General features: G+C 41.7%; 4 protein-coding genes across 4 annotated transcripts in view; 1 reads left to right on the forward strand and 3 right to left on the reverse strand.

Moving 5' to 3' along the window:
• Positions 1-11346: 11346 nt before the first annotated feature.
• LOC120894034 (putative phosphatidate phosphatase) lies at positions 11347-35128 on the reverse strand. The gene is made up of 6 exons (XM_040296369.1): positions 33815-35128; positions 22023-22129; positions 21843-21887; positions 14889-15092; positions 12441-12620; positions 11347-12343 (listed from the first exon to the last, which is right to left on the reverse strand). Exons 1-6 carry the CDS (start codon positions 34155-34157, stop codon positions 12050-12052), a joined length of 1173 nt encoding a protein of 390 aa, XP_040152303.1. The 5' UTR covers positions 34158-35128; the 3' UTR covers positions 11347-12049.
• Positions 35129-36534: 1406 nt separating this feature from the next.
• Positions 36535-37944, reverse strand: LOC120893531 (tRNA (adenine(37)-N6)-methyltransferase). The gene is made up of 5 exons (XM_040295484.1): positions 37809-37944; positions 37620-37746; positions 37172-37561; positions 36844-37107; positions 36535-36765 (listed from the first exon to the last, which is right to left on the reverse strand). The coding sequence occupies exons 1-5, from the start codon at positions 37877-37879 to the stop codon at positions 36559-36561; spliced, it is 1059 nt and encodes a 352-aa protein (XP_040151418.1). The 5' UTR covers positions 37880-37944; the 3' UTR covers positions 36535-36558.
• Positions 37945-41117: 3173 nt separating this feature from the next.
• On the reverse strand, positions 41118-47907 carry LOC120896392. Its single transcript, XM_040300460.1, has 4 exons — positions 47499-47907; positions 42234-42584; positions 42004-42123; positions 41118-41858 (listed from the first exon to the last, which is right to left on the reverse strand). Exons 1-4 carry the CDS (start codon positions 47517-47519, stop codon positions 41784-41786), a joined length of 567 nt encoding a protein of 188 aa, XP_040156394.1. The 5' UTR covers positions 47520-47907; the 3' UTR covers positions 41118-41783.
• A 22363-nt stretch (positions 47908-70270) lies between these two features.
• The window catches only part of LOC120897360, a 4451-nt gene continuing 2632 nt past the window's right edge, over positions 70271-72089 (forward strand). The window contains exon 1 of the mRNA XM_040302195.1: positions 70271-70856. Within this exon, the coding sequence (XP_040158129.1) occupies positions 70836-70856 (21 nt within the window). The 5' untranslated portion in view covers positions 70271-70835. The remainder of the gene's footprint in view (positions 70857-72089) is intronic.

A 72089-nucleotide genomic window follows, 5' to 3' on the forward strand; every position in this document is an offset into this window, starting at 1 on the left:
CCTAAAAAGACTTTACGGGCTGGGTCGTCCGTTTCCATGCGTATAACATGGCCAGCCCACCGGAGCCTGGCGAGCTTTATACGCTGCACGACAGTGAGGTCGCCGTACATCTCGTATATCTCGTCATTATAGCGGAGGAGCCACACATACGGGGCCAAATATCCGTCTGAGCATCTTCCTCTCGAACGCGGCTAAGAGGGTACTATAGGTACTATATAGTCCCAGCTTCGTCCGTCGCGACAGGTTCTTTGAGGTGAACTGATTTTTCAGGCTGTAGAATGACTGGTTGCCAGCCAGCATCCTTGCGCGCAACTCAACTTCCATGCTATTGTCGTTGCTGACCTTTGACCTTTGACCCAAGATATGATTAATATGTTTAATATGTTTATTGATTAATCCATCGGGATCTTGAAGATCCTACATGAATGTACTCAAATTAGTGCTTATAGACTATGTAAGGTACATAAATCGATAGGGGAGAACAGGTGCACAAGAATAGAAAATGTATTTTGAAAATAAAATTATTACGTAAGGTGTGTCCTGAGTCTATCTCTAAAAACATTCTGTGGCATGTTGAAATCAAATAAATCAAAGTTATTTATGAAACTTCGACACATAGCTGACATAGGATCAGACTGGGCAAAACGAGTTCTATAACCAGGGACGGATATGAATTGACGTGTACGTAGATTCCTAGATGGCGCGTTAAATTCTATCGTAGCTAATAGAGTAGGAGCATCAATATGGTGGTTAAGTAGTCCTGATATAAAAAGGCATTTAGCTATCTCACGGCGCTTTTTCAACGACTGAATCCCTAAAAGCAGACACCGGGAATGGTATGACGGTAACACATCACCCTGTCGCCATGGTAAGAGTCTTACAGCATATCTAGTCGCTTTTCTTTGGATGGCCTCGATTCGATTACTCCATTGTTCGGTACAGGGGTCGCTAACAATACTGCCATATTCTAACACTGATCGGACGTAGGCACAGTAGATGGTTTTTATGGTCATGGGATTACGGAAACCTTGCGTTGATCGAATAATCCAACCCAGTAGTTGGTTCCCTCTGGATACTATATTCTCTAGGTGATCGTTAAATGTTAAACGTGTGTAGCGACCTCGGCCGCTACGATAAGGAAATATCGATCAGTTAAGCTTCGTTTAGATGTAGATATCGGTAAGATACGTGTAGATGCGTCTTAAGGCGGCCTCATCAAAATCGACGGCTACTGTGCGGGGTTCGTGGATCGGAGGTTCGGCGGAGCGATGGCGGTTGAAAAGACGCGAACATTTTTCGTGGACTCATTCTCATTCTGGTGGTGGATTTAAGTGGATGTTAAATAAAGTGTTGCAGTAGGAATATTTAATTTATTTAATTAATAGAAGTAGTGCTGTGCGTTTCCGAAAAAGTAGTTTAGTCGTTTCACGTGTGTCGAGAATGATCCCAAGGTCGCGGAATGTATCGGTGCGTTCAACGGATATGTTATCGATATGGTAGTTGAATCGTGTGCAAGACCGAGAACGGTAAAAAGACAAAACACGACATTTTTCGATACATAGCACCATTGCATTATCACGGCACCATATGCTAAATAGGTTGATGGCGTGTTGAAGATTGATGCAGTCATTGGTATCGTTGATAGGAGCGAACAGCTTAACGTCATCGGCAAACAGAAGAAAACGGTGTTCCGCTAGCAATTGCCCTACATCATTTATATAAAGAATGAAGAGCAGCGGGCCCAAATTTCTGCCTTGAGGCACTCCTGAGGTGCCAAGCACCTCTCTAGATGTATGATCGTTTACCTTGATCTTGTATGAGCGTTCTGTAAGGTAGGAATGCAACCACTTAGCTATTTGTTCCGAAAACCCTAACTTCTGCAATTTGGCGATTAAAATGTCGTGTGAGATGAGGTCGAAAGCAGCTTTGAGATCGGTGTAAATAGCATCCACTTGACCTCCGGAGTCGAGATTACGTTTGCAGAAACTAACGAATTCAGTGAGGTTCGTTAATGTTGAACGTTTGGGTACGAACCCGTGTTGGTTATCCATAATGTAATTCGATGTAGCGGAGAGCATAGGGCCGTAAAGCAGAAGCTCAAAAGTTTTTGATACCGCACAAAGTGATGTGATACTGCGATAGTTTGAAGCACATGACCGATCCCCTTTTTTAAATATTGGTACCATCCACGAGGTCTTCCATAAGCGTGGGAAAATACCGGAACTCAGTGACGTGTTGTATATGTTTGTTAATACAGGTGCTAGGGACTGATAGCATTTACTGATGATGTAACTCGGAATGCCATCGGGACCAAAAGCTGTAGAGGGTTTAAGGCTTTTGAGGTACTTTTCTACTGTGCGTATATCAAACGTAGGAATGGTGTAATCAATCATGTTTAGAGGTGTGTAAGATGTGGCCCTTGAGATCACCGTTTGATCTACAATTGGGGTGGAGAAGGCATCGGAAAATCGTTCAGCGAAAATGTTGCAAATATCTTCGGGTGACGTGCCCACGGAATCATTATATTTGATTGTGCTTGGAATTACGTTTGAGCGTCGTCTGCTGTCAATGAAGCCGCAAAATTTTCGGGGATGTCGGAGAAGGTACCTTTTTTTCACCAAGATAGGTGAATTGTGGGACGACTTCAAATGTGCGTTCACCTATTTGTACGTCACGCCTACGTAGATTCTGATTATTTATTGGTAGGCCCGCTGATGTTGCCACCATCAGTTTGGTCTTTGCCTCGTTTATCTGCAATCCGAGGCTCTCTGCCGCCAGCTCGATCCCTTGGTAGGCTTCTGCTACATAGGAGAGCCGCAGACCAATGATGTCTATATCATCAGCGTATGCCAGGATCTGGGTTGACTTATAGAAGATGGTTCCCGTAGTCTCCACCCTCGAGTCACGGATGGCCCTCTCTAGCGCCAGGTTGAATAGGATTAGGGGCAATCGATTAGGGGAATTTTACAAGCGTACTGTGGAGCTGTCATCAGACTGTGGGTGCCGGTGTAAAAAGCTACGAATTGATACCGATGATGTTTTTTTTAAACATCATTGGGAGTTGTTTTCGTGTGGGATTCTGCTGTACACATGATAAACTAAAAAATCCTGCTACGGAGCCATAATTAAACATGATCAGTTAGTAAGATTGATGAAAATATTTTGAGGTATTTACAGCGGCACCCACGGTCTGATGACAACTTCACAGTACGCTTCAAAAATTGCCCTAATCGATTGCAACACTCCCCTATATGATTGCAAACTTCCACAGCTTGCTTGCAACATTTCCCTACCGATTTGCAACATTCCCCTAAGTGATTGAACTATTCCCTTATATGATTCGAAACCCTGTAATGCGAGGGCTCTGGGGCTGTGAACTTGTATGGCGTGCGAGCCCTCGTACGCCCTCACAAATCGCTGTCAATTGCATGGTGGGAAGTGTTTTCAGTGCAAGCGGGCATGTTCCCTGCACAATTCTTATCGAACGTTTTAATTCATGGAAACGTGGTCGGTGCTAACAAATGTATTGTGAACAATACAATTCGCACGCGTTAATCAAACGGAGTGAGCGTGTGCACGAGTGAACAATTCTCTCTTTTCGGGTAAAGCAAAAATTCTGCGTGTGTTAATCCGAGTGTGAGCATGTGTGAGTGTATGCGAAGAATACTATCCGCGAGTAGTAATCCAAATGTGTGCGTGAGTGTGTGAACAATAAAACCGCGTGGTTTGAACTCATTCTAAGGGTAGTGTACGGGACAAATTGTACAATTTACGAATATTCAGTGCTGTGAAAAGTGTGTTTTGTGTTTGGCGGCGTTTGAGGAACAAGACGCATCACATCGTGCATCACAAGTGCAAGCTGCATCAGACAGCGATCATGTCCAAGCCAACCCAATACTGAGGGCAGCCGTGGCAAGGGAGGGAGAGTGATTGCTCAGAGCATCGGAGTTGAAGGTTTTGAATCGGTAAATTCGAATCATACTTTCTGTTGTGGTCCGATCGAACTTAGCCATTCTGTCCACCTGGGTGTGCCACTCAGCGATAGCAGTCGACGGCTTCCGTATGATGTGTGCGTGGAAGGATGTGCGTGAGTTACAGGTCGCTGACTAGAGCATTGAGAGAAATAGTGATAGATAGGATTAACACGGGCCCGTGGTATAATTAGGAAATAAAGGTTTTATATGTTATGTCGATGCAAAGTAATCGTCTTCGTCGTTGTAGTTACGTCCATGCATCCGACATAAAACTTTCCCAACAGCAGAAATGCTGGCTGAGAAAAGGAAGCGAATGCGTCAGCATTTCGATCAAAGGTTGAACCGCATTGATCAAGCACTACCGCATGCAACAAGAGCGGATGCCGTTTTTTGGAAGGATGTGCGTCACGTTTGTCGATGCTATCCACGGAATATGAAACATGGCACACCAACAATTTGGTGTCTTCTTCCACTGCACAGTTCGAACAAGAAGAAGAAGAGTACGCGTCGTTTGAGAACCGCCATTTTGAGCTTTCGTTAGCAATTGAAAGAAACTTGTCATCAAGTGTAGTTTTCACAGCAACACGCGATACCATGCCACACACAAAATTCCCTGAAATGCGCTTGCCAACTTTTGATGGAAAAATGGAAGATTGGTTATCGTTTGGAATTGACTTTCTCAGTCTTATTGATCGCAATAAGAATTTAGCCGACGTAGACAAGCTACGATACTTAAAAGGTTCTCTTCAAAAAGATGCTCTTAATGTCGTAGGAAACATCGAAATCACCGACGCAAATTACTCTGTTGCATGGGAAGTATTGAAATCGCGATTCGAAAACAAAAAGCTAATGGTGAAACAATATATTGACGGATTATTTGCGATACCACACATGAAAAAGGAATCATCCGAATCACTGCTTTCTTTAATTGACAGTTTTAAGCGTGGTGTTAAAATGACGACTATAATGGTAGTAGCCACGGAAAGATGCAGCGTGCTCTTAGCCCACATGGTCTGCTCTAAATTAGACGTGGCCACACTTATTCAATGGAAAATACATCATAGTTCAACGTATATTCTCACATATGACGAGGTCATGAAATTCCTTCGCAGCTATGCAACTGTTTTGCAAGCTATGGCTCCAGACAGGAATCGAACCAGTGAAGCAACAACAGCTGGAGGCAGACTGAAAGCCCGTAACGAAGTGTACAGCGTAGTTAAGCCGGCCACAAAGGTTTGTTCATTCTGCAAAAGGGCTTCACATGCGGCGGCCCTGTGCGAAGTGTTTCGAAATGCATCTGTGGAAATGTTATGTCTACGTTCTCAACTTGACGGTAAACAAACCATATACAGTCTCAGGTGATAAAACTTATATCTATTACAATAAAACTTATAATCTACAAAAGCTTAGACGGAGACCAACAATCCTGTTACCAACGGCAATGGTACAAGTAGTGAATGTTGACGGAACACGTATCTGGGCTCGAGCTTTGCTGAATGGAGGTTCATAGATCAACATTGTTACGGAACAGTTGGTACATCTATTGAGAGTCCAGAAGAGGAACGAGCATCATCTGCTTGGTGATTTAGTGTGCCTGGTTGGAAGTAAGCAGAAATCATCACCAAACGCATTGCGTTATCAAACGCAGCGAAGTTGTTCGATCCTCTCGGACTGTTGGGACCAGCCATTGCAGTAGCAAAGTGTTTCATGCAGGAGCTCTGGAAGAACGAAAAGACCTGGGATGAACCTTTGGAATCTGAACGGCAACAATTCTGGTTACGCTTCAGAGAACAACTCGCTGCTCTGACTAGCTTGACAATTCCACGGCCAGCAATTGGTGGAACAGTGCGAATAGAAGCCCACGGATTTAGTGATGCTTCACTACGGGTTTATGGCACCTGAATCTACATACGAGCAGAATCATCACATGGCAAGGTCTCCGTACGGTTGTTATGTGCCAAGTCAAAGGTGGCACCGATTCCTAATACCAAACGGAAGAAAAATGTGTCCCTTCCAAGGCTCGAGTTGTCGGGAGCACTGTTACTATCACACTTATGGCAGAAGGTAAAGCAAGGTGTGAAATTGGAGCTTAAAATCAACTTCTGGATTGATTCGACTATAGTTCTTCATTGGATTTCAAGCAGCCCTTCCCGTTGGAAGCAGTTCATCGCGAACTGAGTTGAAACCAACAAGAGGAGTTACGTGGAGTTACGTGGCCAGCGAGCACAATCCAGCTGACATTATTTCCAGGGGAATGATGCCTTCGCAGCTCATAGATTCCCAACTTTGGTGGCAAGTCAAGCTTGGCCTACGAACAAACCCAATACTAAAATTTCCTCGGAAGACTTGGAAGAGCGATCGATAGTAGCCACATCTCGACAGGTACCGCCAAATTTTCTGTTCGAGCTTTCTTCATCTTACGAAACATTTGTGCGACTTACGGCATATTTGCAGCGATTCATTTACAATTGTCAACCGACACACCGCGGGCATTTACGAAAGGGGTTTCTAAAAATAGATGAATTAGTGTCAGCGTCTCTAACGCTCGTTCGTCTGGCCCAACAAGAAACCTTTGCTGAGGAGCTTCGGGACGTTCGACAAGCTGGAGCGATTAAGCCGAACTCTAAACTGAAAACGCTAACACCTATTCTGAAAGAGGATATCCTACGTGTGGGTGGTCGTTTGCGAAACGCGCCTATTTCGTATGAACGCAAACACATCCGATAATTTTAGCGTTTTCTCATCCATTGACCCTACTGATTGCGCGTTCTTATAGTTGTGGCCCGACCTGCCGAACTTGCATTCGCCGTTACTGCAGTCACTCACCACGTCCTGCCAGCGTGTCGATGTATAAGTGAGAGCGGTTTAGCAGGACAGGGCAATGATCGCTCGCCAGGCCAACGAACGGGAGCGATGGTGCCGAACACGTTTGATATAACAGGCACTTACATGAATGTCCTCGGTGTAAGCAGTCGCAAGTTTTAGCAATACATTTATATTAATTCATAAAGTTTTAAATACGTGTGCAGTATATGTAGCTAGCTATTGCAAATATCACAAAACCCCCGTTACAACACAAAACTTATCATCGGCAATATCTGCATGCGGGACAACAAGAGCTTATATCTAGCCTGTGCGAGAGATTCTGGCCCTTTTGCATACGCAACCTGGCACGAAAGGTTGTATATGAATGTGTAAGTTGTTTCCGATCCAAGCCAACAACGACAGAGCAAATCATGGGAGATTTGCCCAGCGAACGCGTAAACCCAGTTCTCCCATTCTACAACACCGCTGTGGATCTGTGTGGTCCATTATTCTATAGACAGACCAACAAGAAGGCTGCTCCAATCAAATGCTATGTTGCTGTTTTCGTCTGCCTTGTGACCAAAGCAGTACATGTGGAACTTATTGCCGATTTGTCTACTCCAGCCTTCATTTCTACATTCACTCTACATTCATTCTACATTTCTACATACACCTTCAGCTTCATCCCTCCGCTGTCACCCCATTTCGGTGGCATCTGGGAGGCCGCAGTGAAGTCGCAGAAACGGTAGCTAAAAGCGACGATAGTATACAGTATCTTACGGCGGGACGACCTGGAAACTATCTTAGTTCAAGTGGAGGCTTGCTTGAACTCGCGACCGTTAACTGCATTGTCCAACGAACCAAAGGACCTGGAAATATTGACGCCGGGTCATTTTTTGATTCAACGGGCGCTTACATCGATCCCTGAGCCTCTTATGCTGAGATTTCAGGCAACCCCCTGGACCGCTATCAACAATTGCAGGTGTTCAGCGAATTTAGAAGCGATGGAATCGAGACTACTTGTCTAATTTGCATACGCGTACCAGGTGGACTTCAAGGCGAGATAACGTTCGGTAAGGCACTATGGCCCTGCTCAAAGAGGACAACCTTCCTCCTCTCAAATGGCGCTTCGGCCGAGTACTGAAGATTTAACCTGGTTATGACGGCTTGGTTCGGGTGGTTGACGTGATAACGAAGGATGGAATTTACAGAAGAGCCATGACCAAGATCTTGAATTTGTACTGTATAAACGTATGACCTTATGTCACTTGAATTTGTTGCTTGGGAATTGTACTGATGGGACGAATGAACGAAAAAAGGAATAAAGAAAGAGTCTAGCGCAATTGTTAAAAGTGTACAGACGTTCTTCTTTCTACCAGTTGAGGAAGTTTCCAGATACCATGTACGCAAACCCCTGTGCTCATCACAGAAGTTGCTTCAAACTGAAAAAAACGCAGAAATCATAATTGGAACAATCATCGCTGTAAATGTTGATAAGGCGTTAAGGCTTAATATGTAGATATTTTTAACAAGTGTTCTATTTAAATTTGATTGCTGAGTGCGATTTCCAAACTGGCGTGTCCGAGTAGTGGGTAAAAAAACAGTGCCCCCAGCTAACAACAGGATCAGACGGACAGTTATGTGTAGTAGAGTCGTTGACCTACCCAGACTCCGACTCTTGAAAAACTGAATTCTATGCTGAATCAAAGCTGGATTTGATTTCGCTATTTCGAACGAGTTCTGAATATATCCAGAAGAATCCGAATGACTTCAGACGGGCTTGTACGAGTCCAGACGACTCCGATTACGTCTCGATGAGTTCAAATGACTCCCGTATAAGACATCCAAACGAATCTAGATGAATTTCTATCAATGCAAATGAGATTCAATTAAAGGGAGGAACTGAAATACTGATGACAAGCGACGCAATTACGGATCCTCAGAATTATATTGTTGAACATTTGGACAAAACTGAACGAGAGCGGAGGCTTTTTAGCGACACGAAGTTTGTGTGCGATCGATTTTTTTAATTTCTTATTCTTGCAGTAATATAATGTATGTTTGATCGGCACAAAGAAGATTTCTTTCTCCGTGTTTCAAGTATACGTTTCCATTCAATTACACATAACCTGTATTTAGTAGCTATCAGAAATCTTATCTGTGCCGATCGAACATACATTATATTACTGCAAGAATAAGAAATTGAAAAAAAATCAATCGCACAAAAAATTCGTGTTGCTAAAAAGCCTCCGCTCTCGTTCAGTTTTGTCCAAATGTTCAACAATATAATTCTGAGGATCCGTAATTGCGTCGCTTGTCATCAGTATTTCAGTTCCTCCCTTTAATTGAATCTCGTTTGTATTGATAAAAAATCATCCAGATTCGTTTGGATGTCTTATACGGGAGTCATTTGAACTCATCGAGACGTAATCGGAGTCGTCTGGACTCGTACAAGCCCGTGTGAAGTCATTCGGATTCTTCTGGATATATTCAGAACTCGTTCGAAATAGCGGAGTCAAATCCAGCTTTGATTCAGCATAGAATTCAGTTTTTCAAGAGTCGGAGTCTGGGTAGGTCTACGACTCTATTACACATTACTGTGAGTCTGGTCCTGTTGTTAGCTGGGAGACACTGTTGTTTCACTCACTACTCGGACGCGCCATTTTGGGAGATCTCACTCAGCAATCATATTTCCATAAAATACTAGTTAAATATTAATATCTAAGGCCTTAACGCTATCAATATTTACAACGATGATTGTTTCAATTATGATTTCTGTGGTTTTTTTTCAGTTTGAAGCAACTTCTGTGATGAGCACAGAGGTTTGCATAACAGACAGGCTCCCGATCGGATAAACTCCAGTGACGCGCGTGGTGAGCTTGGCTTTTTTAATCTGTTTGCCGAAAAGGGATTACTCATCACAAATCTCATTCATAACATGTTGTTCTCTTGCGGGTTTAGCTGTACTCAAGGTTTACAATGGATTGGTTGGTAACTTCTCAAGAATTTCCAGATGGGTTAAGATTTTTGTATCTTTGAATTACAGTAGAACGTCGATTATCCGAGGGCGGATTAACCGGCGGGCGGCTTAACCGTGCTTATAAAATGTGACAGCTGTTCAAACGTACGGCGAATGTTTGCAGCGATAGTCAAGAGGAAACCCAGTTTTTTGTGCATCTCTGTAGAGTCTAGTGGTATTTTCGAAATTAAATTTTGTTCATGAACAGCTGTTAAACCTATAGTTATTGATTAAAATAACATTCTCCTAACGATTAATCCATTGGTTCAAGGCGAATTTATCATAAAACTAGTGAATTTTATAAATTTTATATGGATTTGACACATCTTGAGCGATTATCCGTGCAAATCGATTAACCGGCAACAGTCCAGTCCAGAGCTGCCCGGATAATCGACGTTCTACTGTATTTCTGAAATAGCCGATTTAAAAAAAAAATATTTAAAAACTGCTTGGACGATGCCAATAAATCGTGGAAAATATGTGGGAACCGAAAAAATACAATGAGAAACTCTGTATTGCGTACAGCCTGTAGAGCCCTTAGCTTATGTTGTGATTATAAATACGTAACTTTTTTCTGAAGATTAATTTAAGAATATTTAAACCTCGTTTTTAACAGAATCTGCACCCACCATATTGCCCACATTTTTGAAAACTATGTATCATTGGTTTATCCGATTGCTTTAACAATACTGCTAAATCATAACATGCCCGCATACAGCATTATCAATAAATAGACTTGAGATGATTCACATGGTACGCTATCCAAATTTCGGTTGGATAGGTTCATTCATGCTAGCACTGTACACGCAAATATGTCTGCTTCTAGGTCAAGCATCGCTATAAATTGAGCACTATAAGACTCGGAAATGCCTTATAGCAGGTTTATCATTAGGAACGTCTGATAAACCGACTATGGGGTTCATTTTGTCGGACTACATCCGCGCACTAACCCACAATCAATATTAGGTTTCACTATGTCCATAACCTAATTTAAAGTATGTCAGCGTATAGAACATAATTTTAGACGTTCTTTGAAATTTTGTAGTAGTAAAAATTGTAATTGTAAATGGTGTTGTTTTTCTAAATCAAAAATTGATGTTTGATAATGTTGTGGTCCGATCAGACCTAGCCTTTCTGTCCACCTGGGTGTGCCACTCACCGACAGCAGTCGACGGCTGTCGTATGATGTGTGCGTGAAAGGATGTGCGTGAGTTCCCGGGTCGCTGACCAGAGAAGCAGAAGGGGGGGGGGGGGATAAGGGAGCGAAGAGAGAGAGTAGGGACATTCGTGCGGCTGAGCTAGGGCAGATAGGATTGAACACGGGCCCGTGGATTAGTAGTATATAATTAGGGAATAAAGTTTTTATACGTTATGTCGATGCAAAGTGAATCGTCTTCGCCGTTGTAATTACGTCCATGCATCCGACATAAAAGATAAATAGTTTTCGGTTGACGGAGTAAACAATAAACATTAATCATTCTCAGCAATAATACAATCTTAATGAAAACAATAACTTTAAATGATAGACGTACAAAACGCACAATATTGTACCGCTTTGAATGGTAATGTAAATCTTCTAGTTTCGTTCGTTTATTTCAAAGATAGTTGCAGATAAAAGTGATTGCATCTAGTTAATTTGATAAATATACAACCATTGTGTGTTACTCTAATAGAAAACTCTACTGCGATCGTTGTATCTTACTGAGAGCAGCCTTAGTAGAGGAAAGTGGGCTGAGTAGTGACAAATCGGAAACCAAACTCAGCGACACCAACCCGAGTAGTAGCAACGATGAAGTATTATGTCTTTCCTATGTTGGCTTTTAGTCTTATCAGTCAGTATGACTGAGCTACTGCTATTCTCTATCATGTATATATATTAACATAATTTCCTCCTACACGATATACGTTTAGAAAGCTTAACGAATAAACGTAATAAATTACTTCTCACTACAGTTGCTACGTTTTGTCGGTTACGTCTAGCAATGCTGCTATTACCGTGGGTTTTTGGGTAGCAGCAGTAATTGATGCGACTATTAAACGACGCATTTGGCACTCCCATATGCGTAGGTGCCTCTAGGTGTAGCGAGAGTGCATTGTATGCTCACTTTCCTCCACCCTTCACAATTTGGCAAGGAACTTGACGATCGAGTTCGACACGATACGCTCTACACACATCCTACACATACAAACATACTCGCACTCTCTCTACGATGGTCCAGTGGATTGGAGGTGCAACACGTTTCACCTCCGTTTAGTTGCCATTCCCGTGCGTATGGTTTGGGCTAAGCTCGTAACGCGTCTGTGGTAAAGACGCTGCCATCATCGTGCGTTTGCGTGCGACACTGAACAGGTCGGTGCAGCAGTTGGAGACGACGATCGCTACCGTTGCGCCCAGTACGCCCCCAGCCAGCACGTCCGACCAGTGGTGCTTGTAGTCGGAAATGCGGCTCAGACAGGTGTACCAGGCCAGCAGGATCAGCAGAAACTGGAAAAAGTGCTTCAGCAGCTTCGAGCCGCGCCAGTTCATACGGGCATGCAGAAAGATCTGTAACGGGAGCACAAAACATCATGAAAAACGATCGCACCGAGGGAAAGCATGTGTTACAAAGGGGGAGGAGGAGGGGGGTCACAACAGCACTTACAGCACAGAAAATAAGCGTGTACATCGAGAAACTGGAATGTCCACTCGGGAATGACAGGCGCATTTCCTTCAGCATGCGGGCAGACGATTTCTCGCTGGTGCACACAAAGTCCGTTACGTATCGTCCTTGATTGATAGCGTCGGCACAAGTGGTACCGTCGGGCATCCGGGGTTTGCAGACCTGCGGCGAGAGGCAATAAAGACGCATTCATAAAGTGGTAATAACTACTTACACTGTTCGGTATTCGTGCAACATCTCAATCAGCTAATTGCTATGTTTCGCGATGCTGACGATCATAATGTTTAATGTTTCTCATGCTCATTAGAAAAGAAAGGAGGGGATGGGGACACACAACGAGCAAACGACCCTAGCTAACCATCAATCATGTTTAATTTCACCAGCGACAACAGTTACAATCACTTATAGCTCAGTTGTGATACTACAACTCTGTTCATAATAGCAGATCTAGATCTAGGTTTAATGATGTTAATTGTTCAATTCCAATTTACGCCTATAGTAACTTTTTTTTATAAAATACAAAACTTTACTTTTCAAGAGTTCAATTATAGCAAGTGCATAGCAAGTGCAAAATGGTGTCCACGGAAAATATCTTCAACCATACCTAGGTTCAAATTGAAGCTAAACAAAGAAAATATTAAGAACTATTAATTACATCCATAGTTATCAAACTCCTTACGCCTTAAGACGTTATTCTGCTCTCTGATCCGCGATCCCAACATGAATACTGTTCGGTGATTTGGTCGCCATCGACTAGGATCCATATCGACCGTATATATACACAAAAAAGGGGGGATAACTCAGGGGTACAGATTGAAAATTGTACCGAAAATAATGTAAGAAACTAAGTCACAAAATGGAAATAGAGAAATTAATATCACCATAACCAAAGCAATACGATCTTGCATCACGGTAAGAGGCGAAACAACTCATATACACCATAATGCGGTCAGAAAAGAACAAATACTGTGGGGTTGAACATACATTTTGGGATGACATGCTCACAGTATAACGAGTATATCCATAGCCGGTGGTAACAATTCGTATGCTAGCAAATGATGCTACTACATGAACCTGTTCAACATCAAATGCAGGTATAAAAACGGTGGACAATAGAAAAGAAGAACATTTAAAACAAATAAAATGCCAAACCCATGCACCAACACAGTGAATGCAAATAAGTGTACGAGTTCAGTGTACAATTATCCTACTACAAAACTAAAATCGAAATCTGTGCATGCTCTTCATGGACGCGTCTAATCGGGACGCGTCTATTGATGTTTCCTAATCGAATAGGAATACAATAGGAAATACAATACAAAAAATACAATAACTGGATAATTATTACTAAAGTTGATTAAACAGAAGAAAAAAAACACATATTACGATGCCTATTAAAAAGCCATATCGATAGAAGAATTTATCCGCTCTACCCTCACAGCGAATGATCTACTTCCTGTCTCAAACAATGCATTAACAGCTTTCAAAAATTAACTACATTAACAAAGCCCGTTTTAGGTTATTGCTTTTTAACACGGTTTTACGATGTGAGCTGCTGCATCCCCATTTTACATTCTTTCTTTCTCAAAGTGGCAATCAAGTGGGCAAGGGGCCACTCATTCATTAGCGCCATTTCCTCCCCCATCAAATCCCGTACAGCGGGGGCATGCAGCAATGAACAATTGATAGCAGCAAAGAGGCCCACGCTTTCTGTGTGTTATGCTGTCTTGAGTGGCGTTCTTAAGCTGGGACGATCCGCAACAAGGAGGAGGAGGGAAAAACAACAAAACATCAACGTACGCCTGTGCTTGTAGTGCGCTTCTTGTAGTTCACTTTCTAGAGGCATTGAAGATCGTTAGTAACAATTGAATTGTGCCTTGTCGGCAATAGTTCGATACATGTTACGTGTGGGTGGTGGACCGGGGGTTCACCACACTCGAGTTGATAAGAACAGACTACCAATCGACCGGCGTTGTTGTTTCGTTCCGGCCAGCCCTCTACATGAAATGACACGGCGGCACGGGTCTTCCACACCGGAAAAAGTGTTGGTTGAGCGTATTGACAGAGCAAAAAGAGGATGTTTGCGATGCACTTCCTTTAACGATCGATCGCGTCTAATTGTGCTCTATGTGAATGGCGGAAGACGTTTGTTTGTCTTTGCCTTTTACTACGCTGCTAATGGATGCGCTTGAAAACAAAACAAAAAAATACACTCGCTGCTGCTGAACGGTCGTGTTCTGATTGGATTGGACACGTTTCAGTTTTTCATCACCCGTTCACTACCTTGTACCAAAATTTCGATCGTTTGCTCGCTTACATCATACACACTCCCCCCCTTTCTTCCTATATCTGCTCATTTCCAATTAAACGAAATGGGTCAATAAAAATGGTTTACCGAACCGTGCATCCTCCTACCGCGCGGCTACTTACGTCAAAGAAATGCGGCCGTAGGCGTCCTATCGTGTATTTACCGACGTCCGTCAACAGCTGGCTGACGGCGGCTCCGAATCCAAACATGCCGATCGATTTGTAGGCCTGCACGACCCAGAACGGAATGTCCGTGTTCCACACCTTGAGCGGATGCGTTTCTGACGAGTTCTTCACACGCGCCCGGCATAGTTCCGTGATTATAATCTGTTGAGAAAGGAGGGAAAGAGAGAACAAACAAAATTTGAGATAATAAAATGGCACGAATGGTGGTGTAACTTTTTGATGGACTGCAGCATTTACAGCATTACAACCATTGGAAATACCCATAAACGTACAAAGCACACGGCGAAAGAGTTCTAACTGGTGTGGTGGGGGGACATGGAATTGGGGTCAATCAACTGTTGCGACTAAATGGTTTCTCTCTACTCCCTCGTTTGCTATATCCATGATTTTACGTGATTCAATTCCCTCAGGTTTTTTTTTGTTTTCGTTTAGTTTAGTTAGTACACAACTCAAACCAACATGCACGCTGCACTGGGTGGACAGTTGGGGTGGGAGTGATCCGAAAGCAGGATCGTTTAACCGCATGTTCCGTAAATTAGATTAATGTTTCTATCAACCCCTTTTCCATCGCGAGCGCAATGACAACGAGTGGTGATTCGTTTACTGGGCAACTGGTACAGCTGGATCGTACACATCATCGTATAGAACCGCTCTATCCTTAAAGAGAAGCCGGTCGAGTAGGAGTGGTCGGTCGGTCCGGTTGGTGGCAAACGGCAAACGTAAGCATACCACCTCAAACTCAACGCAAAATGTGCTGCATTATGATTTGCATTTTTAGACCTTTATTCGAGAGTGCTGCACCACTTTCTTAGCGAAGTAAACGGAGTGCCGGAGCGAGTCGCGCCAAGCAAAACATAACGAGCAACAAAACACCGTACACACCGTGGGGCACCGGGTCAATCCCTCCGGGCCCGTACGGCGCGCACGCGTTTATCTATGAATTACAATCCGCAGCACAAAACGCAGCGCGCGTCGAGCAAATGGAGCAAAATTTGTGCGGGTCATAAATTTTTCACGTTTCACAGGCGCTAAAGGACAGAGACGCGACTCACGCGTGCCTTCGCGGATGATCTTTGCCCGAGCGATAGACGTGCTGAGAGAGCGAGAAGCTTGTATAGCTGTGCTTTATGATGATCGAGAAAGAGGCAAACGAGGCTCGTAGATTTTAAAATGCTCTGGAGCCATCGGTTGGGTTTGTAGGATGGACGGAGAGTTTGTGCTTTCCTCCGATGGTATCGTGCGACACGCGGAAATGAACTGAAAAGCATCGGCGAGCTTAAATCAATGATAAATGGTGCCGTGTGCTCCGGGATAGATTATCGATTTGCTATGGTGGTGACGGTCGAGGGGACGGCAACAATGGTGGTGGGAAATATTTTATTACCTTTGAGCGGGGACACTTTCAACGAGCAGTGCTTTTTCATACTTATGTCACAATATGATCACGGTTGGGGAATGTTTGTCAATGTAAAGAAGATTAATTAGAGAAGCATTTATTCTCCTATAAAGTCTGAGCACTTATCTGTAAAGTTATGGCGGGGTATAAGTTTTACACAAATAAATTCATCTTGCTTTGCAAACACTAAAGGCGCCTTCAACCATACTTAATTATACCGACTGTTAATTGAAAGTCTCGTTTTAGTTATCTTGGGTTGGTTTTTGCAACTGCTGTCGGTCTTTCGCTGTCTGCTCTTTCTACTGCCCGCGGCTAGGGTTGTATTGATAAGCTCATTCAAGTTTTCAATCCCGGGGCAGGGGGGCCGCTTGGTTAAGCCGCTTGTTTACGACTTTATTATAGGATCAGTCTAACGAAATGCTACTTGTCGGGAATTTTAACGAACAAATTTGCATTTAAAGTTCGAAGGTATTTCGGTATTTTGAGAGAGATAGAGAAATGTTTACTTTAAAGTGTTGGTAGCCAACATCAATTTCATTAGCGTGCAAATGTTGCCGCCAGATCGTGTCAGTTGAAAGTGCAAATCGATGAGATGCACAATTTTTTAACATACTATTTTGTTTTATAGGCAACCAGAGGCTTTTTTATTTTCCTTTGCAAAGACTCCAAAATGATACTCCAAGCGAGGTTTGAAAACTCTTTCGAAAAAACTCTATGTGTGGTGTAATTGACAGTTTCTTTCCGAGTTGTTTGCACCACGCAACCGGATAAGCCAACCCTTGCTATAGAGCAACATAGTGGAATGTGAATGGAAGCACGTCATGGTTGGAGCCGTCCCGTGGCCATTCGGTAGACGACTTTTGTCATCCACGCGACCGACCAGCGTAGACTATTTAAATAAGAACAATACAGTGGAGCACCGTTTATCCGGGTACCTTTTATCCGGCTTTTCGTTTATCCGTGCTGTTGAGAAATGACAGTTCAATACAAAAGTGACATTGCGTTATGAGGAGGATATTTGAAAAAGCGGTTAGAAGAGCACATTGTCATACCAATAAACACTCTGATTCATGGCAAATTTTAAATATTCTCTTTGAAAAAACATGAAGTTCATAAAAACTGGGTTATTTTTATCAAAAATTAAGAAAAATTTCCAAAATATAATCAGAAATTGGTGATAAAACATATCATTTGACTCATTATCCGTGTTATTCGCTTATCCGGGCGAGGTCAAGTCCCGAGAAGCCCGGATAAACGACGCTCCACTGTATTTTAAACTGCGATGAAAATATAAGCTTATAATTGTTTCACGATAAATCGATATCAACGCAACTAAAGTCTTACATTATAAGTATCAAAAATTTGTTTTTGTGTTCATCATTACACTATGATTCACACGAGAAATAGCCATTGAAATGTCTAAAAACTCTCTGCAAACTTAAATTTTGAGTACCATTTTCAATAACTATTGTTAATAAATATTTACTATATATTAGCTCATGCAGCTTGGCATACAGTCGGCCTTAGCGCAATTTTTCGATCGAAAAAAATCGATATGCGCCCTCGTAAGACTGACAGTACAGGCAGTCCCCGAGATACACGGTTAATGGGGACCGAAAACCCCATGTATCTCGGGGACCGCCTGTATAACTATTTCTTTCATACTCCTACATTAAGTCGATTCCCATTGAGTTCATTATTTAGTGCAGGCAAACAATTTTTTTTAAATATTTAATAAATGATTTTTTATCACCCAAAATATTGAAAAAGAACGAAAACATTTACCAACTTACTTTTGCATAACGTTTTTCAAAAACATCAACCTTGATTTATGGCATTTTTCTGATATTCGATCATTTCCGCAGCTCAATGCGTCGCGGATTTTTCGCCATACAAAGCGGAGCGATCGATTTTTTGTAGCATAGTTCATTTTGCTCGTGAGTGTCCAGTGTGAGTGTATACCAGTTATCAAAAAGACCAGTAAAAGAACTCCTTGGCGGTGAAATGAGTGTCAAAAATGACACCAAAATGACAGCCGAATCGATCGATTTTTTTCGGTCGGAAAATTGTGCTGAGGCCGAGTGTTTATCGGCAGAGGGCGCCACAGAAAGGATGCGTTCGCAACAATTCGACTGAATTACCAATAACCCGCTTTGACCCTTTGTCACTCTTTCGCTAAACCCGGAGACAAGCGAGTGTTTTTTCACGTCTCCAAATAAAGCAAAATATATTGATTGCTTAAACAACATTTGTTTTTATTTAAATAATAATCAAATACGGGTGAAAGAAAGAGCCTGTTGAAATTTATCAACAAATAGAAAAAATAACATATTTTAGAAAATATATCCAATATATAATATAATATAATATATATCCAATATGTAATATAAATATATACAGGGTTTCCCACGATTTATTGGTGGGTTCCCATAATTTTTTGGTTGCTTCCCATATTTTTTGGTGTGTTCCTACGATGTATTAATCGGTTCCCAGAATTTTTTGGTTCAATTATATCAGACGATACCAATAAATTATGGGAACAAACCAAACATCTATGGGAAACGATGAATAAATCGTGAGATGAGCCCAAAAAAATATGGGAAACGACCAATATGGGTTATGAATTATCTATTAATCAAATCTTTAATATCGTTTCATGAACTTTTTATTATTATTATTCAAAAGCTTTACTTTGGCATACAAATTTTTAATATAAATACATAATTATCCATCAATTTGCTCATCCACAACGATTTAAACAAGCATTCAACAAAAATGCTGATTGAGTTTGAGATAAACAGCCGTTACGCGTAACGCAAACGTAACGTAGAGGGCTAATCCTTAATTTAACCAAAAAAAAAATTATATTTCATAAACAAAAAATCTTTCAAAATTGCTGATTGAAAGTGAATATCTTATCAGCATTTGAAAATAAATATATTATTCTATGCGAGCCAAACACTTTAAAGATGATATGCATTTCAATTCACTCATAACCAACCGGTTGTTTATCATTTCAAATGAAAACTTATACCAATCTGAATAAAAAATGATTAGATTGAAAGCTAGAAAGATTACATAAGACCCGTCATATAATTGCCTTAGCGTATAGAATAGCAGCATAATGTAGAACGTTCCATTCCAGATGCGGCAACCTTCCTTTGCCACCAGAAACCACCTGAGAACGATTATATTTCAGACACCGTGCACTGAAGGGAACTATTCTTTCTTTAAACAGCGTTCAAGGTTCGAATAATAATTAGCCATTGTGTTAGAATCAATATAAATGACTGAAAGATTCCTCACCGTCCCGTGTAGCTTACAGCCGGGCTTGGGAAGGTCTAGAACGACCGGGAGTAGCTCTCACTCTTACTCTGTAGGCTGGTGCAGTGTTTTTATCGGTCATAGTCCAGAGCTTCGTGGGATGACCACAGCTGTTAAAGATGTTATAAAAACCGATCGTAAGCACCACATACATACACACTCATAAGCACGTTTCAAGCTGAGACGATGAAAGGGCTTCATAGGTTGTTAATGACGCAAAGCCTTAAAAAAACGGGGGTAGTAAGCGGGATGCGAGGAAAACCACACACAGAAACCATCCAACTTATCGGGAACCAGTTTTTCCTTCCACGCTAAACACGGCGGTGCTGTGAAAGCGACGTAACGAAGCAAGGGAAAACTCGGCGACCACGCTGTCCCTCTGAACAGGCCGCCTCCGTATTGCGTTGGCTTAGGGCGGTATATCTTTATGGAAATCAAAGCCGCGTGTATCGGTGCAGACGAAGAATGTTTCAATGCATTCAACCACGTCGACGACAACGACGATATATGAACGTCATCATAAAGTTAAAACAAAGAGACGTGAAAAACGGGCCTACATGGGGTATGCTCACTCTACTCAACTTCTACATGGCACTCGAGAGGCGAGACCTTCGCCACCGGAAGACCTTGAGCCCCGTCGTATGCAGCAATGAAGATGATGATGCTGGTGGCACACACTGAATCCGGCACTATCGTCGTTTCATCCCAAAACTGCATAATCGCAAAAAAGGCGACGCGGTCCATCATACCGGAGCCGGCAGCATATATGCGCATGTAGGCCGGGGTAGGCGTAAAACCCATTTCGCAGAACTGCTGCCGTGACGAATTCCTAAATTCGCTCGATTATACTTTACGCCCAACATGACCGTGACTGAACGGATGAGTAAAAAATAGGGCTGATTCCTGCATTTGACTTCGACGCTTGGTAATCATTCTCAAAGTACACTTCTAAAAGACCATCAAACGGGGATTGTTTTGGCAAATTTGCAGCGTGATATGATTCGATCAAATACAGAATATGCGATGGTACGATCTTTGTGTATTGTACGAAAAAAAACCCCTTCTAAATAATCAATTTATTGTTGCAGCACTTCTTCTTTCACACGCGGCTGTTTACAAAGTCGACCCAAAATGTAAATATTGTCAGATTTCGTCGACTGCAGCACGCCCTGCGTGAGGGCAAATGCAAACGAAACAAGCGACACTGTTCCAACAATCCGTCGACGTTCAGGCTGCACCGCAGGATGTTTGCCTAATTTCGATTTTACGGAAGTTTATAACAAGCAAACTACCTTCTTCCACCATTGCTGAAAGAAGGGTTCTGTCCAGGAGAAACGAATGCACATAGCATTACCACGAATTTTGCCCCGTGTGCGGATGTGCCACAGCGGAACACATCAAAGAGCATCTTTCTCTTGTCACGCAACCAAATTCGTCTCAAGAAAACAACCTGACACGCCAAAGTTCGTTGTAACGCCAGACGACTTACACACTGCTGGGAGGGATTGTTTGGAGTTCCGGCGTTTTTTTTTTCTAATGCGTCGTTCTTTTGTGGTCCTGCTTTCACCACCCTCACGATGTGCTTAACGGCAAAACAACGTGTCTGAATGCACGTTTTACAAATTTCTCCATGATGCTTTTGCCTCACCAAAACCTCCCGCCTCCCCAAGACCCTTTAGATTAGAACGTTTGTTTGACTTTTATTTTCTTCTTCTCTCCATTCGTTTTAGCTTCTTTAGCTGCAAGCATTTGTTTGCCCGATCCGGTTTGGTGTACGTTCCGGCCACAGGAGATACGTGCCCTTCGTATCTGACCCCGGGGTACGGCAAGAGCTGCTGGACCGTTGAACTCTATGACGAGAAAGACTTACTGCTGCTAACACGATCAGCAGCCACGAACAAATAAATATCGATATGCTCCGGGTCTGGGGCGATTGAATTTGTGTCTGCGTATGCGCTTGTGTGAGTCGTATTTTTTTTACGACCGGTTAAAGTAATTAACGACCGACGACCGGGACGGGTCATAAATTATGAGCCGAGGGTTCGAGAGGTTTCAAATTATCGTCGAAAAATTGTGAATGGAAAACAATGTGCTGACGTCGGTTGGGAAAACAGTAGAAAAAATACCCTGCGGGAGACGACGGTATTGTAACAGCGCCAGTTAACACTTACCACAATTACCGGGAGTGCGATTCCAATGATATACAGCATCCAGTTCTGGAAGGTGGGAAAACAGAAATGAATTTAAAAAAAAAAAAAATGCGTACTTTCTTTCCTGACGGTCGGCACTTCACACGCGATTCGTAGCGCGCGATGCCATAGGCGGGATTATATGGGATTTTGGTAACTTACCGTCACGGTTGAATCATGGAATGGATGCATCAGTGACTCATCGTCGCAGAAAAATCCTCGCTTAAATGGATCTCCGACCAGGAAGAAGATTAGAATAGGAAACCCAACTGCAAGGAAGAAACCGGACAGAGAGAAGGAGATAAAAAAGGGCAAAAATTAAAGCAACGTTGCTATCTTAATGGAGCTATCACACACGCGTGACAGAAGCGATAAGGGCTTTATTATCGCGCGACATCAGTTTTACAACAATGTCAACGTGTCTGTGGGTCGCTACCACGGACAACAATGGGCGTGATTCATGGCGTCAATTTAAAGATTTCAGAACAAGGTTTCTGGCTTATTGTTTATTTTATGAATGCGACCTCTTTACATATTTGATTCCCGGATTTCAGCTTCGGCATGGATTGTTGATTTAAAATCAATATAGATCGTTATTTATACGGCATGCTTATATGTGGAAGTTTAGCTGTGCTGTTTGTGTTGTATCAAAATAGTAGCATATAAGAAAAGAACAAAAATGTAAACATTTATAAAGATAAACACGTCAATAAGAAAAAAAACTAATAAATTAATGTGATATTGTTTTGAAAATATGTTGCATGTAAATTGCATTTTGTGCCGGTTTGCCGAACGTGTCGATTTGACGAGTAGCGAAAAAAACAATATTTAGAATTTCCTTCGTATCTTGTTATTACTGTTCGTACCGTACCCTACATCCTACAGTATTGCAATATTCAACGGTAAACAAACGTGATCAAATGTGGCGATCTTTTTCGATTTAATGTAACCACGATCATCATGGTGTAATGGTTTCAGATTGAACGCTCTGATTACACACCAAAGAGGATCGATCGACGAGCTGCTCCCAACAGTGGCGACCACACGTACGTCGTGTGTACTCAACGCCACCAAGGTTTGCCCCTTTACGGTTGACGACCGCTATGGCAGAAAATGAAAATTCAACCCGAATGAAAATTGGATGCCGATAAAAACTTGACAATCTTCGATTATGTTTTCAAGCCCTTCTCTGCTGCACAGGGCGGGGCGTGTAGTACTTGCGCCAAACGAGATGTTTTAAAACGTCTTATTTGTATTTCACCGAAGCTGCAGCAGCACTGGGACACGCCAAAGGAAAGCCAAATATTTGCATAAAATCTGCATAAATAAGCTACTCCGAACACCGTTACTGAGCGGATCGCTTTGGGGCTTTCGTGCACTCGATGCAATGGCATTCCGGATAAGATTTGTACGCCGCTCGGGGGGGTTTACTTGGGGGTCAATTGAATTCGGTTTCAATAATTTGCCCACAACGTGCGAGTGGCACTGGCACGGGGGACCGACGGGCGCATTCGCGCCCGCACGGAAGCAAGAAGGCAGCGATGCGCACGAGGCGACCGTATAGTGTCGTGTATGTAAAAAAAAATCCGACATTCCCGGCGCAACGATGTTGAAATTGCATGTTCTGACCCGCTTGTTAACAACGGTGTAATACTGGATCGATTGTTGCCGAAGGTAGACAACGACAGAAGGATAAGTAATTGTGCGTTGATACGATGTGATGGTGGGTTAATTTGAATCCTTGTTGGGAAACTTGTTGCAATTTATATGTAAACGAGTCACCCTCCTGGTGGGCTTATTGCAGCGCTTCTTTGCAATCAAGCAGCAGCGATGCAATGCAATCAGGCGCTGAATGATGTTATGTTTCGTAAATTATGCCATCATTTTACATCACAGAACAATTGTTCAGTACGAGTATGTGTTTCTGATCTTACTTCTACCAGCAATGCAAATACTTCGACAACCTGATGAGTATGTTAAATTATCGAGATATTGCGGTATTGGTTTTTGAGTACAGTGTTTATGACCAAAGCAGTGAGGATATATGCGTTAAGTCGTGTCTGCATAAAAATTGTATTTAACATTCGCTAGTCGGCACTTGATAACGAGTGGATTAACGAATGACATCGATTCGAATGATAAAAAAAGCATGCGGATTACAATTGAAGAGCAATGAGAGCTGTGTACTGTGCGTCATTAAAGAGCAATTAAACATCGTAAGCTTAAAAAGAGGGATAATCGAAAGCATGGAATATGTGTTTTATTCCGCTAGGCCGTATCACTCACGAAGGTATTTGAGGGAGGAGATAAGAAGGTATAAATGATATTTATTGTACATGCTATTAAAACAACACTTTGCTTTAGTCGTCGTGTAGCCAGATTGGTTATAGGATTCTTTTGGGGTAGGGTTCGATCTGTTCGATTAATGATTATCACTAATGGACTGTACTGTTGCTAGCTTATACAATTTAAAAATGGGATCAAGAAAATGTATTGCAATCATAAAAAGAAACGTTATTTTTAGCGTGGTTATGTAACTGATTGTTTTGATGTTTTGGAAAAGAATTCAAAAATCAAAAATCATCTTTTCCTTTTGATATTCTGTATAAATGTCATATTATCATTATGTAAAACGAACATTAGATAAACTTGTAACAAAACTTTTATTCTTCTAGCATCAATTTATTGAAGGTGTGAAGACGATCTACCCATGATTCTTTGGTACAGACTAGCGGTCTGGATGGGAATTGAAATACATCTCAGCTTTAAATAAACCGCTTCGTCTATCAATTAATATCATGGGAACCCGCGACGACGTCTAAATGTGTCCAAGAAATAAATGTATATTTTCGTTTATTTGTTTTAGTTTCAACATTGCAAGACGAAGCTTCCGTCACTTTCAATATTATTAACGATAAATTAAAAAAATAATTTTGAGTTTTTACACATGAATTTCATAACCAAGCTAGATGTACCCACTTTCCTAATTGCCGAATAGTTCATGACATTCCATGACAGCCATTCTTCATTTATGAAAAAAGGAATAGAGAGTAACTAATTAAAAGAGATAAAGATTGCAGTCATATTTGTTTATTTTGAATTACGCTTCACTTCTTCCGAAAAGCTTCATATTTCGGTTTGTTTATAAACAGATAGAATAAAAATAATAAAAATTAACCATTTTAACGTTTACCTTTGAATTTTAACTTAAGTATGGCGCTAAACAATTAAAACAACTCTCAAGAGAATACTGAACCTCGCAAACGATGTAACAAACAAAAACAGTGAATTTCATGGACGATATAAAATAAATATTGTCAAAACATAGTTGGTTCAAAACATGATTGGTTGTTTTAAAACATAATTTTCATTATCAGCATTTTCACAAAACCCGGCTTAGTATTATGGAAAATAAAAAAAAAGTTTTGTAATAAAAACCCTAATTTTAGTTAGCTTTATAAGGCATAAACTAAATGAACATGTGAATAAGTCGTAGACTAAGTTGCTTGTTAGAATAATGATGACATGAGGCCTTAGATATTCTCCTTAAAATGACAACAGACTTTTGGGATCTCGTATGCCTAAAGACGCTCTACTGTAGTTTAGTGCACTGTACGCTCGAATAGCGCGCCAGTGTGGTTGGGCACCCTACAAGCAATATCATTATAGATACAATTGAAAGCATGCAGAAAATTCTTAATGCAAAAAAATGCAAACTAGAAGATTTATTTTCAAATATTTTATTCGTAGTTCTGCTTCTTTCATGCTGTGTCAATTACTGGATCTTGACACATCACAATGACGACGAAATAAAGCCCAAGCTATTTTCATTGCTGGCCTGCTTCTACGCGAAATTGATTGTCCCATCTTGTTGGCTAAGATACTTCTCTAAGCGCCTTCGCGGTCACTCCGCCCCTGAGATCCTTTTTTCATTCCCGCTCTATGTACTAGTTATGGTCAAAACAATCTTTTTTTTGTCAGTATGCATCACTATAATTCGTATTTTCCTCACTTCGATTTTAATATGTCTCTTTCTACCATTCGTGCTCGTCTTGCTGCATTGACTGTCACACATCCGTCTATACCAGGGGTCTCCAAACTTTTCACTTCGCGGGCTGCATAGCTTTACAAATATCGGTTTTGAGGGCCATTTTGGTGCCACCTTTAGCTAATATTCGAACATTTAACCTTCCTTTTATTGAGAAAATATCAACTGAATGTATCAATGTTGACAGCATTCTATTATTGAAGCTTTATTTTAAACATAAAAAGTTAACATTGTAATTGTGATTAAAATAATCAAACTAATACAATGTGTGTTTAAGTCTTTATAAAGTTATCACGGGTCGCATTATAGGCTCTCGAGGGCCGCATGCGGCCCGCGGGCCGTAGTTTGGAGACCCCTGGTCTGTACTAAAACAATTTTACAGTTTTTGTTGTTCTCTCAATCGGTGATACGATCTATTGCGTTAGTTTTAAGTTGATTTTTACGATTAGCATTATCTTAGGGGTTTTCATAGTGTTAAATCACAAAGGCAGAGACTTATACTTAAATAAAGAAATAAAGAAACAATTTGGACTATGCTTTACAGGTGAAATAAAGCCACAATAACATAAGCTTTTTTCATATCGTTAGTTTTCTTTGCTATTTTAGTCAAAATAATTGGCCATATGTGAGTCACTAGAAAAAAAAACAGATTTTCTCCAAACACAATTAATTGGCCATATGTGCATCACCCCGAAATGCAGCTTTCATCTGTTTGAGATTTGCCTTTATCTGTAAATTGTTCGAGTTTCTAAGCTGGTCGCGGTTGGTTCACCCTACCCAGATCGCATGTACTCCGACTACAGTCTAGAGGTAGCTGTGACATAAATAACACTCGAATCAGAGTTAAAAGTGGTTGGTACCATGTTTCGGCTCGATAGTGACAGACTCGTCGTCGTGTTTTCACTTCATCAATAAACAGACCTTCAATTTGTCTCCACCACTATTAAAATGCCAGTGGACAAAATGTGAACCAAACTTGTTGAATTGATCACGCCAGATTGTTTCTAGCAACAAATGTTAAAAAAAAAAACCCTCCACCATTCAACCACTTTGCAGCTAGCAAGTGTTCGTAACCCCCAAAAACCCAAGAACATCTCAACACGAATTAGGCAAGTTTGGTTAGGAAACACTTTACTCGGGAACAATTTTTCATTGCTGTTCTTTTACCACTTTCCCTTTTTTGTCCTCCCCGTAGCGCGACAGAATGAGAAAAAAAGTGGCCACTAGGAATGCATTTTTGGAGTGCAATTGATTCGACGGAAATGATCCATTTGATTGCGCTCGGCACATTAACGCCATCGAATTGCGCGGATTCAACGTGGCGAGAGAAGCGTGTGCGTCTACTATGGCTAAGGGTGGTGAAAGTGAATCCGGCACTAGAGCGCACTGTATGGACACGGGAGCAGAACCCCATGCTGGGGGTAGCTATTTCCATACATGTGCTGTAGTGATGCGATCCTCCATCCTCCGTCCTCTTCTGTACAGAGTCTTTTACTAGTCCATGCCCTTCTGCCGGCCAACCGGCCCAGCCGGCCGGGTCGAACTAGTCGTTCCGTTTGGTGACCATGTGTGGCAGAGTGCGTCGGTCGTTGTAGCTGCCGTTGCGTGATGATTGATTGATACTTTCCTACACCAACGGCAACAGCACAAGCAGCACAAGAGGAAGAGAAACGCATCCGAAAGCGTCAACCGTGGCAAGTTGTTGGTGTTGTTGTTGTGCTTCGATTAAGCCGCATGGTTTCGGCCTCGTGGAATGGAGTTGTTTGCCATTTGGTAATACAAAATAAAAAAATAACACGACGGCGTTGCGGTTGAGCTCGTGGCGTTTTGATTATTTTTTCAGCTGGTCCACGGCGTCGGACTTCCCTTGCGAAAGTCCAATTCGTCCAAGTACGGAGAAGCACATGCTCGAGTGATCGACGTCTTATATGACCATGTGCGGAGCAAGAACAACCAGGGCCAGTTCCGCCAGCCTGGCCTGACTTGCACACGCTTCGTTGCTAGGGCAATATTAGGTTTCGGGAAGTAGTGCGTCACGTCAACGAGTGTTGTGTTTCCATCAATTTCTGTCCTACGTGAGGAAGATTTGCCTTATGGGGCGCTACACTTATAAGATGTAGTGACGCTGTGTACTAGCTTACAGAAAACATCATGGGCCGGGGGTATTGGCTGTACTCTGTGTATTGTTAATAATTGCCTTTCAACCTGCTGTTATGAGATGAATTCATTATGAATTATCAGTTTTGTAGCTTTATTTTTTATTATTTTCTAGTCATTATTATGCTTGAAAACTAATTTATACCATTTGTGCATTTACAGTTCACTAACCGAGTCACCGAACAAATCGAGCAAACATAATGCAAATAGCTGTTGTTATATCACTCGATTATTCGATACACAATCTTCAGGAACATACCCAATAAAAACAAATGATTGGACTTTTGTAAATATAAATTTGACGATTGTTGTCATTTGAATTTGCATATTTTGAAAGAAAAAAAGCCCTGTTTATGATGGTGTCTTTGACCGAGTATAACTAGGATAATGCAAAATACACAGGAAGCAAATTCAAAAGAACAAAATCTGTCAATACATGATGTAATGAAAATACGGCCGAAGCCGAAGTCATAATATTAATCTTAATATAATAAATAAAAGAAAAACTATGCTGGTGTCTGATTCCTTTGTTTAATCCTAGCTAGCGATTCAGTTAAAATTCCCAATCCTTCACCGTTAATAACCCGTTTGTTCACCAGAGAAAGCTTCCAAAAGTCCAAAAACAACCAACGAAACAATAAAAAAATGTATTAATCAGAAATTGAAAAGATAAGAGATTAAAAGAAGCGTTAGGGAAGCTCCATCACTCCTTGTAGGTATAAAAGTTGGAAATCGAGAAGTTAAAATATCAATTAGTGATTTGACACCGTCGTTCATCATTGTAAAAGGAGAAAAAATCCACATACAATAGAACGGACCACAAATAACGTGCAAGTATGTCATCAATACAATATGCATCTTGAGATGATATGCTTAGAAAACTAAAAACCTAGTAGAACTTGAGTAAAGTTTGTTTACGCTGTTGGCAATTATGCTACCAAAAGGAGGCGAGAGAATATGGCTATAAGATCTATTAGAAAAAGAAGACTCTAGAATATATCTTAAAACAAAATAATAACCCCTTTAAATAAAGAATGGGTAACGTAACAAATTAAGTGCCTGAAGCTAGAAATAGCAGATAGATGTAGATTCATATTACTACAGAGAACAGAACATGAGAATTTGATGGAGACGGAAAGCGTTACGAAAAAATCAACCGAGTCAACAAAAAAACGAAATAATCAATACATGGACGATAGTTGAAACCTATTATCATATTGAGTGACATAAAAGATAAGCAGAGTACTCAACCATCAATATTTGTGGATTCGAATTTGGCGTTCAAGACAGAAAATAGTTGACTCAAAAAAATGAATGAAATTAAATGTACGAGATGGGTAATATCGCTTCTTACGACTCATTGCTGTTGACTAGTGGTGTACTCACTGAGCTTACACATGGGCTCTCTCTCTCCGATTCGGCTCTGGCAAAAACGGAACTACTAGTTCCGCTCGGAATCGGAGACATTCGGAGTCTGAGTCGGAGTGATCTGGAGTAATCTGGAGTTGTCCGGAGTCGGAGTTAAAAGCAAGAAGCAATATGTCAGATTCTTCCTTGTTGCTAAATGTGTCGTTTTATTTTGGTAACTTTGTCAACTTTCTTCTAACTACCGTTCGCTTATATTAGTTTTCGTTGCAAATTTCAACAATTAGTGTTGTTTCTCTCGAATTAATTTTTCTTAAATGGCGCCTAATCTTCATCAGCTGATCCGTCTTGACTCCGTTTGACCCTTAGCGTCCAGGCTTAGCGACCGGTGCCAAAATTCATTTAAGGACCTCATTGATCCTTTGGACAGATTTGGACATATATTTGGACAGATTGTTGGCTCGCCTTTGGAGATATCGTGTTATCCTTACTTTTAAACTAACGCCATCTGAAGTTTCTTTTGTAAATTATTCGAGCTTTCCTTGTCCTATTTAGAAAATATTTATCTACATTCAATTGCACAAGGTCGGTAGCGTGGCTCTTCCGAGGGCACTTTTTTGAAGTTTATTTTTGTTTCCTGGATTTCTTTTTTTTTCCTGGAGTTTGTTGCTAGCGCTGTAAATTATGCTAATTTGGCATCGGTTACCCAAAGGGTTGAGGCTTAAGGCCATATTAGAAGAAAAATCATCAAAATGGCGGTTAAAATCGAGAATTACGCTAAAATCTCCGCCAATACCGGCTTTCGAGACTAATTCAGTACCACGCAGCTGGGGATATAGTCAGTCCTTTGCTACAGGTGAACAGTGCATAGCATATGAGGCTTGAACCCACGACGGGCAAGTTGTTAAGTAGTTAAGTAGTAAGCACACGACTGTACCATAGGACCCCCCTTCGACGGGAGATAAAACAACAAATAAAATTTAAAACAACAGTCTCTCACTATGTTAATGGTACACTCAACTTTTGCGCGTTGTTTGTAAATATTGTGGCCAGTTCTCAAGATAGGCTCAACATTTTGATGTCATTCGATAGATAATATTTCTGAGCATGGATTAAGTGAATGAATTGGAAGAATATTATAGTCTGCCCGAGCTATTATGGACAAGATGTTCAAAAACATCATGATTAGAAGCCAAATAATTGTTGGTGCATAAATGAATTAGGTGGAAAATAGTACCACACTCGAGGTCATAATTTAGTTTTCATGAGCAATAAGTGCCATTTTCATGGTCAGGCTGAATGTAAATAACGAATAAAGTATGTTTTGGCCAGTATGAGTTCCGTAAACTAAATAGAACATCAATCAAAAGGAATGATTGGTGAATTATCCATAGTTTCAACAATTTAAATCAAAACAGGAAGTTGTACGTTCTGGACGTATTTTGATGTGTGAGCGATTTGAAGACATTACCAGCTTCTGGACAGGATGTAAAATGAAATCAATTTTCTAACGCTATTCCAATCTACCATATTAAGCATATCATTGTACATTAGCATGGTTCATTGTATCGATTTCAGTAACAAATGGTCAAATTTACACATCAACATCCATCTTTAACATAATCGAGTAAGGTTTTAGAATAGTGAACAAAAGTAAGGAAATCCTAATGATCTCACAAAAAAACAAGACTATTATAACAAATAAAGCTATGTTTACATTCAGTCAGTAGGCTATATTTATTCAAATAATCCTATCTTTCTCAGACAATTAGGATTTCATTGCTTTTGTTCATTTATCGCTAAAGCTTCACTCAATTATCTTAAAGATAAATGTTGAAGTGTAAATTTAACCATTTGTAAGGATATATCAAATATAATAAGCCATGATGATTAAGAATGATATGCATGAAATGCTAGATTCAATTAGCTTTAAGGAAATTTATTTCATTATCCATCTTGTCCACAAGCTAGTAATATCATCAAATTTATCGCACATCAAAATACGTCCAAAACGTACAACTTGCAGTTTTGATTTAAATTGTTGAAACTAGGGATCATTTACCAATCATTCCTTTTGATTAATGTTCTTTTGAGTTTACGGAACTCATACTGGCCAAAACATGCTTTATTCGTTATTTACATTCAGCCTGTCCATGAAAGTGGCACTTATTGCTCATGAAAACTACATTATGACCTCGAGTGTGGTACTATTTTTCACCTAACTCATTTATATACCAACAATTATTTGGCTTCTAATCATGAAGTTTTTGAACATCTTGTCAATAATAGCTCGGGCAGACTATAATATTCTTCCAATTCATTTGCTTAATCCATGCTCAGAAAGATTATCTATCGAATGACATCAAAATGTTGATCCTATCTTGAGAACTGGCCACAATATTTGCAAAAAAAAACGCGCAAAAGTTGAATGTACCATCAATTTAGTAGCTCACTGTATCACAACAAAAGGTGATCGGACACATAAAAGGAGCAGTACAACTTTCAATACGTCTTTATTAAGCAAAGGCTCTATAATGCATCCTTTTTCGAGAATTACATTCTACTCCGTAAAAGAAGAAGCGTATTTGTATATACTAAAGCGTAAAACCGGGGTTTTCTGTGACAAAATTCGCCTATGCTGTAACACATAATAGATCGTAGATTCAAATCTAATTTCAACCTTTAGATTCATACTGCTTAAGGCAACTTGTTGATATATTTGTTATATTTTATAAAAGCATGGTTTTTAATTTACACGTAGAAATTATTCAATAGGCATGGCGTGTGCTTAACGTTAAGAGGCGTTTAAAAAAACTTAACGTTCCGATTCTATTCGCCTAATTGTTTACATGAGTTCAATACCCTCAATAACAACATCGAAAGCATTTAGTGCATTTCAATTAACAGTTTAATAAGACCCTGCTAATTATTCAGCCGTATCGAAATGTGATTGAAAATCGATAATCAATCAACAAAGTTCACCCATAACTACAATGTGTACACCTGAACAAATATACTGCGCTTCTATTGATTGAAATTGGTACCTATTGATTACTATAGGCGAAACATACGTAATCAATTGAAATATTAATGCTTTTTAATATTCCGTTCTGGATACGAATATTCACCAAACAAATCCGTGTAACAAACAATTCGGACTCCAACAATAATAATATGTGTATAAAACATATTATACCGTGTCAAGGCAACTATTTTCCTCAATTCTTCCCGCCACATGGCGCTACTGCAGAACGGTACTTTACGATTCAGAACTACCGAACCGGCTACAAACAGCGTGGTATTTCGTAACCGTTTGCGGCGTTTGCACAGGTTGTTTAAATATTCATTTTAAACGTGTCCCAGAGCCAAACCGGTCCCACCTTTACCGGGGCGAGCGGACACACTTGAGAACCGATTTTCGAGCCGCTGTGACTCATTTCGAAGGGTTAGATAAGCGAGCCGGAGGAGCCCACGGTCAAGGAAGGTTTTTGATAAAAATAAAATGGAAACAATCTACTGCTAGCACCAAGTCCTGTATCTCTAGAGACGGTTATCTGTGTGAGCGTGTTTGTGTGATGAGGTGTGATAGTTAATTGCTACAGCAAATTGGTTGGTTGGACATTTGGTAGCGGTTGAATTTTCTATTTTTAATTTCTAATGTATTTACACATTCTTGGGGCACATTCTTCGCAAAGTACGATCAACACTCAACTAATCACGGTGCGTGCCGTGTCATTTATCAAAACGTAACCGATAAGAATGTGTAAAGGTGTTTACCCTTGGAATGATAGTGGTAGAAACGTCGGCGAAGACAAATTAGTCATCATTAAAGCTGTGAAAATACAACGAACGGCACAACAATCGTGCTCGTATGACATCAGCGAACACCTTCGAACGAATGCTACCACAAACACACACACACACGAAACGCTGAATTAATTTGGCATCCATTTCCGACACACGTGATGCGGGACAAATTGTTGTTTGCCTCCGGTAGACAATCATTCCCCCGCGGACTGGATTGATGTCATTGGAAATTGCATACAGATCGACATCGTCATGCCTGACCTGCAACCACATGTGCTTGTAGTAACGGTGTGGATGCTGCCTCGCGTGTCGAACGAAGGTTATCCACATTCCCAAACGGGCAATGATCGAAGGAGACTTGAAATATTTTTTTTTCTTTTTCAATAAAGTCACGAAACGAGTCACACCTTGAACTTGCATCAATCGTAGTACACGGCGCCTCGCACGCAAGCAGAGTAATTCGCTCTGTGTAACAAAACTCCACTGCCACACTACTTTATCAGTGCCATTTTCGAGTGATAAGCTACCCGTGGGAGGCGGGGACTGATAGCAATTAGATAGAAAAATCGATGCTTACCGCAGCAAAGGATGAGAAAATCGAGCCCAACTTTCAGTAGCACCTTCTTCGTGTCGTCCATGGTGGTGAGGGAGCGGCTGGTGCTGCTGCTGTTGGTCCCCCGGTCAGCTACTACGATGGGCTGCTGTTCGCTACCGAACTCGGTCGTGCAGTTGCTGCAGTTGCTGTCGTTGGAGCTGGAATTATCACTCGAACCACCCGCGGAATGTACTATCACTGAAGGGTCAAGATGTCGGTAGGATGTTTTGCGCTTCTGCTGCTGCTGCTGTCGCGGAAGGTGTCTTTCGTCGTGGTTCAGCGGCGTTTCTTCACTGATAGCAGCTCCGTCCGTAATGTGGTACATTTATTGCTGAAAACGACCTCGTAAGTACCTCTCTTGCTCACTCTCTCTCTCTCTCCCCCGAACACACACTCACACTCCAACCCGTAGATAAAACAATAAGTCACACAAAGGCCTCCACTATACGCACACTCTCGCCACTCTGTGGTGGATCGATGTAACGGTAGATGCCGAGGTGGTTATACACCTGTACCTGTTCTGTTGTTTACGTTTTCGCAGATAAACAATCTCAATGCACACCGACGAGGCAAAGCGCTGTTCGTCGTCGCGTTGTCGTGGGAAAACTTCAGCAATACATTAGTGCGACCATTGTTTATCGCGCACAAGGCTGGTGGAGAAGCAGGTGGTGTACCGCAGCGAGGGATTACCGTGATATATGGCGCGTGCTTGAATATTTTGTAATCCACTTCACTTCCCTTCTTTCGCTTTACTGCAGCATAGCACTCGTGCGCATCCGCCCGGGCACGAGATGTCCTTGAAAATGTTACCTTCGCCTTGATTCCGCGTATCGATTCGGGGTCCCAACGGGAACCCGTTTTTTTCTTCACGAGCGTTCAAAAACACGCAAGGTCATAGGACGTGTAGCATTCCACCCTCCGGAAGGAATGTATCGCGTACCACGGCACAGGTAGCTACCGCACAGAGCTATGCAGATGATTGCTCCGGGAATTCGCGCGAGATAACACACAGGCACGAGGCGAATGTGAAACCGGTTGTGCAAAATCACTGCAATTTCTTCGTACAGCTGACGAGATGGACGAGTTATGTCGGGCACATTATCACTTGCTTTGCGTGATGAGTCGTAAGAATTCTTATTAATCGTTTCACACCCGCAACCGCATTATCTCGCACGGAGCATTATCACTGCAGTGGAACGCAAGAAGAAAAAAACGGTACCGTTTTCTCGCGAACTGATGGCGCTTGCAATGCTGTAGTCGTCTCTTTCGTCGTCCGCCTTCTACTGTTTTGTTTGAAGGCAGGTACACACAACAACACACAGTTTTGTCAGCGAGTGGGTATGGAACGTCACGACCACGTTCCCAACGAACCATTCCCAGCGAACATTCGAGCAGTTGTGTGAGCTAAAGTCAAATAATGGATTTCAACTCGAACTTGGATTGCAAAGTTGCTCGAATGGTTCAGTTGAATACTTTTAAGAGATTATTCGGATCTTTATTCGGAGGGCAATGTAGAATGTTCTGCTCTTTCAATGTAATGACAAAATGTAGCTGCAGTTGAGTGTAGCAAATCCACGTTGTGTAGATTGTTCTATAATTTACGCAATCGAAAAAAAATCTATTCAGCAGAAATTAGTTCAAAGCATAAAAAAATCTTTTATAGATTTGCTTTCTGTTTATGCGCATGTTTGATCGGTGTTCACTCTTACCAAGCAATTGTGGTATAATTCAGTATATCACTGTATTTCTATCATTTAAATGATTGACATATCGTATTCTTATTAAGTGTTGATCCCATTCTACAATCAGAAATAACCATTTTATGTATTTTCCGAGATATGATGTTCTTGTATAAGTATAAATGCAGTGTTCTAAATTTGACAGCTCTTCTGGGCAAATTATACTTATTGAACACACACATGATTTTACAAGACTTTGTTGTTATCATCGTTGATTAGTAGCGTCCATACATGGCATATTCTGCCAAATATCTGCCAAACACACATTTTCACTGAGGTAAGGAGCAGTCTGTGACGAATCTTTTTCCAGCAATCCAAGCTGTCCATCGCTGCTTGGATAAAACAAATATTTGCTTGCAATTTCTTAACAGGCAGGTTTTTTTATTTGTGTTTTACCATATTTTTTTAATCGTTCCCGAGCTCTAAGTGTTCTAACGGTTGTATATTATGCATTTCTTACAACAAGAACCCGTGTTTTACGAATTATTTTATCCGAAAATTGTATCCAGCAAAGATTCGTGGTGTGTGAACGCAAAAATATTGGTTATTTTTGTTGACACTTGTTGCTAATGGTAGAAAAAGGATCCGCGCAAAGATATGGCGCGTGAGAACGTACCTATTAGTATTCTGTCAAATAAATAATATAGTGGCTAACTTCACCTAATGCAGGCTTACATTTGACTGTAAGTTACGTAATACGATTAAGGCGATCTCTCTCCACGTTTCACATTTATAGTGTATCTCGGAAACAACCTGTACGCCGTTTTTGTTTCAATGAGTTTAAGAGCAGTTTTAGCAAGCTTATGATATTTCGGTTGAATAATATAAGAGGGGAAATAAATTTAAATATGAACAAAAAATATATATATTAGTTGTCACCGCATAGATTGTCTCGCCTTCACTATAACATAAATCAATTATTTCGGAAATTACATGATTTACGAAGAAGACGACTAGACAATGTATTTGTCTTACTGATTTCACATTTTATTCATTAGATGAGGAGCATTCCCCATCCATTTCCTGGAAGTTAACAACATCTCTTACTTGTAGGACGGTTACGGTGGTGTTTTGATCGTCAAATTTGCACGTAACGGTATGATCTCCTAATTGAAACGTGTATATTTGCGATCCATACTTCGTGCGTAAATAAACAGAACGTGGATCGGCCTTCAGTACATCTACAATGGAATTCTGCAATGAAAAACAACACACAATCAGTTGAATTACAACATAACTAACATAAATCTACTGTTTCGCCACTGCACTTACTTTTTCTATTTGAAGCTCTTGAAGTTGGGATTCTGCATTTGCATTGAACATAACGTTTAAGCTCGAACTGTTCAGAACCCAATTAGGTACGGATATGTTAGGCAACGGTTGCCCATTTGAGGTGGCCGGATTCCTGTCTAACAGGGTTGTTTCCTCACCATCCGGTGCTTCGCGTGAGTTTAAAAACTCTGCCTCTTTGAGGTTCGCCGGAACATCATACTGTGGTATGTACGGTTTGATGTCTAGAACGGGTGTGCCATCAACCTGCGTAGCAGATGGAATACCATTAGTATGGATTCTAAAAGGAGATCTAGAATGTCTATCTTACCATGTCTGTACCGAGAAAGTACACTTTGGAATCTTCAACCCGATCCAGCTGCACCAGCGATAATCCAATCGGACATGGACGATGGGGCGATCTCGTACTAAACACTCCAACACGTTCACCACCTAGTCGTGGGGGAGCTACTTTCGCTTTCGCATGGTTAGGATTGCGGTGAAAGTAGTAAATGATCCACAGGTGCGAAAAGTTCTCCAGCCCGTCAAGCGAGTGGCCGGGATTGTTAAATGTTTTGGGTGATATATCTATCCTGCTCAGCAAAGCCGTTGCCAGACTGGCCTGCCGCGGTACAGCCCGCTTTTCATTGAACACCGTTTTAATTACACCTATTGGCTTGAATGTGCACACATCGGCATCGTCCTCATTAGTTACGCCTTCCTGCAGAGAGAAAACAAGCGTTGGAAGGATGCCTTTTATTCCATCGCGACATAGTTACCATTTCTTGGCGCTGTCCATTTTGTTGCTGTTTTTCCCGGCACCCATCGCACCGATAATCATTCAAAATTTTCATAACATTCTGAATCTCTTTCGTGTGCATGTGCTGCAGGTTGGAAAGTTGCTGCCTGAAGCGAGACAAAAATTATTATCTGTATGTTCTGTTTTATTTTTACCAGCGGGTCTGTACCTTAAGTTTTTGATTTCACTTCTAGCAGTTGCCAGCTGTGCTTTTAGAAAATCTATTTCTGAATCACACATTTTCGATGCAAAACTTATCACAAAATAGCTACGAGAAAAGAAGTAAACAAATCAACTATTCGGTTTGACAGCCCCAAGAAAGATTTCCAGTGAAAAAGGTCAGGATCTCTTAAGCATGCCCGATGAAAAATATATGCGATTGGATTTGAAGGGACGGTTAGGCTGGATACAAGTTCAAACGCGCCGTTAAATGTAATGCGATTTTTTCAAATTATTTCAGCTGGTATTTTAAAATCTGAAGAAATATATCTGAATTTATTATTCACAAAAGATATTTGAGCATATCATCTACATGTGGTAGATAATTGCTAGTCGCCAACCCTTATTACAAAATATATTTCCCTTGAGTGAACAGTTATAAAGTTGACCTCACGCATGATTTTAAATTGTTCACAGAAAAACTGCGACAGCGGCCTAAAAGTTGATGATGAAAAGATTCATCCTAATCACAATTGCCCTGATGAATAAAGTCCTTATCTTCTTCTTCTTTTGGCACAACAACCGCTGCCGGTCAGGGCCTGCCTGTACCCACTAGTGAAATGGGCTTGACTTTCAGTGACTTTCTGTTACCGTAGCAGGATAGTCAGTCCTACGTATGGGGGCACGGTCTATTCGGGGCTTGAACCCATGACGGGCATGTTAAAGTCCTTATCACATTGAGGAAAAGAGAACACATGAAGCAGATTTGGAAGTATTGTCGTAGAACAGCTTCTTCCACATAAAATAATTATTTATGTTTTATATACACAGAACAGAACAGAAACAGAAAAATATGTTTCCTTTAAAATTTCGTTCCATTATTCCAAGCGTGTTATTACATTTGTCAGGCATATTTTGTTGTCAAATCAACTACAGATATATTTCAGAATTATTTCTGTTTTGTAATACGTCCTAAATCAGTGGAATTCATTCATTGAAACCATGACTATGACTTGACAAATTAGCAAACAATTGTATGCCACAACAACCAAAAAATCTTTTAGAACTTATTTTTAAGAAAATCATAGAAAAATATCATTCAAATAGCATGTTTCGTGTTACCTGGTGTTTCATTTTGAAAGTGACCCAATTGTAAACCATCCATGCTTAAGGTACTTGTGAATTTCAATGCCACCAGGAATGCGATATCAGATCGTATTTCTTCGGCATGATTTCACAGTGATACCGGAGACATCTGACAAGACTAATACAGACTAATCACCTCAATATTCCAAACCATCAACATCACTCTCGTACTCATAGAATTGTCACATATTTCTTATTCAGAAAACATTCTCAACACTTCAAACTTCAGTTTCATTTCCGGTGTAGGGGAAAGTAGGTAAAGACGAACACTGCGGGTAAGATGAACACTGCTCATGAATGAATGAAAAAGGTAATTTTCGAAATAAAAAATTCAAAAATGCAGCATCCGCACTTAAAGTAAAACTACACATTTGAGAACATTTTTGGCATAAAATATGCTAAATTGGTTAAATCCACGAACAAAACAAATTTTCAATCGTGCACGCCCTGGTGGATCTAATTTGACTACTACGGATCTTAAGCTCTGTAACTTGTATTGTTTATGTTTTCGGAAGTTTTATTACTTGAGTGAATTATCGTGATTATAAAGCAAAAATGCTGGCGAAAGTACGAGGATGAAAGCAATAAAAATTCTTTTTTTCTGGTTTAAACATCCTGATATAAAATCGGGAAAAACGGACAATCTGTCATAGGGAAAAATGGACACCGAATTTGTTGATTTATTTTAATTCTTATATCAATTGGTGATGATTAAATTTCTTCAAATGCCTAATATAAGGGTATTTGGAAGATATGAAACATCCAGCAACTAGAGAAACCATTAAAATATGCGAGAAACGGCACACCAGTCAAAATAGCAACCATTCGTTATGCTATTACTCGCTCGACGCTGGCGAAGCACTTCACGAAATCCAATATCTTGTCACGACATGGACAACTTTAAGCAGTAAAAATATTAGGCATTGATACGACATCGTCGAAAAATAGATGAAAAATTTAATGGGATTACAAATATCAAATGTTGAATGTTGATATAGTGGAAAACATGGTTATACCTATTAACAAGACCCTCCAAAATGCTGGGGCCGTGGACTTTCCGAGGTGTAATTTTCTAAAGGGAAGGCATAGACTGTTGTTCTGTAAGCTGGAGCGACGTCAACTGTTTGTGCCCGATGTTTAAAAATGCCTTACATTCTTCATTCCACGATATGTTACCAGTGACGCTTACAATTCCTAAATTCATGGTTAAACGAACCGGCGTTGCAATTCGCCTAGAATTGGTTTATGTATGTACCAGGATGTGGAAAGGAATGGGATATGTCTATATACTATAAACCTCTTCAATTTCAATCGTTTTCTATAGTTGTTTTATTTACTATCTTACCCTTTATGGTGTCAATTTTTCCCATATCAGGTGTACGTCTTACCCGAACATTTTAAAACAGAACGAAAAAAAATGGTTTAATTCATAAAAAAAACCGAAAAAAATGATAGAAACACAAAAGTTTCTAAACATTTTCTGATAAAACATGAGTGTAAGATAATGTATGCACATTTTCGTGGCCGTTGCATATGTACATCCCAAGATTTTTACCATTTTCCTTAACGTGTCCATCTTTACCTACCTTTCCCTACGTGTACAAACAATCAATTCGACACTACGTTGTAAGTTAAGTTCTTTCAATTATATTACATGAAATTGGAGCTTTAGTTCAAGGTTGTAAAAATGAAGCATACTGATAAATTTCTCATTTAATCGTTGGTTTTTTACGTTTTTTTTAAAATTTATAATCGATTTGAAAAATATCATTTTTCCCCGTGATAATTATTGCCAATGTTCATATGCTACATTTTCGCACAATCCGTATACTACCAACCGAAATATACCATAAATGATACCACGAAAGAGGGATGTAAATCGAACCAGCTCTAATTGATGTACGGTGTTGTGGTGCGCTAGGTTGAATTGAATTACCCGCTGTATTAACAACGTTGCTGCAAATGGCGAACGCACACAACCGCACAGGCACACACAGGGCCGGAGTCATATGCAGCGATTCGATAAAGCTGGGATAAAATATGCAATACTCTCGCATGCAGGATAAACTGAACTGCTGCAGTCGATTATGTGCGATTACGGCATCAAGGCTGTCTGTTGGGCAGGAGGGTTTGGAATGCACCACTCGCTCGACCGAGGGTAATACACGAGTAATAAGACTGTTTTTAGCACGGCACTGTGCTTTTGGGAGTAAAAACCGCAGCACATTGCCATACTGATGTGTTTATTTAGATTCTTGTGTTGTGCTGCTGCTTCTTACAATAAATAGGTACGATAATACAGTGTTGTTGATAATACGTCACACAGCAGTTACGGCGGCTCTAGCCGAAGTAAGCAGAACTCAATCGCGTGTACTATAGCTGTAGCCGCATTAGCATAAGGTTGCGTTCGAAGCAAATGGTACCGAAAACATGCGTGCGTGGTGAAACATCGAAACATGTATCTCACGTGCACATCTCACCTCGATCCGATTGGACTTGCAATATTGGGCGGGGGGACAACGGGGTGACAATATAGTCCTGTGCGGGGCAGCAGAGGACGTAGCGCCTTGTGATACGCATATTGTGGGTATGTACAGTACAAATAGTCGTCGCACGGGCGATAAACACGTAAAAGGGCTCATTTTACACATTAATCAGTGCTCGATCGGGTGGGCGGGGGAGGGGAGGAGTTCGGGTTGCTCTGCTGCTCCTCCGGGAGTCGTTGGTCGGTCGGTCGGGCGGTCGGGGGTCAGGCCGGCGGCCGGGGACCGGATCCACCAGTGCGGGGCCGTTGCAGAATTGTTCTCGTCGCTCGCCAGAACAGTCCGGTGCCGTGCTGTTATTTGCCCAGGCGGTAGGAATGCTTGTCACCGATCTGCTCCTTTGGCCACATACACTCACACCCAGCATCGATCTTGAAGCGAGACAGAGAGAAGGGAAGGCAAAGGCAAAGTCAGTGGGATATGGGATTAGAAGTGAGATAAGCTAATTAAACCGCCTCCTACGGTGACCGTTTTTGCTGTCCGTTGGTGTGTCGGTCCACTCCCAAGCACGCTTACCTCCTTGAGGGCGACATGCTCCCAGCAGTTGACGGCTTTGGTGTCCGGCCCTGTCACCTTGCGGCGTGTGATGTAGATCTTTTGACGTATCTGGGTGCAGGAAAGGCCGGTCTCGGTGCACTGCAAGCATGGGAATGTTCGAAATCAATCATACACGCACATGCAGGGGCGAGCAGTTCGGGCGGGTGGGCCTGAAATCCCAATTTCGGGCAGCATCGTCAGCTAATTACCTTATTCTGGTAGGTGTTGTACGAGCTAAGGCATGACTCGGTGACATAGTGATTAGGGCGATACTCGTACCCATCGGTACCGTTGCCGACGTACACGATGTTCAGCAGCACCTCGCAGACGGGCTGGCGAGAGTGGGACCGTTTGACCACGATCGGTTGTCCGGCTTCCGCATCCACGTCCTGCTGGTCGCCGTACTCGCCATACTCCGGGCCTCCGTCGTTCGGCGGCGCCCGGTTCCACTTCATCAGCGGGGCCCACACGTTCGGACCTCCGAAGAGATTGCGCAGCGGGTCGTCGTCCTTGTTGCCCATCACCAGGGCCATTGTGACAGCGACCGAAAATAGAAAAATCTAGACACAGGTCGATACAGGTCCAATGCGTCATCGGGGATGCATCAGGTTCGATGGGGAAGGAGAGGGTGGAGAAGAGAGAGAAAAAAAGAGGACAGAACAGGAAAGAATGTGAATTAGAATCGGAAGCCCTATCAGGCATCATCTGAAGAGTGTGGAAGCAATGATTCATTCGGCCGTTTCAATGGAAGTCGTGCTTATCGGATTTGTCGGTATGTTAGTTTTTGCTCTTTACAAACCCCCGGCCGGGGTTGACGTAGCTGATGATGCTTCAGCTTTGATGACCGGAACCACCAGATGTTTCCCTTCGATGACCCGTTTGCAGCAGGGTACACACACACACACACGCACACAGGTCTACTAACCCTACTGCTGGTATGACGTAGTACATGCCGATTCGCCCGGCTAACCGGTGCCTCGATAAGATAGACAACGCTCAAGTACGTTTGGTAGCATTACGGCAGCCGTAGCACTACACAGGCGGATGAGTAGTTGTGCAATAATTGTTACGATTTAGTGTGCAACACCATTCCTGCGTGGCGTTTGCGCGGTCGTGCAAACTGTGACCAGCTGGTGCGCTGTTCCTGTTCCGTCAACATGCAGCCACGTCATCGCGAAGGACACGGCGTGCCAATTCCAGGAAGCATGTGTTCTCATGGAGCATACCGCTACATACCGCGTGCTGCGTTTCCCGGTTCTCCTCAATCACATCTGTTCCACCTGCACCCTCTTACGCTGCCCATTTCCCCCCTCCCTTAGGACCAGTCCGGACCATTCCCATTTCTGGTTTTGCGGTCGTTATCGCTGGGCGCTGAGTGTGTGTTACCTTTTAATTATGTTGACCTAACGCGCTTCGATCCGGCGCTTCCACCCATTAAGGCACACGGGCACGCTAGCGGGGAGCGGTGGTGGACGAGAGCAGTGAACCTGGTGAAATGGCACTTTATTTGGTCTGTCAATAGAATGACAGATAGAGGAAGCGGAAAGCGAAACCGGTTACAATTTTCTCGCATCGAGCAGCGAGGTGTCGTCTATGGATCGCAACTACCGTGCGCGTCGTAATTGGTGCACCAACCAATTTTGACCCCAAACCTCCCCAATCCCCGTTGCCAGGGGGGAGGGGAGTGTTTTATGTATTTCCACTATCACCGTTTGAACAGATCGTTTTTTTCGGGGAGGGAAACATTCTTTGCAGTTCATTAAGAGAGCAATTTGGAACGCTCGTTGCTCGGACCCATTTCCACTTGACCGGAGCGATAAGATCGCTGCCGACTTGCCGTGGCACGGGCGCGCAGAGCATTAATGGTGCTGTAATGAGGCTGATAGATAATTTGCACTCTGCCGATATCGGCCGTATTGCTGATCGTTAAATTTGGTGCCGAAAAACCAAATTTGCCAATCGAACACTACTCCTGGTGCCTATCGCAAGATCTATACCGACAAATGGGCACAAAATTGCATTCCAATTTCTATACTGCCTCCCCAAAGCGGATATGATTATTGCGATTGAGCGTGAAAAAGCGTTCGGCTCGACGTTGTGCTACTGCTACACTGTCACGAAATTATTTGCAAACAAACCGTTCACCAACCGTTGTGCGGCGGATGATTGTACGCACGTTTTCACTGAATGATTTATCCATTCTATGATGATGATGGCTTTGGTAGGGGCAGAAAGCTTTCGTGGCAAGTAGCGGTGATGCGGTGTATTATTCAACGCAAATAGACGACTACTACAAAGTGCAACCCGAATGGGGTGGATGGCTAATACATCGACTTATTGGTAATGCATCGGAATGATGAGGACAATCATCTGCCAACACGAGCTTGTGATGATTCAGCAATCAGTTTGTTAATATATCAATTGGAAAAGGAGCGAGCGGAAAGCTCATCTCCGTTCGGTTATCAGGGGAAACCATCTCTGGCTTGGTGTTGCATCCGAGCTCGTGAAGCCACTTTCAATTTACTTAGCCTCAGCTGGAGTGAATAAAAGTGGTATAATAAATCCATTACTTGCAATACATATTTATAAGGCTCTGTTGCAAACGTACTCACACATACACGAATGTCACATGCACATGCTCAAATCGAAGGGATTTGTGCCGGAGGACATTCGAATGTACGGGCGAATTTTAATCTTTACCAATGCTAAAGCCCTCTCCAGCATCGAACAAGAGTGTTGGTGGTGGTGGTGGTGATGGTGGTGCATTCTCTGCGGTTGCATTCAACTTCACATCAGCTGGTACCATGAGCATAACGCTATTTATGCATGTACGCTTGGCTTGAAATTAAAATGTCAGGTCGCATATTTTGCGCACCTTCAAAGAATAATGGCGTTTGATGTCTGTGTGTGTGTGGGGAGTGAGAGTGCGTAATAAAACTTTTAATCAATACTTGATACGATCAATTTAAAGTATCAACCTAATCCTTACAGTTGCATATTAATGAGGCTTTTTTTCTAAAGACGATTGCGTGGGACCTGGGAATGCGGGAAAACTTTTACCCAATAGATTGTGCAAGTGTTACATCCTTGTGATAATGTCCGTAAGGTGCTTTCACCCAAACACTTTTCATTCTATCATAAATAATCCTTGGAATAGAATTTAGTCATCTGACTACAGGTATTAACAATTCTAGCAAATATGTTCAATATGATAGAGATCCTGACAGTTCCTTTTCGTGGAAAGGTTTTGAAACTAAGCAACTGCGGAATATTTTGCAGACAAAAAGTATGACATTTAAGTACAGTAAAAAAACTCATCAGACACACTCATATCTTTTTAATATTTCTCCCCACAATGAGCACAAATGAATTGATTACAAATACCCTTTTAAACAAGTCAATTGTTACAAAACGAGCAAGACCATTTGCGTTTACAGTATTACATTTATGCTTCCTTATGTCATTGTTGACATGTACCAAGAACATGTTTGGTAAAAATTGAACATTGCTTTACCCGTGCACTCGCTCATGAAGTTGCATTTCGATACAAAAATCGAAGAAAACATATACGTAGTGGTTGATTGTTTTGGAATTTTTGGGTACATAGGCTACATAATGTATTTTAGATTGGAAGCATGGAACATTGGATAAAGCCAATATAACAAAAACGATGCAAGAAATTGAAACAAAAACAAACAACATAAAAAACGAGATATGAAAACTATAATGAACTGTCAGTAAAACATCAATGCCTCAATAGTTAATGGATAGACTATGCCCGTTGAACAATATTTTTCCATTTTTTAGTTCAACATTTTTTTTTCGATTTACTTGTATTTTAATTTTGATGCAAAATTTATTAAAAATAAAACCTTCCTTTGTAACGAGTAAACCACTGGAACGAGTTTAACTCAGTATACATTTTTGGCGACACTCTACAAGCATCAGCGTCAAGTGACAAAAAGCATCAAATAAAATTAAGAACTGCCTGATTGTGTAAACCAAATACGAGAATACGATAAAAATAATTGGAAATATCCAGAATTTGCTAGATGTAAATTAAGAAGTGAAATATCATACATCAAAAATGGAAAACTCAACTGTCTTTTACGGATATTTTAATATCCGATTTCCAGGAGGTCGAATAGAACAAAATTGATTACTAGTTTGGGTGATATGTGTTTAAGAGGTGAAATATTCAAAATTAAGTGAATCCTTACAAACCATTTTTTAAACCTATGATACATACTTTATATCAATCAAATTGAAACATATTAAACCCTAACAAAACCATTGTACAATACGCCTATTCTGACAATTGCCACTGTTCCTGATTGCCATTAGTCATGCATCACGGGTACCGCAGCTCGCAAATCAAAACGTACCGTGCCCTGATTGTGCCACGGTTACACAAGTGACAATCGATTAAATGTGTTTCTTTGGTGCGTTTAAAAATCAATCACAAACTACAACCAATGCCACACCGTTCCAGTTGTCGAGTAACGTGACCTGTTTCATATCACCATCGGTTTTGCATAAACGTTCTGCCCCTTGCAGCCAGCCCTGCTTTCGCCCGGGATTGGGCTCGCAATTTCAAACGGCATTTGAATTAGTTTCCAACATATTGAACAATATGTGCAGCGGTGAAAGCAAAACAACTACAGACAGCAGCTACAGCAACAAAACAAACTGCATCCAGAACGGTTTCACACCGGTGTCGATAACGAAATGGAGTGCGCGGGATAGAAACGTTTGAATAAATTGATCAATAAACGACGCTTTGCTAATTGTTATTTGTTTTCCACTGCACTTCCGCGGCTCTGGCTCATCCCGTCCAGACAGGCCACGGACTGACTGACGCAACGGGCACTCGTGCCGCGCAAAGGTGAGCTCCACGAACAATTATACTGAGTGTAGGCAATGTGTATAATTTCATAAGGCTCGGCAAACCCATAAGGCTCATGCAGAAGCAGTACAATGTAGAACCGTTATTGCAATTTGCTTGCCACAGTTTGCACCGTGCACTTAACATGCTCCAAGCCTGATGGCTGTTTCTAGCTGTATGTTATGTTACTTTTACGCAGCAAAAGCAGCCTCACTGTAGTACTGTATGATTGCAAATTGAAACCTTTCTCCCGTGACACACCGTTACTGTCCCCACCTTTCCCAGCGCTTTGATGAACATTGGCGTCGGTGGGAAGCGATGTTGTGCTAAAATGAAATTAAAATTTCATCGTTCTCCGAAGTTTGCCCCATCGGCAGTCACAATTGCTTGTGACCAAAGAGCGACCGTACAAGCCCTTTCGTTTGTGTGTGTATGTTATTTTTCTTCCTTCCTGTTGGTTATTTCGTTTCATTGAAACTGATTTTCGCTTTCCCACCGATCAGCCGGATGATGGATTGTTTTACAGATTCCAACAGACGGTTGGTAAAAACGGAAAAACAACAAAAAATGAAACTTTTACCACACTTACAAGCATTGCTATTTTATCCATTTTGAAGCTAGAGATGTCGGGACAGGATCAAGTTGTGGTGTAACGTCACACCAAACTACACACACACACACGCACTCACGCACAGCAAAAGCGAACGATAAAATGAACAAAAAATCGCACAAGCACTAACACGCGGACCCGCTGTTTGATGCTGTACGATGCAGTTAAACGGCTTCGGAAGTTATATGATAAATAATGAAACAAAACGACACATCGATCGTGTTGCACACCGTCGCATGCACTAATCTAACACACTGAGGCACTAAAGCGTGCACTTCAAACGTCTTCGCTGACTGGAGCTGGCTGCCAGCCCGTTTAGACGATACCAAACGACCGCTGGGTGGATGTTGAGCCACCACAAAACGAACTAAATCACTGGCCCGGTCGTTGCCGATGGTGCTAGCTTTTATAGTGCTTAGGAGTGTGTCTACTAGAAATACATAAAAATTACCGCGAAAAGCATGCTTATCAGTGCGGGGTTCGGTTGATATCTTTTTTCCCCCTTCTTTCTTTTGTTTGTAGCAACAGATAAGCGAAGGTAAAAGCAACCCAACGCCTCCCTTCGATCACAGCTGATGATGGCTAACGCCGCGGGCTAGGGCGCAAGCGCACAGGATTCCGCGCGGCGAAAGGCTGATCTTAAGCTTCCATTAAGAAATTGTTCTTCCCATTGCAAAAGCAATGACGCAAGGAGGGATTAACGGGGAAAGGAGTGAGACACTGCTGCTCTTAGCGCCTAGCGAGGGCGAACAGGAGCCTTCTGGTCGCAGGCGGCCAGTGCTGGCGACGGTTAAGGCTGTGCTAATGAGTAGGATGAAATAAATCACTTTCGTTGCGAGAAAGCTGTTTTCGCTTGTCCATTCATAAAGAGCAGGGGCGCGCTTACTTTTACAGCAGCACAATTACTTCGAAAGTCGCCCGCAATCTCTTGCACAAAGGGGTGGCAAGGGGTATAAATCTCTTTGTCCACTGCTGCAGGAAGGATCGCAGGATTGAACGCCAAGCTCGCTTGGTATGTGGGTTTAACTTTGCTGTTTAGAGATGATAATCTCCCAAGGTTTATTGATATGGTCGATGAATATTGACCTAGTCAACCGTCCACCATCGCATTCCCCCCCTCGGGAGTAAATAAACAAACTGCCCATCGAGCATCCACTGTGACACGGACACGGTAATGGGACGTTATTCGTGCCGGTGGATTAGCGTTCAATTCGCTGGAAAGCTCCCGAGGGCTGTACTGCAAGAACGTGGGCGCTGGCTGGGCCACTTTGGAGGTTGATTGTCGTGCTGGAGCGGTGTTCTAAAATCAACTGCAATTAATTATGGCTACTTTGAGTGCGAAGTTAGCGCTTGGGAAAATTCCTCAGGAATCACGTCTTCAGCATGGTGAAGCACGAATTATCCCTTTTGGGAGGTTTCTCCCATATTCAGCGAATAATGGTATCGATTACGATAATCATGCAGTGGAGAAGGGTGATACGGGTAAAACTAGTAAGTGGCCGCGTTGGGATAAGGGTGTGTATCGGTTCCGTAACATCGAGCACCCTAATGTATCGAACAATTAACCTCTTTAACTAATTTAACACATGACCGGTGCTGAATCAACACGCTGGCTCAAGTGGCTTCGCTTCAAGTCGAAGAGGCGCTTTAAATACAAAAAACAGGGTGTATTGTAGTGTAGGCTGCAACAACAAACGGATACAATCGATTCGCGAGCTGTTCTTTCGATTTGTTTCACTGCAAAGGTTTATGTGTTTCATCGATTGTTAGTGCGGTTGCGTTTCCTGCCTGTGTATAAACTTGCCAATGCGAGACCAGAGTGTGGTGTGAAACCGCCTCGGGGCCCGGGTGGAGCAAAGTGGATGCTCAGTTATGTATGCAAATGTTTATTATCGTTCATTATGATTGTCAGGCTTGTCGTAAATTATTAACAACTCCTTCACTCTTCCCGACTGCTGACGGGTGGGTGCGGCACAAACTAGTTGTTCCTTTCAGCACACATACCGGGGCGCCGTGCGAGAGGATACTAAAGTGCGCCCCAAACCGTACCATGCTTCCTGCCCTTGCTCCACCAACACCTGAAATGACAAGACGCTATGTGTGATCGCTTCGGCAAAAGGAATTAATTTTAAGGAGGCTGTGGTGTGGGGCTTTTGAAAATTTCCTAAAATTGACAATGAAATTAAGACACTATGGCTGCGTGCGTGAAAGCCCCAAACGTTAAGCATCGAGAAGCTGTTGTTGTGGTTCATTAAACGGTAACCGAAAGTGGATTGAGTAGCGACGCATTGGAAGGGTCGGGTGTGTGGTCCGTTACACGTCGTTAGTTTGTATGCCTGAGCAGTTCTTATTTCAAATCGGTAAGGGATTTACATTCGGCGGATTCGTTTTTCACTCAAAAGCGTTTTATGTAACGAGCTTAACGTTCCCGGAAGAGGATGGTGGGCGTTGGCGTGGAATCTTACTTCAAAAACTCATACAAACAAATCGTGATAATGGTAAACGATGGTAATGGTAACAAGCATTCCTAGTTTCATATCATCAAAACAAATGGATCGTTAAAAAAAGAAGAATCTCAGATACGGTGGCTAAAAGTCAATAGCGAATGAATCATCAGCTAATCAGTTCGCTTCAGGTTTCGATCGTTATCATCTGGATTAGTGTGGTTATTTTTAAACTTATCGCTTTCTTGAAGGCCCTAAAAGTCATGCTGAAGCTTAAAGCCGGTTTAATCCATCGTACAATAGAACTAATGAATAGCAAGGTTTTCGATTTGATTGATAGCGCAAAGCCTTATTACGGTGAATCATTGTCGACTATAGAACAATCAAGCTGATTGCTTGTGCTTTTGGATTAAAATGCTAGGTTTGTATGTTTTAATTCTCTATTTTCAACGGAAACATTTACCATTGGTGGTCCGTGGTGTTAACAGACGTGGTCCGCCAAGGAATTTAATTTGGTATGGAATAGCTTATTACAGTAAATCGAGTTTAATCGTGATTTTGAGAACGACTCTCGATGCAAGAATTGATACAACGGACGTATCAAATAAATTAAAATTTTTAGAAGGCCTGGATAATGCCTCAGAAGAACTAGATGCAAAAACTGTGAGCAGAACTAGACGAACCTAAAACAATATGCAAAAATCCTCTAACAAGTTTGGAACGTCTGAGAGATGAAAATGAATTGTTACATTGGTGATTGTGAAAAAAAATCTCTAATTCAAGTGGACACTTCATTTTGTTAGAGTGATTTTGTCCAATTTTGGATATATTTTTTTCCATAAAGCAATATTCTGATTTTATTATGTTTTTGGTTCTGCTCATTCATAACCCTAAAACACAAAATGTTTTAAAAAAGCAGTAAAGCAAGTAAAGTTTCTCACGAACAAAGAAATGGATCTTTGTCTACTTGGAATGAATCTTTCAACCAACTTCAAAAATGCCAGTGTTCTGACCGATAGAGCCCCTGGCGCACTCTAACTTTACTTCCATCACAGGTGGAATGTCATAATCAAGATGTGTCGATGATGTAGATTCAGTAATTCTAAAAAGAATTTTAATTAACTGCAAACATTATGTTCAACAAAAAGATATATTGCACAACGTGCACAAGTTTTTTCTTCTAAGTCAGGCATGAGCAACATGGGGCCTGTGGGCCAGCATTTCCCAGAAATATGTCATAATAATAATTGAAAGCTTTAGTCAAATTTTTGTACAAGATCATCGTTTTCTCTTCGTATTTGGTGTAACAACATACATAACATACTTGGCGTAGGCCTGCCTTAACAGCTAATCTTCGAAGTACTAAATATGTGGAGAAAACCGAAGTCTCTCTTTGATTGGAGAAACTGCAAAACTAGCGAAATACGCTTAATCAGAGAAGCACGTGTAGTAATGAGCTAAACATATTGAGATGGACAGATGAGAAGCTGAACGAAAAAAATTCTCATCTCCCTCTAAGTATCTTTTGGGGGCTGTCCCGCAGTATAGTCGTCAACTTGCACGACTTAACAACATGCCCGTTGTGGGATCAAAACTAGAATGGACCGTCTCCCCATAGCAAGGACTGACTATCCGATTACGTGGTACTGAATAAGTCTCGAAATAATGTATAGGCCGGGATGTCCGCGTAGGACGTAGGCCAAATAGAAGTTCTAAGTAAATGAGTCAACAAATATATACTTTAATAATCTTTGGGTTTAAAGTTTAAACCCAAAACATTTAGGAAAACAATTTATCATTAGTTTAAATTTGCAAATAATCAAATGACATAATTATTCGCCGTTGAAATATATGGTACACTGCTATCACAAAACTACATAGAAGTCTAATTACGGGTTACACTACTCTTTATGTGTAGGGGAAGGTAGGTAAAGACGGACACTGCGGGTAAGATGGACACTTCTCATAAATGCATCAAAATGGTAATTTTCGACAAAATCAACAATGCAGCATCCTAACTTAAAGTGAAACAACACATTTGAGAACATTTTTGGCATAATATATGCAAAATTGGTTAACTATTAAGCTCTAAAATTGGTATTGTTTATATTTCCGGAAGTTTTATTTCATGAATGAGTCGTCGTGATCATTAATGAAAAAACTGGCGAAAGAACGAGGATGAAAGTAATACAAAATATTGTTTTCTGGTGGTTTAAACATCCTGACACCAAAGCGGAAAAGACGGACACTTTGTTGTAGGGAAAGATGGACACCGAATTTGTTGATTTATTTTACTTCTTATATCAATTGGTGATGAATAGATTTCTTCAAATACCTTAAATAAGCGTATTCCGAAGCTATAAACCAATCAGCAACTAGAGAAAGTATTGAAATAAGCGAGAAATGAAACACCGGTCAAAATAGTAGCCATTTGTTATGTTATTACTCGCTCGACGCTGATGAGTCGTTTCACAAAATCCGATATCTTGCCACGACTTGGACAACTTTAAGCAATAAAAAGATGAGGCATTGATACGACATCGTTCAGGAATAGATGAGAAATTCTATGGGATGACGAATATCAAATGTTGAATTTTCACATGGTGGAAAATGGCTTAAATTATTAACAAGTCCCTCAAAAAATACTGGGGTCCTGGTCTTTTCGCGGAGTAATTTCCTTAAAGGAAGTTCTAGACTATTGTTCTGTAAGCTGGAGCAACGTCAGCTGTTAGTGCGCAATATTTCAATAATGCTTTAGATGCTGCATTCAATGATATGTTAGAAACGGTGCTTACAATTCCTAAATCCACGGCTGAATGAATCGTCGTTGCAATAGGCCAAGAATTGGTTTATAAACGTACCAGGACGTGGAAAGCGATAAAATTTGTTAAAATACTGGAAAACTCTTCAATTTCCAACGTTTTCTATAAGTGTCCATCTTACCATGCATGGTGTCCATCTTTCCCATATCAGGTGTCCGTCTTACCCGAACATTTCAAAAGCGCACGTAAAAAATCGTGTTTTTCATTCATGAAAAAAACGCAAAAATTGATGGAAACTTAAAAATTTGAACACATTTTCTGATAAAACATGAGTGTAAAATAATGTGGGCACATTTTCATGGTCGTTTCCCTTATATGTCCTTAGATTTTTACCATTTCCCTTAACGTGTCCGTCTTTACCTACCTTCCCCTATTTATGTTTTTGCTCTTCAGCTGTAACTGTGGTTTGAAGCAAGTGCAAAATAACTGTTAAGTGAAAATGTTAAGTGCATAGAATATTCACAATTTAAATTGAGGTTTACGGAATATTGTGGTTGGTAAATTGAGGTATTTCATGCTATAATTTAATTTAAAGAGAAAGAAATGCAAAAGATCCATTTTATAGACGATTACCGAGGGGTAGCTGCCGAGGTTTCCCGTCAATGGAGGGAGAGAGTAAAAATGATCGCAAAAACCACAGCTTGTATAAAAAACAAAAGAACAAATTACTATAATACTTTTAGAGTGAAATTTGAAACAGTTTTTGATTTTAATACACAAAAGTTTAATATTGAAAGGGGTTTAAGATATACGGCCTATCTGGACCGTTCCTTCTGTATACAAAAAAAAAATGCAAGGTATGTATGATGTTACTCAGAAACTTTGCTCTTAATGTAGTATTACGCTGTTCATTTCTTGTCCTCATGGTTCACTGCATCAGCAAACAGCGATCTATGATAATAACTAATTGAATGTCACTTCAAAATGGCACATGAAATTGTGATAAGTTTCCCCCCATGGACAATGGATAGATTTACGACGTCTCCATTTGCTTGCCTTTGAAATTGCTACAGTAGAAATCCCAAATCCCTGCGGAGGGAGCAATAGCCTACAATGGATGGCGTTGAGACCGAAGCTGGATGGGAAACGGTTTATGTGATTTCTGCTAAGCAGTTAATACGTTTTCCATATGATAGCCGCGTGTGTCTCCCTTGCCTCTTCTTGCATGGGAAAACCGACGATATCCAAGTCGCCCGATATCCTTTGCTACTTTTCCCACTCTATCATTTGATGGAGATTGATCCGTACCATTGTTTGCGTATGTTGTGTTGAACACTTGTACACTTGTACCGATTCGTCGTCTCCGGCAATCCCTACAGGGCTCCGGCAAGGCACAGCAGTAACATATGTACGGCATATTCGTTTGTCAATTTATTCCATCAGACTGATGTTTGAAATTACAATCACGTTGATGTGAGAGCAGGTTGCCTTCAAAAATAACAAGCAAATTCAGCAAGGGTTTTGTGATACCGCGACCGGGTGCGTAGGAAAGTTAGCTGTAAAGGAAATATTGACTGTTGGCCAAAGAAAGCTGCTAGACGAGCAGAGGTGGACTCCAGTGAAATGGACAAGAATGGAGGCATGGAGAGGGTGTTCCATCGATCTTCATTGCCGCAAACCCTTTCCGTTTCCATATGGCGTGTTGGGAGCACGCCCGATCCGTCGTGGCAGCAGATGAGCTATCCTGCTTGTTTGTTGTTGCAATATTGGAAAATATTTCCCCAACCTCTATACCGACACTACACTTTTCGGGGTAATTCTGTACAGCGTCCGCTTGATACAGTGGATATAGTCCAGATGTTGCTATTCCTGCAGTGCCAGGAAGTATGCGGTGTCATTGATGCGGATGTCTTACTTTGCATGCAACTCAATTAAGGCCAGCCAGCCTGAATGGTGCTGGGCATGCGGCAAGATATTGCGGATGTTAAAGCAATTTCATTCATGCCAGATTTACGCTAGCCTCAACACGCCCTGCAAAAAGTACGGTGCTATCATATAGCTTAACCTCAGTTTGTCGTATAGAAATGGAAAAATTAATACAAGTTTTGTCAGATCAATCAGCCCGCTAGAATACGCTTTAAATGGGGTCTCTTTGGAAGGTTGATTGCACAAGCTTGACAAATGCGGTGCTGGATCGATCATCACACTGCTCAGCGAAACTGAAAGGGCTTTTTAAATTCAGTCTGTCCAATCATAATAGGTGCGTGGGTTTCCATGGCCCACTCTAGCTGGTGGAGTGCCGTAGCGCAGACTGGCACAGGCCTGCGAATGTGACGTGGTTCGTGCGGGCAAACGGGTACCAATTGGCATTGGCAATCATATGAAGCGTCGATAAAGTGCGAGAATGATAAAGAATTTTATTTATTGAGCACTATTATGCGCCCAACAGTCGCTGTACACTCGGGTCGACCGCATGCCAGGCCGTCCCGTGGCACTGCGGATGCGAATGACAGTTGGCGTACCGCGACGCAAATGACTCAACGGGATGGGAATCCCTGGCACGGGGTTGCGAGAGTCGATTCGACTGGGTCAACAATCATTGCTGCCTACTTGCTGCTCTAACCACATCACCATCACCTCCCCGCCCCCGCCCTCTTTTATTGGTCTGCTCAATCGGAAAGTGCAAACAGTGTCGCTTACCGAACGAATTACCGATCCAATATGGTGCCATTTCCGGAGCTTTCCTCCAATTTGTACGTGCGATATTTGCGTGCGCGGCGTGGCGTTCATTTGCGATCGAATTACCGGGATGTAAATTAACTGCTACCCACCCTAGGCAAACATACCCCTCCTTCCCCCTACCCTGAATGGTGTAGAGTGCTTCTCACCTCCACCGACGAGCCACACAGTTGCGGGGGAAGAATTTTGTTTAATCATCCACTTCAGTTTCTTGTCATCAGACACGTGGTCTGTGGTGGAAAGTGGCCATTCCGGTTGGTGGACATTACGCTGCCACTCTACACCACTATCACCGTTTCCGCAAAGAATGTGGTTACATTCTGAGGGGTAAGGGAGGAGGCAGAAGCCACCATTGGTAAGAGACCACTCATCGTGTCTGGTCACAAGTTGGTGGTGATGAAGGCAGAGTTGTACCGACAGAGGTTGCTGTTGTGCAGTTGGTTGGAATACAACTGGTTCTTACCATTTTCAGGCCAGTTTAGCCAATCAGTCAGTGGAAGTGAAAGTTACGTCCAGCTGTCGTCTAACCATGCGCCCATGCTACAGGAAACCATACGGAGCGGGGCATGAGGCAGTGAATAATTCATTTCCTAAATGTAGGCAACGATTTTGACATCCGGACGAAACGGGCAATTCCGGGTGCCGTTCCGTTCCGACTGCGGACGTTATTCCCCCCGGGGAGAAGTAAACTGCTGTTGTGGAGTTGTCGGTGTTGTTGGTTAGTTTACGCTCGGCAATAGTTCCTGGTTTTGTGGGTTTGGGTTCGGTTTTGGTGCCCTTTCGCCACACCGACGCCTCCCGCCGTGTACGGGAGCGAGCCATGAAAATCACATCGGTTTGGTGCCACGGCCCGAAATGCGCCGGGAAATGCGCTGCGAAATGGAAATAAAGCGATTATATTATGCCGAAAATTTCCCCCTTAATTGAATCGAACCGACTCGACCAACTAAATTATTAACTTTCGCCATCGCTCATCCCGCCCGGCGGCGGTGGTGGGTATATCTTGGAGCCGGCGTTGTTGCCGGCGACAGTTCGAGTGATTGAGAGCACTTAAAATCAAATTAAGCAGCTCGTCTCCGGAAGGGGCAATGTTCGCCACCGCCAAACGTGACCGGTCGTGTTTGGCAAGTGCAGTCGGGTTTTCGGGTTGTACTCTTTTGGATTCGCTAATTATCAGGCTGATTATTTCTTCTCCATCCTCTACCGCCTGCCCTTCCTGCATGATACCAAAAACGGTCTTCACGCGTGCATGTGAGAGCCGGTTCGTTTCGTTTGATTAATACTGCAAGTTAATTGGCCTTTTGAGAGTCGCTCGTTGGAGATGTGACATGTGTGTGTGTTGAGGAGGAGGGAAAAATGTACAATAAGGATGGCAACAACGGTGAATAAAACAAGCGTCACTTTGTAGAGATTGTCATCGGATGTGCTAATTTGGATGATTGCTTTTAATCGAGATTGCATCGGACTGCATTACACAGACCGGGAGCATGGAGCAAAATGGACACGGTATAATCATGGCGCAATAATCTGTTCGGCTATATTTGTATAGTATGGACGGCAAAATATTACTTTTAGCAAGTTTAAATATTAGTTGAATACAGATTAAGCTTCACATTTTTTATATATGAATATTGAACACATCAGATGTGGTGGGGCATCCCTTTTTACTCAAACTTGATATGTTTTCGGGAATCATTTTTTTTTCACGACAATCGAAACGCTATGTTGAGCAATTATTTTATTTTTTTATTTGTTCATTAATTTTAGGCTAACGCTCACAAAACATTGAATTTAACGTAATCCAAGCATTGCCAATTGGTTTGACACTTAATTATGCTAATATTGTAGATAACCATTTTACCTTTTGCCCCATAAACGTCTGTAAGCGCACGCTGACTATGAAAATAATTACAATCGACTTTTTGATGAATCTTGTTTACCTTTTTTTCCTTTTTGATGTGATAATTGGTCAGAATCAGGTATTCAAAGCTAAATTAATCAATTTCCGATAACATTGTATACCGTAGAAAAGGATTTTTTCCTATATGAGTAACATGCTCTTTTGCAGTCATTCACGCTAAATTAACGATAGCCCTGCTCATCTATATAAAAACTATATAAAAACTTAACGAACTTTAATGTGGGAGGTGTCAAACTCGACTAGTTGTTGGGTTAACTGTTAATTCAATGTTTGAAAGGCTTGAAAAATGCGTTGTTTTGTCGTGTTATCAGTTTTGCATCTACTGATAAAAATATTTATCGCAATTTCACGCTTTATCTATTTTTATTTAACTATTTATCTATTTTATTTAACACCAGTTTGACAATTTAAGGGTATGATTATCGTAAAGGTATGTGTAGATGAAATGCGATAGGAGCAAGAAATATGATGCCATTTAGCAATTCAAGAATAACACCAGAAATAACGAGCCATAACTTGATGTACATATTAAAGGCCGGGCTACATTGATCGTACTCGCAGGTGTAATTTCGATTTTCACTAGCGCATCTGGCGGCGGTTGGTGGAAGCTTTTTTTTGTCGGCGGAAGAATGGTCCTGCCGGATCTCAAATTTAAGTAGTTTTTTAACTGTTTTTCGATGCGAAAACGGCTGGAATACTTGCACAACATATTTATGTATCAATTACAAAGCTTTCTCAGTCCAGTTAAAGTGAAAAACATGGAAAATTAACGTATTTTCTGGAGCGGCTCCAAATTGTTTGGCAAAATGCTTCGGTTAGTCGCCGCCAGATGCGCTAGTGAAAATCGAAATTACGCTTGCGAGTACGATCAATGTAGCCCGGCCTTTAACAAACTGTTTAAAAACACCTATGAAATATAGTGGAACTCCGCATAACAAGTTTAATCCTTTCCAGTGACCCACTGGTTATGCAAAAAATGCGTTATGTGGGAATGAAATGCGTAATAATTAGTGCTAAAACCGAAAATGTGCTACTAGAAAGGGAACAGTTAAAAAACTAAAAACATCTCCATGTACTAGCAATTGGTAGATCATTCGTTCATCAAATCTTTGTTTTTACGCAAATAACACTCGTCAATATAACACAGATTTGTGGACAATTATTCAGCACTTCTTATTTAGCAGAGATATGGGAAAGAACGATGCATCCTCCGGAGCATCTTTGACGGTGTGTTCGAGCATGGAGCGTGGAGGAGAAGGATGAACCACGAGCTTGCTGAGCTGCACCAGCTTACAGAACAACAGTCTAGAACTTCCCTTTAGGAAATTACACCGCGGAAAGTCCACGGCACTGTTAATCCACTGTTGTCCACGGACTTGTTAATAGTTATAGCCATTTTTCCACCATGTCAAAATTCAACTTTTTGATATTTGTAATCGCATAGAATCTCTCATATATTCCTGAAGGATGTCGTATCAATGGCTCTCCTTTTTATTACTCTAAGTTGTCCAAGTCGTGACAAGATATTGGATTCGTGAAACGCCTCACTCGCGTCGAGCGAGTAATAACATAACAAATGGCTACTATTTTGACCGGTGTTTCATTTATCGCTTATTTCAATACTTTCTCTAGTTGCTGATTGGTTTATAGCTTCGAAATACCCCTATTTAAGGTGTTTGATTCATCACCAATTGATTGAATTGGTAAGAATTAAAATAAATCAACAAATTCGGTGTCCATCTTTCCCTACGACAGATTGCTCCTCTTTCCCGCTTTGGTGTCAGGTTTAAACCACCCGAAAAAAATATTGCTTTCATCCTCGTACTTTTGCCATTTTTTTTTTGCTTTATGATCATAACAATTCACTCATGTAATAAAACATCCGAAAATATAAACAATAAAATTTACAGAGCTTAAGATCCACAGTAGTCAAATTAGATCCACCAGGGTGCGCACGAAAGAAAATTTGGTTTGTTTGTAGATGTAACCAATTTAGCATATATTATGCCAAAAATGTTCTCAAATGTGTAGTTTTACTTTAAGTTTGGATGACGCATTGACGAATTATTCGAAAATTTCCTTTTTCATGCATTTATGCATGCATTTTCATGCATGCAGAAGTGTCCATCTTACACGCAGTGTTCGTCTTTATCTACCTTCCCCTATTAGATTTCCGATCTGATCCCTAAAAATGTATCCTAAACACGAATGATGTTGCTCGTTATGCGAGGTTTTGTTCGTTAAATGAAGTATTCGGGGAGTACGTGGTACTCGTTATGAAGGATTTCACTGTATTACCAAGTTAGATAGATACAACATTCAAACTTTGGACAAAATATGGAACATTTTAAAATCGTCGTTTAGAATGGATTAACTAGCCATGTTGTTACGATAATTAATCTCAGAATACTCAGTACGAGCGGTTCCGTGGTACAGTCGTCAACTCGCGGGACTTAATAATATGCCCGTCGTGTGCTCAAGCCTCGATTGAACCATCGTAGCAATGAACTTACTATCCTACTACGGGTAATCAAAAAGCCATAGCCCATTAGTGGTAAAGGTAGATCTCTAGACCGGCAACTTTAGGATATTAGGATGCAATTCAACGAAGGGGAGTACTTATTCTTCTTCTTCGATAGCGTACGCATTCGATCCAAACACGAAGCCATGGCGACCCTTTCCAAGGATACTACACTTAATTGGGCCGGAAGGACATTTCCAGACCCAGGAGTGTGATCCGCATGAGAATATAACCACGGTATTAACTATTAGACCATAGTTGAATCACTTAGATACTCGGCCTCAGCATCATTTTTTGATCTAAAAAAAATCGATAGGCGCTCACGTTCAACTAACAGTACAACCATTTCATTCATATCTCTACACGAAGTCGATTCCCATTGAGATCAGTATTAAGTGTTGGCAAACGATCGAATTTTTGTACGATAGTTCAGTTTGCTCGTGAGTGTCATGGTATACCAGTTAAAAAAACCTAGTAAAATGAACACCTTAGCAGCAAAATGAGCGTCAAATGACACCAACATGACAGCCAAATCGTTAAAAAAATTATGCTAAGGCCGACTATTAGACTAAATTTGATTTGGCGTTCAGGTAAACTGTAAATAAATTTAAATATCTTAATAAAGTACAAAATTTTTTTCAATTAATTTGCTCTCGTGTCCAAAGCACAAGCCCAGAAAGTTCAACGAAATTCCGATTATTATTCCGGTTTCGAAAAACCAGTTAACTTTCGACCTAAGGTTAAAAAAAAAACATGGATATGATTCTTGACTAAAAGTGGTCGTGTACCCGTGTGTAGTTTTGGTGCAATGATTTAAAACAAATTGATTTAAAATTCCATCTCCAAAGCAACGGCGCACATCAAACGTAAACATTTCGCGTGATTAACGTTTTCGTCGGAAAACAAAACTTCACACGAACATCAATCGGCGCAATTTGCTTGCGTTATTAATTGCGAAGCTAAAGGAAAAAAACAAAGTAAGGAAAAATAGGAGAAAAAAACACAATTTAATGATGCATCTTCTACTCCACCAGTGCTACCACCCGGTAAAAATAATAGCACTCTCTAGTGTCAACTCTGCCTTTGAACTTTATTCCCACACAGCACAGCATCACGAGAAGCAGAGTCAAAGGGCAAGGGAGGAAAGAACCTTTAAAGAAAATTGTCAACAGTCCCGCTGCGGGGGATGCGATTCATACGGAGCTGCACGGTGAAACAAAAACAAACGGTGTAACGGTGACATTTCAGGTGAGAGAAGTAAAAAAACTGCCCGCGTTAAAAACGAGGACACCCGACACATCAACAGAACGCGACCCAGCGACATCCTTGCGGCCTTTAAATGGTGCAGATACCGTAGAAAGCTTTCTTACGTGATTGCCGAGAACGAAAAGTAATGACTCTTGAATCGCACATCCTCAAGCCTTTCGCACCTTTGACGTGCGCGCCACCGTTCTATACACTAGCGTTGGGGGGGGGGGAGCTAGGGTGTGAGTGTTCCTGGAAGAAAGCAGGTCGACCGAAGCGAATCGCTAAGGAGCGCGTACTACTACTGCCCCGGATCTTGGAGGAGCTTTCAGTTTATGGGTAGAATGAAGATTCACGAGCACGAGTGCGATTCATGCTTTGTTGCTTTTCTCACCCTGGTAAGTGTGCTTCTTCATTGCAACCCATTCCGGTAATGGTGGTTACGGAGGGGGGAGAGGTGGGTGGAAGAGAGCGGGAGGCTGTACCATTTTCATTACCTCACATCTCGCACACTGAAGCTCCCTCGCTGTGCGCGGCTTTGCATTTGCGCTCGTGAAATCGTGGGAACTCGTCCTCTCTTAAAGTTTTCCTAGAACTATCCTGTTTTGCTGGTACGGTTCGGTTTTTTGTAATTTATTTGCACGTTTTACACTTTGTGAATCGTCATCTCCTTTTTTCATTGTGTGCATCGTCTTTGGTTCCTGACTGTTTTTGCTTCTACAATGTGCAGGCTCCGTTTTTTTGTATGGCGCTACTGCTGCTGCTGCTGCTGCCCGATGTGATGGTGTGAAGCAGAGATCCTGTGGGACGGCTTCTGGTACTTGATTCATTCATCCAACGGTTGTGACCGTTTCCGGAACCAAAAATAAAAAAATGAAAAGAAGAAAAAGGTAGACTTTATATCTTTTCGTCTTACCGAAGCGACGAGCCATCTTGGAGTCACGGGAATCGAATGTGACGTTTTGGGTTTCTTTTCCTTTTTTTCCTTTCGTTATCATCATTTCCTTGCAACACCTTCAGCACCTTTCGTCATTAGGGTGAAACCTTCCTCCCACTGGGGGTATGTTTTGCTTTGCTCTGCTTTACCTATCGTGACCGTAAGGATCTACGGATCTATTCCCTGGCCTTTTGGTGTCAGAAAGTGTGCGTGTGTGTGTCTCTCTCTCTCGCCATCACAACCGAGTAGCTCCATAGAATGACGTGGAAAAGGATAAACCAACTAACTAGACCCAAATCTCATTTAGGGCACACGGTTCACGCACATGTGAAGAAAACACAGTTCATATGGGCGTGTAGGTGTGTCCGTGAGAGTGTATGTCAGCCGGTGGGAACAGGAAAAAATGAAATGCTTTTGATTTAGTTGCGGCTCTATGATTGATTGAATACGGTATGACTGACGACATGGATGGGCCGGAAAACCGGAACTGTGTGAAGTACGTACCAGGCAAGACGGAAATCCTTAGTGTCCTTCTATTGTGAGTGTGTGTTTCGCTACCGCATCGCAACCGAACTGGCGCTATATGCTTTCGAGCGTCTAACCACGAGCGCAGTGGGCGATAGAAGCGAACATAATTTGAACGATGTTCTTATTAAAACTGTGGCCAACTTTTGCGGCCTTCACTTATTTTTTCCCTTTTTTCGGTGCACAGCAACATGCAGTTGCTCATGATAAGTAGAGTTGAGGTTTTCCGTAGATCGTAGCCGTTGCAAAACATGGCAGGAAATATAAATTGGTATGTGAACTCGCACCGTGAACCGGGAGGTAGAAGGGTAGCCGGAATTATAATTACGTGGTGTATTTTAGGGTGTGCATTTTAATTGTGCTTTTCGTTGAACTTGACCTGATTGTGTGCTCGTAGTCGGTGCATATTGTTCCAACCAGCACACCAGAGTTCTACACTGCTGGCTTCACTGTTGCATCATTATTCAAGTTTATCTGCAGATTGTTGCCAAACTTTGGGTGGAATAGTTTGTGCCATCAGCTCAAGTTTGGGGCGCACAATCTGCTAGTCTTATCGATGAAAACGTACCTTGTACGTGTTTCACATTATTTTCAAACTTACAAACATTTATTTGTTAGTGCACTTGAATGCACTTATTTGTATATTGTTATTTACATTGCAATGGAGTAATTCATGCAGAAATTGTTTCTCACAACATAAGTTCGTTGAATCCATTTCACGCACGAGATGTTTATGGCAGATTTGGAAGTAGACTTAATCATGGACAACCAGATTTTTGCAACATACTTGATAAAAAACTTATATTTGAATTTTGTTGCATTTAGGGATATTTTGTTTTGTTAAGAAATAATCAACTAATGCTTCACACATGATATTTCTCTTCCTTTCATGGAATAAAATCATTTTCTTAATCTTTTTCAAGCAATCTGTAATCGAATTGAATACATATTCAGATTCGTTCGGACTGCCAAGATAGGACGTAACGCTTCCTAAAACTTCACCATCCAACTTATTTAAGAGTTTAATTATGTACCCCTACCCAAGGTAAGCCTTCTAAACTCCAACGTTTCCAGTAAGGGAGCCCCCTTCCGGGTTTCCATGATCGCCTGGACGATTAACTGTCGGGTTCAATTAGTCCGCTAAGAACGCTAAGAATCGTTCCACCTCGGCTCATGTCAGTTGAAACTGACCTACCGCAACGGTATTCAACGTTCAGTTGTGACGTATGTACGACCATCACATTACATGGCGACAGTATCCAAAAACGAACTTACTCCAAGACCATCTATGATAAAAATTACTATACTAGACACTAGTTCCCAGAGAATGCATTCTAATGTTATTTAAACTTGTTCTCAAAATTTAAATTTCTGATGCTTATCAATTAAACTTAATTCAGAAAATCTATTAAACCCAAACAATTATTAGCATTTCATTGAACACATGTAATAGTTTATTTTATAAAACACAATTAATTTGTTTAACATCATACCAAGGTAAAGCCTGGTAATACAAGGTACTGGAGCCGTAGGGAAACAAACAAATAATTCAAGACTAACTGTTAAAGTATTTCTCAAGTTGGCCTTAGCCTAAAAATGCATACTTGTTACGAATAAACTAAAAATTGATAGGTTTAGTGCACGGTTTTGTGTATTGTAAAATAACATCTCTTTGACAGTTAAAATTCTTATCTACTTACTTACTTACTTATCCGGCGCTACAACCGCTTTGCGGTCTTGGCCTGCCTCAGGAGTGTCCGAAACCGCTCACGGTCTCGCGCCTTCGTCTGCCAGTCCGTTATCCCGGCCTTAATGGCGGACGCCTCCACGCCATCTTGTCACCTCATTTTGGGCCTACCACGCCTCCTCTGTCCTTGTAAACGGCCAATCTTATCTACTTAAACAAACCAAATACGATGAATTCGTGAACCTTGTGAATTTGACGGTTTTTTGTTTATTAATATAAATTTGGTTAAGCGTTGAACTATTTTACATTTAAATATATGATAACAGTCCAATGGATATTGAAGTTAATGTAAATTAATTGCATCATCGTTGTTACTAACGATGGTACTGGATCTCTGGATCTGGAATCAATGCTGGATCATATCATACACAATGGAAACGTGTGGGTTTTTGTGCTATAAAATAAATAATCTTACGGTAAGCTGTATACTGGAGGGCCGGACTGGTGGTACAGTCGTCAACTCGTACGACGTAACAACATGCCCGTCATGGGTTCAAGTCCCGAATAGACCGTGCCCCCATACGTAGGACTGACTATCCAGCTATGGTAACAATAAGTCACTGAAAGCCAAGCTCACTTCACTTTAAGTGGGTACAGGCAGGCCCTGACCGGGAGCGGTTGTTGTGCCAAAAGAAGAAGAAGCAGTATACTCACCGAAGCAACCGTTGTATCTAGGCAACTGCAACTATCGTTATTCTTCGATCGAGTTTGAAGAAAGTGGCTGAATGATCTTCACTCAGTACTTATTCATCCCATAGCCAGTTACTGATGTTTTCTGATTGTGATCGTTCTAGTTTTTTTACTTCCTCTTTTACTTTTCTGTCATGTGCATAAGCGGTCATCCCCTAACCGGCATCTCGCGACGTTAGATACGGTTAGAGGAAGCCTGTTTGGAAACGTTCACTGCGCGGTTGTTGACTCTGTTCGCTCCAGGAGAATTTTATATTTCTGGGGATAATCATATTCAACACGCATACATTTGATACGCATTAATTTCAACAATTTATCAAACATTGAAGTATGATTATTTCACTCAACCACAGTACATTCCGTACCGATTGTAACTCATTATAAATTCATTACCTATCAAAATTTCCACTTTATACAACAGGTACATCCGGTGTGCTCATTAAATTGCTTCATAATTTGACGCATAACGACAAAATCAAACGTTAAACATGAAGTAATTGCAGTACGTTGTCCGTTGTCCGTCAGTCTTGTGATATTATTCACAGCATCAGCGAGGCATATCGGTTGGTGTCCAAAGTTTGCGATTCCCTAGTACTTGTGCCAACATTGTCTGATGGTGGCATTTGCAAATATCAATCGTCATATCCTCCCAGTACGGTTAACCGTGACAATTTTGGACTTTTGGAAATTCGGCTACAGTTGCATGTTGGTTTTGCTGCTAGCCAAATGCAGTGATGATTCAAAAATAACCAATTAACAAACCAATAGCATACGTTGCGCAGCGTTGTACGCTGTGAAGTGCAGGGTGGTTTTGCTTAATAATTCATTTTCAAGAACGCAACCAATATCAACATAAACGGCCTCGTCGGGTGCGATGGTGCGTACGAGGCGATGGGTTGCAACCTCGCTCGCGTATCGCCCAAGTGTACGCAAACCGAAAAGCGAACAAAGGATTATTTAATTAATTTAACATGCATCTGGAAATATGTTAGCCGACCTGCCAGAGCTATGCTGAACGGTGAATAAATAACCGATCCAGGGCATTGCATTCGCCTATCATCGCCTGTTCTTCGCTCATGGAGGAGAGTTTTCCTGTTCGAAGCCCTGAACGGCGAACGAAATGCACGTAAAATCTACCGGCCTGCCTGTCACTTTAGTGGCTGCAAGTATTTCATTTGTGGCGCATCGGAACGGAAGAAAGGTGTGACGGCTTCGAGGGTCATAGTTTGCACTCATTATTTATGAGTACGTGACGCGGAATCGGCCGGCAGATGTAATGATAATACATGTTGGTGAATTTCAAGGAAGAAACATCATATCTGCAATTGGATGTAATGCAGGATTCCGATGAAGTGTAATAAATCGGTAAGATATATAACAATAGCATATTGATTGCGATTTTTTTTATTGGTACTGGATCTCTGGATCTGGAATCAATGCTGGATCATGTCATGAACAATGGAAACGTGTGGGTTTTGTTCCATAAAATTAAATAATCTTACTGTAAGCTGTGTAGTCAACGAATAATATTGTAAATACCACGCAGCAAAAGATTCAGTCTTTCCAATAGGAGAGAATTTATAACAAATATCCATGAAAATTCGTGTACTAGGTTTATGATAGCTTGCAATTCTAAAATAAAGTACACACTCCTTCAGTGCACGTAACATACACTTTCACGCAAGTTTATACGAAATTCCAGTCCTCCAATCGACCATTATTTGCATTTTTTTGTTGAACATATTATTTATATCTTCTTTTTAATATCCACTCGACTGTTACGAAGTTTCGTGTCTTAGAGTTCGTTATATACCAATTCGATTCGATCATCATACCAAGGATTACCGAATGGTCCAATTGTCCCGATCGCAACGAAGGAAATGACTTTAACCACTCTTTCTCCTAAGCCCGAGATAGGCTTTTAGCTTCGCTGCAATCAACAACGACGCTTAAAAAAGGCTTGTTTTATTGTTGAATAATTTATTTCGGGGAAGGAAATAGTCATGTTGATAACGTCTCAACAACTAACTTTTAGTTTGTTCTTCAGACTAAAATAACTGATATTTCATTCAAATATGAGGATGCTTACGAGGGTTTGTTCATCAAGAATTTTTGATTTATTTATCAATTGTGTAATAGTTAATGTAGTTTGATGTCTAAAATAGATAAGTTTTTATCATTAACTTAGAATTGTCCGAAAGGGTTCAGATGTCGTATTGAGATTCGATATTGCGTCTTGCGAAACGATATTCAGCTAAATTAGTTTGACATATCTTAACTTAGAGATAGCGATATGAGTGAAAGATGTGTTTTTGGCAATTATAAAACCATTAATATTTTTATTCTTAACACACAAAAATTGGTTTTTGTTGGTTCTTTCATTATTAGAGAAAAGTGAAAAAACCTGCAAAAATGAATAGTTTTGCAATTTTTTTTACTATTTTCATGCTCAGTCTCAGTTTGTTACATCAAAGCTTGAAAAGCAAAACGACGATTCTTCATAATAAGTGTACGTTTACAACTCACATGAAAATACCACAAGCTCTACTCTATACATCCATCACGCTGGTGGGCCCTTTTTGAATACTGGGCACACAACGCCATTTTTTAATACCCTTCTCGTGCACTGCTTTATTTAAACGATTCTGGTTAGTAATGAACTGAATGTTGAATGTGCGGCACTCATCACGCTGAAAGCATTTCCGGTACAAATTTAATTCAAACCCCTACGAAGCCATTCAGTTGGCTCGTTTGAGGGTCTTAGTTGAGCTTTTTTTCCCCCAAACTCCCTTCTCGTTTTCCTTTTCTCATCGACAACGAATGTTTTGTTTTGAATGAAGTAGTGCTTCACAGACCGAGCAAGTACTATTTAAACTCTGCACGGAACCCTTGAACATGGAAGGTTAGAGTGGAAGGCAAAATGAATGAATGAGTGCAAAAAAAGCTAGTAAACATTTTCCTCCCTTTGTGGAAAGTGAGTGGGCAGGAGAGAGAGACAGAGTGCAAAAAAGAAATTGCAGCAAAAGCTAAAGATCCCAGCAATCAAACCACCCTTCTTTCACCCACCCCAGTCACTCGACGCTTTTCTTCGTCTGAACGTTATCAGGTCAATTCGATCTGTCCGACGGCTGCTGTTGCAGACCATGTATTGGTCTGTTTTTCTTATTTGCAGATTTTATCAGAAGGAAATGAAGTGGAAAAAGTAAGCGGCAAAAGCAAGAAAAGCTAAACATCCTGTGGCGCACTCGTTTCGCTCGGTACACTGGCGATCCGAACGATTCGGGTAAGCCATGGATTCAAGCTTTTTTTTCTGTGTGTGTGCGAGGCAGGAAAAGAGGTGAGTGAATAGAATATAGAAGGGGGAAAACAGGCAGAAGAATCTCTCCAGTCCGGCGGTAATGGCGGTGAGAATGAGATAGCTCGGCTACCAGATGGACACCGTTGGAAGGAAATTGCAAAAACCAGCGGTACTCTACGGAACCGTATGGGATCGTCGAGTCTGGGGCCATTGGGTTTTATCCTTTCGCAAGGATGGTGGTTGCCTTTTTGACGCACGTACGGGACGAGTGGCTGGTTGGTAAACGCGAACGAAAAGGTGTTTTGTTTATTTTTGCTGTTGATTTTCGCAACCAATGGCTTTGGTAAAGCTTTTTTTCCGGGAAGCTGTAGCGCACGAACTGAGCGCATGAACAGAGGTAGAGGTACTGATGTACATCAGTTTGGCAATCGCTCGAGATCACCTCTGCTTCGTAAACGTTCTGTTGAACATTCAGGATGGATGCAAGTGCCGAGAGAAAGGCTCAAAAGTAATTGGAAGCAATGTTGGACAACATATTGAAACAGCAACGTTCTGTTAAGCTGTTTTATAAATCTATTCCGGCAGCTTCATTTGGTGGAACTTTTTATACAGAACAAAAAAAAACATTCGCAATTATCATTTGATTATGTGCATAGCAGGTTGGATAGCAGCACGTAGTTTGGAGAGGGGGCAAAACTAAAACCGCTAAAATGCATCGAATGCGAAACTACCGTCTTTCTGTCTTCGCAATTCGCCTGTCTACCGCCTAATGAAAGAAACCATAAAGCGTCTAATTTTGAAAACGCCTTTAAACGTACAAATGGCCGTAATTAAGGGTTACTCGAAGTCGATACCGCAGCACCACCATCGCAGGACGTTTGGCGACCGACTTCCTGAGCGACCGCTTTCATTGCTGCAAATTCCTTTCATGGGACTTGGTCAGCATTTGCCCCGTTGCCCGTACGCTTCCGCTCATTCCCCGCTGCCACTCTGCGCTCCGCTTGCTTTCTTTTAATTCCACTTTAAACGACAAATTAAGCTGTACAGAAAGAATGCTACCGATCGGGCGAATGATAGGGCGAAGAGAGAGAGAGAGAGAGAGTGAGGGTCATAGAACGGAAGAGGGGAAAGAGCATTTCTTGTACCGGAATTTCCACTGTGTCAGCAGTGGGAAGTAATAACGTTGCAGGTATTACAGGGAAACCTGAAATTATGTGCACAGCGCACAGTCGAACCAATTCATGCTATTTTTTGTTCCTTTCCTATCCATTCATAGACATACACTTGCACATACATACGCATACAGACTGAATGGCTGATAGGTAAGCGCTCGGTATGCACCTTAATGTGTCTGTGTGTGTCCATGTGCCCGAGAAGTAAGGGATTTAAATTAAATTCAAATATTTCCCGGAAATTAAGCACACAGCTCACTCTCTCTCTCTCTATCTCCGTGTCCGGACCCGAAATTATCAGCATTTGTCTACGCTTTCTTTCTTTCCCCTTCTTGTGCCCCTACCGTGCGGCGTGCACTTTGCCGTTCCGTTCGAAATGTGCACTCGCAGCTCGGTGCTGCGACCCTGCCTGCATAATGGGATTCCCTTTCCCTTTTTTCACGCCTTGCACAGGAAGCGGAGGAGCGGAAAGAAAGGAAGCACCCTTGCAGGTTGCATGTGTGTGTATGTGTGTGTGTTGTGACGTTCTTACCTGGCCTTGCCTTTGCGAGAGAAATTTATAGCACCCATCAACTGTGGGTACGGTATTTGGCTTTCTGTCCGGCTCTTACCGCACTATTGTTAGGGGGAGGAAAACAAGGACGCAACAAGCAGTGCAGTAATGCGAAACAACCTGTGCAGCAGAAGCAGCAGCAGCAGGTTGCCATGACACCAACACACAAAGAGACGATTGCAATATGGTTGGCAGCACTTAAGCAAACGAGCTCTGTTTGAAGCCGTGTCCTACAGTGTCCGCCTGCTGGCAAGTGTTTCCGGGTGACCAGTTGGCCCTTGGCTCAGACATTCGGGGTTATTAGTTCGTCCAGAGTCACCGTGGCAGGAGGTTGGCAGTCAGTCGAGAGCAGCTGCAAAATTTATTGACATTGGCCGGTTGGAGCAAAGTTTTTCTATTACAAGTGCACACGGATCGAAGAACAACCCAAAAACAAAACAAAAAACCCTGTACTTCGAACATCGAAAACCATCACCACCACCACCAATAGCCGAACACGATTCATTTGATTAGGTTCAGTTCGGTTAGTTTGGCTTAATCTTGCCGGGCTGTGGATGTGCATAATGTACGTGCCAGACGGTGTTGGCAGTGCGAATTAATCTGTGACTGTTCGCCGTGTGAAGTTGTCTGCCTGCGGTTAAGTACACACTCTGCTCAAGTAGTGTGTCCGGAGTGGAAGGAAGGAAGACACACAGTGAAAATCACTCTCCGGGGAGTTCGTCGGGACGCTGGACGCGAGGAAAAAACAAGGACCCCCAAACAATGAGAAACACAATGGTAAAAGTGAGTGCTTTTTTCTTTCTTTATTAGAACTTATTTTCTCCCCATAATACGTACAACTGTGTCTGAGTCTGAGGTTACCCTGTGTGTTCGTGTGTTAGTGTGTGGTGGGATATCTTCATCTCGCCGTCAGTCGGGTATGGCTTTAGCTTTTCTTCACCCTTTCAAGTGTTTTCATCAAGCAAAGTTTATCAGGCTTCTTAGAGCATGAATTAATCAATTGCCCTTCCCACTGCGCTGTTCGCTACGTGTTTGGATCTGTGTGTGTGTCGACACGTGTGTATCTGTGGCCGTATGTGTGCGCGCTTCATCTAGCCTGTAGGTGTGCTTTTAGAGCGCTTTTTTTTCTTGCACACCGCTAAAGATGCCTTTCTCTCGCTGCATTCATTTCTGTTTGCAAGAATCCGCAGCCGGCCCCCTTTCTCCCACTTGGTTATTCATTTGTTTGTGATGAGTTCAAACCGAACGAATGTGGGCGCGCCGCCCAGGAGTGAAAAATAAACTTTTGCAAAAGTTTCGTACCCGGGCAAATCGTCGGGATCGTCTTGCAAATGGACGAATGGAGGGCATATCCGTGGGTAATCTGCTTTTTTGTCTCGGTCTCTCCGTCTTCTCCCGGAGGAAAAAGACCGGTCTGAGCTTTGCAAACCATAAAACATGGGAACGGCAACAGGCTGCAGGCTCCCGAGGCCATCGGGTGGAGGGATCAGAAAAATATGTTTGCCAGTTTGAGCCACCACCGAGTGACAGGAGTGCATCCGGGACCGGGCTCCAGCACGGAGTGGTAGCGCGGGATAAACACTTCTACGGTGCTGCAGATCGGTGCAGCACGTGCGAAAAGCTGCTTCATCAGGAGACCGAAGGAATGCGACCTATTTTCCAGCGCCACCTTGGATGCCACGGACAATGAATGCACGTGAAGCAATGGCCGACCGCGGAAAGAGCACCCTCTCAGCAGCTCGAACGGGGCGCGATCGGGGCAATCTTTTGAAGCTTCCGAGTGTTGAGAGTTGGCAGCGAGCTGGGATTTCCTTTTTGTGCACTTTCTAGTAGGGTTAACGCGGGTAGGTGCACGCAGGGGGAGAACTTTTCCAAAACCGAGCGCCATCGATGCGCCCGCACCGCCTTTGCTTTGAACGATTTCGACGCAGCTTGCTAGGATGTTGTAGAGCGAATGTTTTGGCGAATTGCATTGCTACAACTTGAATTCCGACGGGACTTTAACGTAACGGATAC

The sequence above is a fragment of the Anopheles arabiensis genome, chromosome 2 (genome assembly GCF_016920715.1).
Source record: "Anopheles arabiensis isolate DONGOLA chromosome 2, AaraD3, whole genome shotgun sequence".
Lineage (NCBI taxonomy): Eukaryota > Metazoa > Arthropoda > Insecta > Diptera > Culicidae > Anopheles > Anopheles arabiensis.

Coding starts and splice junctions, on each gene's coding strand:
- LOC120894034 (XM_040296369.1), bottom strand. CDS start 34,157: ATGTACCACATTACGGACGGAGCTGCTATCAGTGAAGAAACGCCGCTG. Junction 12,621..14,888: donor TACGGCCGCATTTCTTTGAC/GTAAGTAGCCGC, acceptor CTCTCGCCGCAG/GTCTGCAAACCCCGGATGCC. Junction 12,344..12,440: donor ACACGCTTATTTTCTGTGCT/GTAAGTGCTGTT, acceptor CTCCCGTTACAG/ATCTTTCTGCATGCCCGTAT.
- LOC120893531 (XM_040295484.1), bottom strand. CDS start 37,879: ATGTGTGATTCAGAAATAGATTTTCTAAAAGCACAGCTGGCAACTGCT. Junction 37,747..37,808: donor AGTGAAATCAAAAACTTAAG/GTACAGACCCGC, acceptor GTCTCGCTTCAG/GCAGCAACTTTCCAACCTGC. Junction 37,562..37,619: donor ATGGACAGCGCCAAGAAATG/GTAACTATGTCG, acceptor TTCTCTCTGCAG/GAAGGCGTAACTAATGAGGA.
- LOC120896392 (XM_040300460.1), bottom strand. CDS start 47,519: ATGGATAAAATAGCAATGCTT. Junction 42,585..47,498: donor TGGATAAAATAGCAATGCTT/GTAAGTGTGGTA, acceptor ACCTGTGTCTAG/ATTTTTCTATTTTCGGTCGC. Junction 41,859..42,003: donor AGCATGTCGCCCTCAAGGAG/GTAAGCGTGCTT, acceptor TCTCGCTTCAAG/ATCGATGCTGGGTGTGAGTG.